Source organism: Phocoena sinus, chromosome 12 (genome assembly GCF_008692025.1).
Source record: "Phocoena sinus isolate mPhoSin1 chromosome 12, mPhoSin1.pri, whole genome shotgun sequence".
In the NCBI taxonomy this organism is placed as follows: domain Eukaryota; kingdom Metazoa; phylum Chordata; class Mammalia; order Artiodactyla; family Phocoenidae; genus Phocoena; species Phocoena sinus.
In genome coordinates, this window is record NC_045774.1 from 69,658,259 (window position 1) to 69,730,347 (window position 72,089).

Consider the following 72,089-nt stretch of genomic DNA (forward strand, 5'->3'; position numbering starts at 1 on the left):
CACTCTTTGAGCAATTGTTAACAAATATTGCTTTTCTCTCTGGGAGTTTTGATAGGGATGGACCGGTAGTAGGTTTGGGGCGATCGTCCCTGACATGTGTCTGGAAAGCAGCACTTATTCAGTGTGTAGAGCCACAGGCCTTGGCTTTTAACACCAAACTGGCTGGGATCACAATTTAGGGATCTCATAAAGTAGTCACCTCACCTCTGCACAGAGATGGCTATGGTGGCATCTTTAGGCAGGGCAATATTCTTTTCAAAAAGTAATATTTGGTGAGCTCAAAAACACAGACAAATGAGCTCTCAGAGGTCAAATTTCGTTACCCTGATCACGTACAAAATCGTTTCTTTCTGGAAAAACTTTAGAGCAGCTATAAGTAAACACTGACCCAGGCCATAAAGCTATTTCAGTAAAGGACCCAGAAAATGTATACCTTTAAGGAATATAATTTCCTGGTGGACATATTAAGTTAAACTGGTTGTAAAATATTGATAAATGGACTTACGGAGTTTTAAATTATGAACTCATTTAATGTTGGGTGATACTGAGCAAAAATAATGACTTTAATTCTAGAATACTTGGTCTCTAGGCTTTTTGGGGGAAGTCATGTGATACGAAGGTTGATTCTATCTTAAAGCCAGTCTTGGAGTGTTTGAATAGACATGTCATCTATACATAACGGAATGTTTATCTTTCTTTGTAGTGGGGTTATGCATCCAGATCATGGAAAAGTGCTGTCAAATTAACAAGGGTAAAAATAGAAAAGGGGGAGGGGCATTGCAGAGGCCTATTTTGCCTCAATGGAAATTGTTAGCTGGCACACCAAGAAACCACTCTTTTTTTTCCTTACTGTAATTCTTAAACTAGTTCAAATAGATACAGATTATAAATGAGCATAAAAGACAAAACAGTACAATTTAAAAAGGATTTCTATTTGAGTTCATGCAGCTTGACCAATAATTTATGCTGTTCTCAAAGGACAAGAAAGATGAATAAAAGACAAGAAAATTATTATATTATTCGTGGGAGAAACAGTAATGATCACCAAATGTTCCATCTGCTTTCCTCCATTTCTCAGCCTCTTTATAGTATGTGAGCCCATGTGACTAGTTTTGGCCAATGAAATGGGAGCAAAAGTGATCTTCAGACTGAAGCAATAAACAGCCTATGTATAATTTTCCAGCCTTTCTTCTTTCCTAATTGAGGAAGTTATGTGCTCCATATGGAGCACCTACAAGTTGGTGGGGTCTTGGTCAGCCTGGGTCCTTGAATGGAACAGAGACTCTTGCTGACCTGTGATAGACATGTAGGATGAGCAAGAAATAAGTCTTCGTTATGTTAAGCCACCGAGAATTCAGGATTAATTTGTTACAACAATAAAACCAGTATATCTCAACTATTGCATTTTTGTGATAGATTTCTCCACAAGATAAAAGAGTTTAATAATGTTGATAGGGAAGTGGCTTTCTCTAAAGAATGCCTTCTCGTCACAGTGAATGTTGGTTTGAGAAAGCCAGCGTTAGTTTAAAAAACACAGAACTGGCATAAACACTGGATGAAAGATGTAGTAAATTAGTAGGTTAAAGAATTGCTCTTTGGAAAATGAGATTAAACTATCGTTGGGATCTAAACTGACAGATTTATATGTGTAGAGTTAATGAAGGCAAACAATTTGGATGCATTCAAAACAATGCTTAAGGCTTAACAATTCCAAAGTCAGAAAATTGTGTACTATTATTTATTTAGGTTGAGATTTAAAAGTCAACGAACAATGAAAACAATACTGATATGCAGTTAGAGAGCATCCCGGGATGTGGAAAGTTTAGTTTGGGTTTAAATGTTGGCTCTACTCTTCCTAGTTTTCTAAGTGTCTTTTCACTCATTTGTAAAATGGGAATAAAGGTTTCTATCTTTCAGAGTCATTGTGAGAAATAATTATGGTAATATGATGTATATTAACTACATAGTCTGGATTCTGACCCTCAGAAATCACTCATAACTGTGATAATAAGGATGATGGTTTCATCAACCAAAATCTGAGATTCTACAACTTAATTCACAAATTCATACCTTGAGTCACTTGGCCCCAGAAATTGCCCTCATGATAAGATCTGATTTGATGCTTAAACTCAGATCCCATTGTAATCCCAGATTGTATATGTGTGTCTGTGCGTATGTGAGTATGTATGTGTGTGTGACTTCTTTCCCCTCTTTTAAGAAAGACTAAGGAGATTAAACCATTTGTAAGGAATAAGGAACCAATAGCGTCTTCCAACTTCTTTCAGATGTCTTATTAATTGTGGCTTTTTTGACTTCTGCAATCTTTATCAAACTCCTTGCTGGGAGAGAGCCCGTTTGCTGAGAGGCAGCAGTGAGTCTGTGGTCAGCAATCCGCTGCTAGCAGGTGAGGGGGACAAGCTTACCTTTGAAACAGCAGTGCTGAATTTTAGAAGTCATTGTATAGCAAGAATCCACCCATAAAATCAGGAAGATTCCTGATTCCTTTACCCTCTCCACAGCCTTAATTTTTACCATCCAATCCCAAGTGTAAACAGCTTCTTGGTAAACTATGGAAAGGAATTTTAAAAAGATAAAAATAATAACTTTAGGGCTTCCCTGGTGGCGCAGTGGTTGAGAGTCCGCCTGCCGATGCAGGGGACACGGGTTTGTGCCCCGGTCCGGGACGATCCCACATGCCGCGGAGCGGCTGGGCCCGTGAGCCATGGCCGCTGAGCCTGCGCGTCCGGAGCCTGTGCTCCGCAACGGGAGAGGCCACAACAGCGAGAGGCCCGTGTACCGCAAAAAAAAAAAAAAAAAACAAAACAAAAAATACAAACTTTAGCCCAGATATTCAATTTGAGAGAAAGGGGAAGAAATAAACAGGTTATCTTCTGTAACTATATCCACGGTAGAAATACAGCCAAAGCTTTTTCTAGATTTATCTTACTTGCTACCTTTCAGCACACACATGTGCTTAAATACATTTAAAGAGAATGTTTCCTTTTAGGTACATATATTTCTATTTTAATGACTGGCTCACCCGAAAGCTCAAGGAAAGCCTCCACAAGAAGTCACCACCAATCCTTAATGGGCTAATTAGAATAAATAAAAGATAGAAGAACATAAAGGAGGAGCTATATGTCCAAAATTCAGAGTGGGCCTTTGTTCAGGAAATATGTTACATTTACCTAAGGTTGAAAGAGGTCAGCGCAGCTAATTTACTTTTATTTCTGATGGATTATTTTACCTTGAAATCTGAAGAGACAAAAACTCTAAAAGTTCTCCGACTTGTTTCCCAGCTAAATTTTATTTCATATTTTGTCTCCTCTTTGCCTCCAGAACATCATTATGATTTGTAGTTACATATTTATTTGTGTTTATTTAGTATTTATCTCCCCTATTCAAAAATACACACTGTGAAAGCAGAGATCATTTGTCTTTTGTTCACATATAAATTTTTGTTTATGATCACCAACACTTGGGTGGACAGTGTCTGGCACATGGGAGACATTCAATGGTAGTGATTGAATAGAGAATTAAATCTTATAATGTTATATCATTATATAATCTGTTATAAAATTTAGTTCTTTTTAGAATGTATATATTAAAATTATTCAGCAAGTCAACATATTAGAATCCTTACCTTTAATTTACCAACTGGTCATATTACACTAAAGAAATCTTAGATGTTGAGGATACTCAAGAGAGTTGCATAGCTTAAACAAATAAAAATAACAATTCCACATCTGTTGGCTCTCTAATGTAACCTAGAACATAGATACTATAAATGGCTGGTATTGGTCATAGGAAATCAATGTGAGGCAGGCTGTGACTCAAGCTGGACAAATCTCAGCCAGTTCCCTGGCCATATTTGATTGGCATATTAGTTTCCTGTTGCTGCTATAAGGTTGTACCACAAACTCATTGGCTTAAAACCAACCAGATGTATTATCGTACAGTTCTGGAGGTCAGAAGTCCAAAATCGTTCCACTGGGATAACACTGGTGCCAGCAAGCCTGCATTCCTTCTTGAGGTTCAAGGGGAAAGTGCAATTCCTTGCCTTTTCTGGCTTCCAGAGGCTGCCTACGTTTCTTGACTTGAGGCCCCTTCCTTCATCTTCAAAGCCGCAGTATAGCATCTTCTCTCCTCTACGACCTCTGCTTCTGCCTTTGTCTCTCTCTCTCTCTTTCTTTGTGTCTCTCTGATCCCCTTGCTTCCCTGTTATAAGGACCCTTGTGATTATATTGCCTTCAAGCACATAATCCAAGATAATCTCTTTCTTTCAAGATCCTTAATTTAGTCCCATCTGTAAGATTCCCTTTGCCATGTAAAGCAGATTCTGGGAATCAGGATGTCGGCATCTTTGAGAAATCCATTACATAGCCCACCACAATTGATACAGGAGTAAGAATCTGACCTAAGCCAGGCCAGCATCCTTCTGGATTGTTTTTTGCCCCAGAACTTGAGAAAAATCACCCATGGTAATGGAAGCTCTGACATACGAGGTTTAGGACCCAACAGCAGTCATATTCCTTGAGGTACAAAATAGGTTGGAAAAAGAATGGAGAATAAAGGAAAAAGAATGGAGTCCCCTGGAAGAGAGACTAATGTGGAAACAGAGGGCTGAGGCTCAGGTGTGCTTTTGCCAGGTGTATATAACTGAATCACATTGCTGCACGCTTGAAACTAACAACATTTTAAATTAACTATGCTTCAATAAAAAATAAGTCATAAAAAAAGGGCATGCAGTAAAAGACAGTCTTTACTCTCAAGGAGTCCCATGGGAGGCAGAGCAGCAAACTTCACTGCATGTGATGAGTACCATGGGAGCACTCCTGGGGACACTTCACTCAGGAGTGTGCAGGCCAGGGATGGTTACCAGAAAGTTGATGTTTGGGCTGAACTCTAGAAGATAATAGGAGATTTTGGACAGTCAAGGGAGAGGACATTCCAGGCAAAGTCACAGAGGCACGAAAGAGTGTGGTAGATTCCGTGCATCATAAGCAGTGTGATATTATAAGAACAAGGAGTTTGGACTTCCCCGGGTGGCACAGTGGTTAAAAATCTGCCTGACAATGCAGCGGACACAGGTTTGAGCCCTGGTCAGGGAAGATCCCACATGCCGCAGAGCAACTAAGTCCGTGCGCCACAATTACGGAGCCTGTGCTCTAGAGCCCGCGAGACACAACTACTAAGCCCGTGTGCCACAACTACTGAAGCCCCCATGCCTAGAGCCTGGGCTCTGCAACAAGAGAAGCCACCGCAGTGAGAAGCCTGCGCACCGCAACGAAGAGTAGCCCCCGCTAGCCGCAAGTAGAGAAAGCCCGCGAGCAGCAATGAAGACCCAACGCAGCCAAAAAAAAAAAAAGAACAAAGAGTTTATGTGGGGTACTGATGAGAAATGAGGTTAGAGAGCTTGACAGGGCAAAACTGAAAAGCTCTCAAGGCTCATGCCAGGGAGTTAAGGTTCTGTTTCCAAAAGCAATTGCACAGTGCCTGGCATAGAATATTAACCGTCACATCGCTGATGGTTCGGACGCAGAGACTGCAATCAAAAGGCCTGGTCACAGAATTGATGTCTGGCACTGAGACTGTTACACTGACATCTTTGTTCTGGGAGAGAAAAATCAGTGTTGGAGAGCTAGATTTTTTACATTTTTAAAATCCAAAGATCAAAGACATGAATATGACTGTGCAGCTGTATATGAAGGGGGTGAGAAGTAAAACTGGAAAGATTGAAAATAATTAATACTTACTGAAGGCTCCTCTACATTCCTAATACACTAATTGCTAATAGCAGGGATCTTTGCCTGGGGTCTGTTTATGAGCTTGGGACTATTCTGAAAACATCTTGAAGTTTTAGGCAAAGTTTTATTTTTTTTAAATAAATTAATTTATTTTTGGCTGCGTTGGGTCTTTGCTGCTGCCGGGCTTTCTCTAGTTGCAGCAAGCGTGGGCTACTCTTCGTTCCGGTGTGTGGGCTTCTCATTGTGGTGGCTTCTCTTGTTGCAGAGCACAGGCTCTAGGCGTGACGGGCTTCAGGAGTTGTGGCACGTGGGCTCAGTAATTGTGGCTCATGGGCTCTAGAGCGCAGGCTCAGTAGTTGTGGCGCACGGGCTTAGTTGCTCCGCGGCACGTGGGATCTTCCCAGACCAGGGCTCGACCCCGTGTCCTCTGCATTGGCAGGTGGATTCTTAACCACTGCACCATCAAGGAAGTCCTAGGCAAAGTTTTGAGCATGAGTGCATTTGTTTATTTTCCTAAGGGTAGGTGTTTTGAATTTTTATCATATTCTAAAAAGTCCTTGTCTCTAAGGTTAAGATCCACTGGCTTCTAGCAGTCAACTAGAAAAAAAGGACATGAAGTAACATTGTTTAGACATTACATGGTGGATTACAGTGGTAGAAATTTCTTTTGAGGGGAGTGGAGAGTTAGCAGGTAGGCCAACACCCAGTGGTCTAATAAACAATCTCCCAAACCCTGCTGCCTTATCATAATGACAATTTATTTCTTGCTCACCTCGAAGATCAATGCAGTTAGTGGCAGGAAGTGGGTCTTCTGCACACAGCTGGTTAAGGATCAAGCTCCTTCCATGCTGTGGCTCTACCATCTTCACCATGTCATCTCAGAGGCATCCTGGCATCATCCAGGTAGCACACAAGGGAAAAGAGAGAGCACACAGAGAAGGTGCATCCCTCTTAACTGCCTTGATGGGGCAGAGGCACATCCCTTCTCACATTTCATTTACAAGAACTGATCATACGTCCCTTCTAAGTGCAAGGGGGTTGGGAAGTGTAGTTTATCTGGGTGCATAGGATGAGGAAATGTATTTGGTGAATATCTAGCTAATTTCTGCCCTGGGAAGTTTAAAAAACTGGATTCTTATCAGCTGGTCATGGTTTTGGGGTAGCTCTAGGTAAAAAAATATGGAATGAACTAGATATCCTTTCTCAAAGACCATATGGTTGTTCATACCGGGTTTTAAAAAATGTGTCCTTTGTTTAAATAATGTTTTAGGTCAGGAGCACAACCTCAAGAATTCTCTGATTCATCAACACCCTTAAGGGTAGTCACCCACCCAGTAACTCAGATGGAATGTGAGATAAAGGTCCAAGCCTTCAATATGAAGAAAGAGATTGAGGAATCTATACTACACTCCTTTCTACACTGAAGATGCTAACAGTATTTCAAGGAGCAGGATATTTTATTGTCAAATAAGATTCACTTTATGCTTTCATTCTGATAAGCTCCTTTGTAAAACATTAGTCCAGGACCTTCTTAATTCAAACTGCAGAACAAGTCAATTCCAGAGGGGAACACAAAGATCAAGTGATGTCAATCATCTAAGAACTGGAGCATATTAAAATGCTTTACTTTGAAAGACATTTTCAAGTGACTGCTTTAATCATATAGAATTTTGCTAATTAAACAATTTAAATGCCAGCTCTACTAACTGAATTTGGAGTTACATTTTATTTTAATTGTTTCTGTTCTCTAAAAATATACATCAGAGCTTTTTAATTTTAATTCCACATTTTACACAGCAGTTAACCCTCCCACACAGCCAGCTCCAACAGTCACAAAAGCAGAAATACATGCTTGCTGAGGGTACTGTTTTCCAGTTTTAAGCTTATTAAAAATTCATCTGTTGAACTGTTTAGATTAAGTTCTGCCCTTTACTGCATCTTACCAGTCTCACAAAAGCCAAACAGTCAGTGTGGTCTGTATGAATATAATCATGGTCGAATTCTGACTCGACATAGTCTTTTTCTGACCTTAAATACTTTCTTCTCCATTAAAAACAGTCTTGCCTCTTCTAATTGATTTGCTACGTCAATTTCCTGGCTCTGTCTTCATTTGTTCCTTTAAAAAAATGTATTGAGGGGCTTCCCTGATGGCACAGTGGTTAAGAATCCACCTGCCAATACAGGGGACACGGGTTCGAGACCTGGTCCAGGAAGATCCCACATGCCATGGAGCAACTAATCCCGTGCACCACAACTACTGAGCCTGCACTCTAGAGCCCTCAAGCCACAACTACTGAAGCCCGCGCACCACAGCTACTGAAGCCCGAGTGCCTAGAGCCTGTGCTCCACAACAAGAGAAGCCACCGCAATGAGAAGCCTGCACACTGCAAAGAAGAGTAGCCCTTGCTCACCGCAACTAGAGAAAGCCTGCACACAGCAACAAAGACCCAACGCAGCCAAAAATAAATAAATAAAATTATATAAAAAATGTATTGAAAATCTTCTTAGCTGTGTGACCTTAAGGCAAATCACCATGCATTATAAAGCCTCAGATTTTTTACCTTTGAAATAAGAATAATCTCCCAGATTTGTTGAGAAGACCTCAAACTGGTTGATGAAAAGGAAGGTGCTTTGAAATCTTCCAAGGGCTGTAGAAATACCATTATCAATAAAACCACTAAACCTCCTGATAGGTGGGAACAATCATTGTTGCAGAGTTCAGAAAAGGAAGCAAGCGTGACTTGAAGCATCCTGCAGAGAGTGAGAGGGGAGAGTGGGGAGATAGGACTTGTGCTGAGTCATGGGGAAAGAGGAGGACTTAAATATATGGAGAGGGCAGGAGAGGGCAACTCAGTCAGAACTGTAAGATCTGTCCTGACAAAAATGCACACAGGTGGAAATGAACTCAAGTTGGCTGGCTCTGAAGCAGGTTGTTGAGACCTGGGTGGATTGAGGAATAAACTTGAAAAGTAAATTAGGATCAAGGGGAGAGAGTCTTTTCATTGACAAGGACCTTGAATTGACTTTTGATTAGGACGTGGTGGGATGAGGTTGGTATTTTCAGAAGACTCATCTGGCAAAAAGGTGGGTGACCAGATGCACAAAGACTCGTTCGTGGGCCGCCATGTTCCAGTCCTGGTGAGAAGAAATAGAGGCCTGAACTATTATGAGAGCAGTGGGGTAAGAAAAAAATGGTACATGAGAGAAGTGGAAAACCCTGACTGTCATCATTGTACCACTGCTGCCACCACCAAAAGCACAAAAACCACGGCATTGCAAGAGAGTAGCATGGATTTGATAGGACAGGTAAAGGGAGAAGTTGAGAGTTTTTTGGAGTTTCAGTGACTAGGATAATGACATCCTCAACAGGCAAGATGGTACTTTTCCAGGACAGAGGGATGGGGGCTTTGGTGTTGGATATATTGAGTCTGAGGTGAAAGCTGGACACATAAGGGAAAGCTCAGGACTCTGTTACTTGCACTCCTTGCTTTGAATGTTATGCCCTTGTAATAGTGAACTGTCTCCTTCTTGTGTGCACCATGCTGTCATACTTCCATGCATCTACCCTTGCCCTTCCCACCTTATTTATTTACTTATTTTTGGCCACACCCTGTGGCTTGTGGGATCTTAGTTCCCTGACCAAGGATTGAACCCGTGCCCCCTGCAGTGGAAGCGCAGAGTCTCAACCATTGGACGGCCAGGGAAGTCCCTATTTTTATTATTTTTTAAAGTCAGGTTTAGTGATGTATAACTGACATACAGTAAAAATCCTTCCTTTCCAGTTGTATGGTATAAGTATCAACAAAAGTATACAGTCATGTAACCACCACTACACTCAGAGAATTTTCTCTGTGTCTCTTTGGAGTCAAACCCCTCACCCCATTTCCAAAACTCTTATCCGATCTCTGTCCCTATAGTTTTGCTTTTCCAGAATGATACAGATGGAATCATATCGTGTATAGCCTTCGGTGCCTGACTTCCTTACTTAGCATGATGATTTTTGAGATTCACTCCTGTGTTGCAGGTATCAGTAGTTTGTTTCCTTTGTTTTTAAAATTAATTTATTTTATTTATTTATTTTTCGCTGTGTTGGGTCCTCATTGCTGCACGTGGGCTTTCTCTAGTTGTGGCGAGCCGGGGCTGCTCTTCGTTGCGGTGTGTGGCTTCTTACTGTGGTGGCTTCTCTTGCTGTGGAGCACGGGCTCTAGGCACATGGGCTTCAGTAGCTGCATCATGCAGGCTCAGTAGTTGTAGCTCATGAGCTCTAGATCACAGGCTCAGTAGTTGTGGCGCACGGGCTTAGTTGTTCTGCAGCATGTGGGATCTACCTGGACCAGGGATCGAACCGTGTCCCCTGCACTGGCAGGTGGATTCTCAACCACTGCGCCACCAGGGAAGCCCAGTTTGTTTCCTTTTATTGCTGAATAGCATTCCTATGTATGGAGGTATCATACTTTGAAGAACAATTGAATTATTGATATTTTTAGCTTTTGGCTATTATGCTTAAAGGTATTATAAACTTTCACCTGCAGGTCTTTGCATGGACATAAGTTTTAACTTCTCTTGGATAAATACCTCAGAGAGAGATTGCTGGATCGCAACATAAATATATATTTAATGTTACAAGAAACCAACAAACTGTTTTCTAAAGTGATAATACCATTGGTATTCCCACTAATAATGAATAAGGGTTCCAGTGGATGTTTTGGGTGCCTCCTCTCCCTCCCGCTTCCCCTCATTCCCACCCCCTATCATGTTGTTATGCTGTTAGCAGTCCTATGGAGAGGCCCCCGTGATAACTATCCTGTCTGAACAAAAGATAGTGAGGAATCGAGGCTTGGCAGCAACCAGGTGAGTGAGTTTGGAAATGGGTTCTCTGCCCTAATTGAGCTTTGAGATGACTGCTGCCCCATCTGAGAGCTTGGCTGCAATCTCAGGAGAGATCTCGATTCAGATCCACCCAACTAAGATGTTTGCAGATTTCTGACCCTCAGAAACTCTGTGAGGTAAGAAATGTTTGTTGTTTCAAGCTGCAAAGTTTGGGGTAATTGGTTACACAGATAATTAGTGCACTGAACCAAGACACTGGTGTGAAGGTCAGGGGAGAGGTCAGTTCTGGAACAGATTTCAAGTGAAACTATGAGAGAGGATGAGTTTTGAATGCTTTGTGCCGAGACCAGAGCTTCCAACCCTATTTCTGGGACCCCATCCAGAATGTCTCTATCTCAAAGGATATAGATAATTTTCCAAATAAAATTAACTAAAAAAAAAAAAAATACAGTATTTGGGGGGTAGGGAGAGGGGGCCACATACTCAATAACGATTGTGTTGTCTCAGTTCTCTGAACTTCAGACATCACCCTCTGTGCTGATTTCCGCCATCTCTACCGTCATGCAATATTTTATGGTGGTCTGTTCATCTGGCAATTTTCAGGTATATACAAATTCTTTATATCCCACTCTTCCTCTTCTTTATCTTTCTCCTTTTTTTCCCCCTGAAACCCAGCTTTAGTGTTTTACAGAGTGATGCAAGTTAAAACAACTCCCTATGGAATCTGCTCAGGCATAGAGAGAAATGAACTGGGGGGAGCCCTGACACCCTATTCCCCTTTGGCCCCTGAATCCCAGACAGTACATTTTTCCTGGAGGTGTGAGTATAGGAAATAGGTGGGTGTGGGGAAGGGCTGGTGGGTAGTGGCTGATTCATGCTGCCTCTCCAGGCTGGAGAGTTAGGATCGGTGGTGAGGGGCAGTCTCCCACCATCTGCACAGCGACTGGGACTCAATCGGCCCAGGTGAGGCTTAGGCAGTATTTAGACGCTGAGCTGAGACAGAATCCTTCCACCCTCCAGTTCAGCTAGAGGTCGGGGGTGGGGAATGGCTGGGTATGTGGTGAGAGGGCATCAGGATAATGTTTGTGACAAGGTCTCCCTCTTGCCCCTTAAACATACTTGCCGTTGAACTGCAGCCAAGATTTTGGACCAGGACAGCCGGCACTGCTGGCTTCTCCTTCTTGAAGGATTCCTGGGGCTCCTCTGAGCCACACTGAAAGCATCGTGCAAAGGAAATCCTTTTTCCTTAATAAAAGCGGCTGTGATTCCCTCCCACCAATTTCTTCACCGTCTCTAAAGCTGCACATGGCCATTTATACAGACACAGAGGGAAAATACAGTTTTCTGAATGTAGCACCCTTACCTCTTACAGCAAAATAGCCAAGCCCTTTAGGATAGAGATGCTTTGGGCAAACCCATATCACATCTAATGTCTCCTAAGATTTCTGCAAAATTAGGGTAGGAAATCGTTTGGGCTTCATTTTTCTCTCTCCTACTGCACTATAAATCTAACCAAACCACTCTATCAATACAATTGCTTCTTTTTTGATTTTTGCACAAAACCGATTTCTCCTTTCATTGAGAGCCCATAACTGAAAGCTTTCTGAAATGGATGTGGGAGGAGACATGTGCAAAACAAAAGGAAATGGGAAAACGTTAAACAAATTACTTTTCCCCTGTGAGATTTTCCTCCTTTTCTCTGCAGCGTTATTTGCCTTCTCTGTTGACATTTCAGACTAGAGGAAGATTATGCATAATTGGAGCAGCAGTTTCTTTATCTCTAACCCTCTGAGGGTTCCAGGGACAGAGGTTGTTAGCCTGGGAAACAGGATGTTTGCGTTACTGATTAGGCCACGCTGCTTTGACCGAAATAGTAGAGAATATTCTTGGTGGATTTGCCTGTGTCAAGTCGGCCTGCTTCTTGTCCATCACTTCTGGGGTGAGTTAGCTGCCGCCGCGTGTGTTAGACATCACGTCTCAGGTTGTTCTTTCAGGCTGTCAGTCATCTTACCTGCTGCTGCTGATTAAAAACCTTATCTCAACCGAGAAACTGCTACCTGCATTTGTGTCTGTGACCACGGGATAGCTGTTCGGTGCCTTGGGCTATCTTTATCTCAGATTCCTGGTGCTGGGGGTTCCAGCTGTTTGTGGGAAGTAGAGGCTCACAGAGCTGAACAAATGACTTTACCATTTTCAATTTAGTTGTGCTGCAGGGGCAGCTGAAGATGACACCACACCATATTGCTTCCTTAACTACATTGCTGGCTTACTAAACAATGCTGCACAGTCCTGGTTTGTAAGCTTTGGTATGTAAAATGCAAATTTCTCAGCTCAGCTGACAGTGATTTTGATCCAGTGGGACCCAAGAATCTGTCTTTAAACAAACAGCCTGATAAATCTGATTTAGATGGAACACGGGACAGACTACAAGAAACAGAGCTACACAACATTAAAGAGTCGAGTGGAGGTTAGGAAATCCGAGTTCCGTTTTCGTTATCTCATGACGAGTCAAAAAGAATGTTGAGGGAGAGTCCCAATACTTCTATTTATAGTGACCAGAGTGTTAGCAATTTAAGGATATGATTTATGTCTAATTTCTCTCTCTTTTTTGATGTTAACTAAATTCACTGTGGTAATCATTTTTTAAAAATTGAAGTATGGTTGCTTTACAGTATTGTGCAGAAACAGACTCAGAGACATAGAAAACAAACCTATGGTTCCCACAGGGGAAAGCGGCAGGGGAAGGGATAAATTTGGAGTTTGGGATTAACAGATACAAACTACTATATAAAAAGTAGATAAACCACAAGGATGTACTGTATAATACAGGAAACTATATTCAATATCTTGTAATAACCTATAATGAAAAAGAATATGAAAAAGAATACATATATATAAAACTGAATCACTTTGCTGTACACCTGAAACTAACACAGCATTGTAAATCAAATATACCTCAATAATTTCTCTTTGGTGTTGCACTTTGATTGATACACTTGATAGACACTAAATAATTAAATCTAATACTTAATGATCTTAACAAATTTAAAACATTTATTATTATTTGTTGAACATTTTTTTATTAATATAATCATAATAGAGAACCCAAAACTAGACCACAAAATATGTAGGAATTTAGGAGCATTTCAGATTAGTCGAGACAAAAAGGATTGATTAATCCCTACCTGGTATTAACTGGCTTGTCGTTTAGATTTAAAAAGAGGCCGATTTCTACTTCACTCATCAACCCCAGATAAATTGCAGATGAATTAAAGATCTAAATTGAAAATAAATAAAGCTGTATACACCCTAGAATAAAATACAAATACTTCTTTTTAGTACCATTGGCATGACATAAAACCAACAAGTCAAAAAGTTAAAGATAGATATATTTGACTACCTAAGAATTATTGTATGGTAAAAAATATCATAAAAGAGTCAAAAGTTAAGCTTAAAATTAAAGATAACATTAACAACTTGAGAAATATTTTTGAAGAGGCAGTTATGGACAAATAATCCATAAATGACCTATAATTTATGAAGTGATGTCCAACTTTGCTCAGAATTATATAAATGCAAATGAAAATAAGATACTCTATTTCACCTGTTTCACAAAAATTAACTTATCTCATGACGTCAGTTTTGGGGGGTGTGGAGAAGAGGGCTTGAACAATCTCTATACAAGTTTAAAATATTCATAATCTGATCCAGCAATTCTACTTCTAAAAGCGTATCCTAGAAGTATAATTGTACACGTAACCAGAACAAGGATGATAATTAGAGCACTGTTTGTAATAGTAGGAAAAACCTGGATATAATCCAAATAATCATTAATAGAGGGCTGGTTAAGTAATTAATGATTCATAATACTTTGTACTTTTTTTTCCTTTTTTTTCTGCATTTGATGAGATTCATTCTGGTTTGTCCAACAGATCACATAAACAAGTTTTTTTTTTTTAACTTTAATCAAGGAATTCCACTTTCATCAGCAAAAGGCGGACTATGCTGTCAAATACAGCCAAGATTGTAAGCATACAAATGGCATTAAGTCTACTGGATCTTAAATTATTCACCAGTATCCACAAGAAAAAGGCAAACCTTTGCCCTCCTGAAAAGGTATATCACTTTTTAGGAAACTGGTAGCGCTTCTGAAAGCCTCAGCATGCTAATAGTCCTTGCAGGTGTACTTTACACTATCTGTGCTGACTCAGCTAGGAGCCAACAGGCTGGATGTCGGCAGGTAAAACACATCCCCGCAGACCTGTTACTGTTCATGATGTCATTTGGAAATCTCAAATCGCAACCCCAAAGGCTCCTTCTGTTCCATTCATGCATTATACGTACACATATGAAGAGTTTTCCTACCAGTAGCATTTAAAATAAGCATAGCACAGGGATATCAGCTCGGTGCTTTGTGACCGCCTGGAGGGGTGGGATAGAGAGGGTGGGAGGGAGGGAGACGCAAGAGGGAAGAGATATGGGAACATATGTATATGTATAACTGACTCACTTTGTTATAAAGCAGAAACTAACACACCATTGTAAAGCAATTATACCCCAATAAAGATGTTAAAAAAAAGAATAAAATAAAATAAGCACACTTAATAACTGCAAGTCACATGTAACATAGAATATTCAAATGTTTAGTTTTTAACTGTGTGTGACAAAGCTAAGACAGCCTACCATTCCAATAAAAAAGGCGGGGAGTGGGAGGGACAGGTTTAACACACCATTAATTTATGCTACTGAGTTTTTCTAGCGAAAGACAGCAAAGCCAATACAAAATTTAAGGACAGAGGAAAAGTCAGATTTCAGCCTCTGGCATCTCTCTAAAGGCAAACCTTGTGCTTCCGTGCCCTGCCATCGGAAAGCTTACCTCCTTCCCAGCCAGACACCTTCTAGCTGAGAATACAACAGTCATTAAGAATCTCTGTCCCTGACAAGCCCACACCTGGAACATGCATCATGCCTACCTGGCAATACAGGGGCCATGAAAAGCGAGAAAAAAGCATGCCTTACGAGAGAGACTGTTGAAAAGGAGCCCCCTGCCCCAGTCTCCCAAAAAAGTACTGATCACATTAACTACATCCAAGGAACCAGAGGGAAATAACTGAGGATCGCAGAGAACCTACTCGAGCTCAGAGTAAGAAGCATGCAACCTTCCTCAAATCACATGCGCTTCACTCAAACTTTTTCCCTCACACAGGTCTTCTCTGCTAATAGGACTGGTCTTCAGCATCTCTCTGAGTTCCTCTCTCTTATCTGAGTTGCTCAAGCTAGCCTTAGTCTTTCCCAACAGGATCCAGTTGGAAAATATAAAGCCTTTGGAATGCAGCCGCACAGGAAATAAGGCATATACAGAAACAGGAGATTTAGGAGAAGCCCTCCTGGAGGGCCTCCTGGAGATTTAGAGACAAAAGTGCCAGACTGCCACCAGCAGCAGGATGCCCAGCAGAGCTGTTTTCCCTGATATACTCGTCCCATCACTTTTGTTACACAGGTTCTCCTGGCAGCAGCGGTACTGAAGCTCCTTCTCCCCTAAGGCTTTTGCAATGGCTTCGAAACTGCAGCGGTTAAACATCCAACACTGGTAGTAAGTTTTTGGTGGCATGGCTTTAACGATGAAACAAGTATCTTGATTATGTGAACAACTGACGACCGTAGTGCAGCCATTAGCTGGGTTAATACAGCTGTAGCACTCCAGGCTGTGACCTACATGGCAGAGGACAGCCAGGATGAACAGGAACCCAAGCAGGGCGAACCTTCCTTTGCTTCCCATTGTGACCAGCTACAGATTCTTATGGCTCCTGTCATCCGCTTCAGTGTGGCTACTCCTGCTACTGTACTATTTCAAAAGTATGGCTAGATCTGCATAATATATGGATACGGAAAAAACCACCAAGATACACTGTTAGATTTAAAAAGAAGAAGGAAGGTAGGACACTAAACAATGTGTATATTATGTTTCTGTTTGTATATAGCAAAACCCCAGAAAATGTGTTTATATACACAGATAATTTCTGGAAACATTAAGAAATTGTTAAAAATGGATACCTTTGAGAATGGGAGCGAGGATTTTGGGGTAGGAGGAAGACCTACTTTTCATTGGAAATACTCTTGTATTGCTTCAAAACTTAAAATCACGTAATATATCTTTGGAATTATATTTGGAATTTGGAATTATATGAAGCAAAAGCTACTTGAAAAAGCAAGCATTTTACATACCTCAGCTGTTCTTCTGATTACAGCATAATGTTTGTGATAATCATACTTTGCTATCAGAAAGATCAAATTATGTTTTATAAAACAAATCAACTAATCATATGAAACATTTACAAAGGTGGTTATGTTGAAAAAGAATTCAGTATGTAAATGACAAAACGTCATTAGGAAAAATCCATGCATTTAGCATAGCTGGTATGTACTTCACTGTGTCATACCGCTATGCAAAGATGTTCCTGACACCTCCTCTGTACCATGACATGCTTTCAGGACTTTGCCTAGTAAAGGTGGCTATTTGGCTTGTCATCCTGAAACCGTGTAACTCCGACTGGGACTTGAACCCACACACTGGGACTTGAACCCATGTTCTTTTAACTGAGATCACACACCTGGTCTCAGGACTTAATGAAGCTCAGGTTCTTGATGTCTCATCGCAGAAGAAATTCAGTGAGAGACAAAGTGATAGGTAAGAAGTGGATTTATTTAGAGAGAAACACACTCCACAGACAGAGTGTGTGCCATCTCAGAAGGCAAGAGCAGCCCCAGGGTATGGGGTTGTCAGTTTTTATAGGGATAGGTAATTTCACAGGCTACTAAGTGGGAGGAGTATTCCAACTATTTTGGGGAAGGGGTGGGGATTTCGAGGAATTGGGTCACCACCCACTCTTTGACCTTATGGTCAGACTTGGAACTGTCATGGCTCCTGTGGGTGTGTCATTTAGCTTGCTGATGTGTTACAATGAACATATACTGAGGCTCAAGGTCTAGTGGAAGTCGACTCAGCCGTCTGCCATCTTGCACATACTTGGTTCTAACCAGTTTATGTTGTGTCCTCAAACTAAGTCATTCTTTTTTTTTTTTTTTTTGCGGTATGCAGGCCTCTCACTGTTGTGGCCTCTCCCGCTGCGGAGCACAGGCTCCGGACGCGCAGGCTCAGTGGCCATGGCTCACGGGCCTAGCCGCTCCGCAGCACGTGGGATCTTCCCAGACCGGGGCATGAACCCGTGTCCCCTGCATCGGCAGGCAGACTCTCAACCACTGCGCCACCAGGGAAGCCCTAGGTCATTCTTTTAAGGGTGGTGCCCCGCCCCCTTCCCTCCTGCTTCAATCGTGTAAGCAGATAAGTTATGGAGTCCCCAGAGAAAGAGAACCAGGAATGGCTTTCTTGACATAAGAGAAGCCATTTTGGCCTAAGCCGTTGTGCGATCTCAGGTGGGCAGGGTCAGGATGTTTCCCTGTGAGCTGAACAAAGGCACTTTAGTTTAACATTCAGGCAGAGTGTCAGCCTTCCCCAAGGCATGCCATTATGTATGCTTATAGCTATAGAGAGTATCCTTTTGGTGATTATAGTAACAAAAGCAACGGAAAACAAAGGTTAAAGTAAAAGAAACAGATCCAACATGGGGTCACACTTTGTTCTTCTCCGTTACAAAAGGTCAAAAGGAGAGAGGAGACACCAGTCCATTGTCCTACCAACCGCCTAGAATCCTTCTTGCTGAAATCAATCTTGAGCCATGCGTGTGCCATCAGGAAGGACCTTGAGTCAGAGTGATTGGCCAGAGACAACCTCGAACTAACCCCATTACCATAAAACCTGAGTCTGCGAGCCACGTGGCAGAGCAGTTCTCATGGTCTCCCTTACCCTGCTGCTCTCTGCCTGGGTGCCCCTTCCCAGGAAAGTCTCTTGCTTGTCAGCATGTGTGTCTCCTGGGACAATTCACTTTTGAGTGTTAGACAAGTGCTCACTCTTGGGCCCTGGAAGGGGTCCCTCTTCCTTCAACGAATGGAGTCTTGAACTATTTTAGGATCACAACCCTAAAAGCAGGATAGACGCAGCCACAGCCATAGCCTGAAGTGCTTGGTGGGTTTTAGGAAGACAATGTACTGGGAATCTTGGAGCTAAACATTCCTCAGCTGGCAAGCCATAACATATGTAATTTCTGTTTAAGAAGAAACTGAGTTTTACAAAAATGAAATGAGGGGGGAAAGGCACAAATATTGAGAACCAATCAGTCCTTCTCAGCATTGCCTCATGCCTTCTCCATGCATCCTTATTAAAGCCAGATGCACATTTAATTTTAGAAAAGTCTAAATAGGTGTATGTTTTATTTTTCTGTTTTCTACTGGAGTAATGTTGTAAGCTTAGAAATGCTCTATATCTAGCATCTGAAATTTACAGCTCTTCTGTTTTAAGTAAACATCAGGTACTTAGCTAATTAAATGTAATGCTTGTAGGATCCTGTTTATAGGAAAGTGTCAACTTTCAGGATGTTGTGTATAAGTCTTGATAAAATTATGTAGAAAATAACAGCGTACTCTTGTTTCATAGGCTGACCTTGCAGTCAACACCACCTGGAAATGGCTCAAAACAAAAAATGATGGAAGGGCTGAAACGAGATAAGATCAAATTGATGTCATGGTAATTACACAAAGTACCATTCAATCATTGGATGGAATTTACTGTTGATCCCTGGACTTAGATGCAGGTGGGAACATGCAGTTTTTATTACTCTGCTGTTATATAAGACAGGTGCGGACTTTATTAAGAGCAGTTACTGAGAAATCACAAGACGAAGCTAAAATCCCTCTTCAGATCCACAGTCAACTGCCCTGACCACATCCTGCAAAAAATCCAGAGGAAGGTAATATGAATGAAATAATTTGGGGGATTTTAATTGAGGAGTAAAATATTTGAGAATACAAGGGAGCTGGTTGTGCATAAACCTTAGTAAGAAGACAGGCATTTACACAGTCTCTTTTCAGCACTCATGATTGAATTGGGAGGAAGTCTGCAAAATTGTGGTCTGTGATCACAGGCTAAGATGTTATCTAACTGAAGCCAGAAACCAACTGTCTCCTGCTGTGATGTGTGAGTGCCTGTCAGTAACTAAAAAGTTTTCTCAAGAAATATTGGATGTCATTTGAAAGGCATTCTTTGGAGTGGCTTCCAGGGGTCAGGAAGAGGAGGGAGGAGACATGTAAGTTACTGATATTGTTTTGTCATCAGTTTTTAAATGACACATAACTACATCTTCAAACTGGTCAATGGTAAAGCAGCTCACCTGTTCAGCGGAATGACCATAGCTTCTGATATTTTTTGAATAGACCCTCTTGGGTAGACTTGAATTGTAACACTGAAATGTCTTGAACAACATTGTTTCCTTTTTCTTCTTTCATAGAATGCCACAAAAATAAGAGTCGGTAGTATTTCTCACTATTACTGATGGACCTTGCAATTCTACATCACTTGGCTAAGTCTAATTGGTTTGTTCCACAGAGAGTTTCTAGAAATGTTTGCTAACTTTAGTTATATTTGCATCAGTGCTGCTTGGAATGGCAGCTGGTTAGGAAATTAGGACTAGAAAATAAAAGTGCTCCTTTGTCTCTCCTTATTAATGTTGAGGATACAAGATTTGGGTACATGGAAGAATTATGAACTGACACTACGTGGGTCCTCAGGAATACTGAAGCTCCATTTCACTTTCATGGGAACTATTGTTTCCTAAGCTCTACAATCTTCTCCTCAATCAAAAAAGATGTTTTATATTAGAACAGAGGAATATTCTTAAGTTTCTGAAGATATCTTTTAAATAATTACTTAACATCAACTCAATTATTCAAAATATTGGTCACCCAAATTGATTGTAATACTTTGCTATAGTTTTGAATTATTTGTAAATGATAAGAATAACCACCATTTATGAAAAGTTTATGTGTCTTCATTTCATTTCTTTAACTTTGGTTTTGGTTTCTTTTCTTTCTTTTTTTTTTTTTTGCAGTAACAGAGTCGTTGAAATTTTGAGTCATATTTCTCACCGTTTCTTGCTGAAAAAGGTAGCATGTGAAGTGTTAGGAAAGCAATTTATTATATTCCAGAACAGTTTCTCAGTTTCCTTGTACATTTCTCAAATTTACATGAAAACTCAAAGTAAGAGCTAGGAAACAGAAATAGTAAAATTAGAACGTAATATGTGCATTTTGTTCAAAAGTAGATCAAGATAATCAGCTTTCACAAAGAGAAAATGTACAGGAATCAGCTGATATTTCCATTGAGAACAGCATGACCTATAGCACCATACTTCCATTTTTATAGCTTGTGAATCCCAGAGTAGTTTGCTATCAACTTATGATCCTTGCAAATTCTGGTTTTGGTGTGTAACATTTCAGCATTCCCCATCATAATGTTGCACAAAATAATCCAGTAATTTCTTGATTCATCAGACTCAGAGATGACATTATAGAAATGCTCTAGCATCCGCTGTGCACTGGGGTAGGAGGAGGAGAGAGAGAAGAGGGCGCTTAGGCCACAGCGGGAGCAGAATCAAGGGCAATATTATGAATTGAATTTGAAAAGACAACAGTAACATCATGATCCATGCTTAAATCAACACCCTAAAGAGAATGGATTAACTGTGTGTTTCTAGGCTATAAAGGTAGTATAGGTGAAAGGGTACTATCTTAGGATCAGACCACTTTCCAGTTGACTTTGGCAAATCCTTTTACCTCTCTCAAGTGTAGTTTTCTAGTCTACGAGATAGGTGACATAGTAGTGCTTTCCCCAAAGAAGTGTAAAGAGAATCAAACAAGGGAAATGGATATGAAAGCCAATGCTTGGCCCCCGCCAGTCACTCCGCGCCAATCAGACACTAGTCCTCATGCCTTGGTCAGGTGTAAAGTGCCTCTTTATATGAATGAAATGTCTTTCTTAAGGCTGTTCTGAAGAAGGTGAAGTCAGATAAATATGCAAAATAAAAAATTACACGAGCAAGTTATATTTGAGCTGGTATAACATAATATTACTCTAAAAAAAAAAAGATGTCAGCATTCTATTTAGGGATATACCACCTGGAAAATAAAAACATTTAAGAAGTTCATTGTGAAATATAAAGTTTTGAAGGCAGTGTAGTAAAATGCGGTTCAGATCTTGGAGTTGTAAAGAGACATTCTAAAATCTTAGGTCTGGGCTTCCCTGGTGGCGCAGTGGTTGGGTGTTCGCCTGCCGATGCAGGGAACAGGGGTCCGTGCCCCGGTCCGGGAGGATCCCATATGCCGCGGAGTGGCTGAGCCCGTGAGCCATGGCCGCTGAGCCTGCGCGTCCGGAGCCTGTGCCCCGCAATGGGAGAGCCCGCAGAAGTGAGAGGCCCGCGTACGGAAAAAAAAAAAAAAAAAAAAAGATAAAATCTTAGGTCTGCCAGTGGTGAATTTTGTGACTTTGTATAGGTTACTTCGCCTCTGGAATTCTTTTATCTGCCAAAATGAGAAGAATACCTCACAGGGTTGTCATGAGTATTGAATATATTTATGTGTTCAAGGTGCTCAAAAGAATACCTAGCACACACAAGTGCTCAATTAATGGTTGGTATTCTTTTTAATGTAGAAGTTATTATTACCAAATTCAGTATGGCAGATACTGTGGGCAATGCTAACTCGGAATTTTTTTTCACACTTTGTTAGATTTTCCCTAATAGATTAACTGAATCTGTGTTATATAAATCACACCCCACAGAGGAAAAGTACCGGAAGAAAGTGGAGAGACAAGACCAGCGTCCCATATCTCAAACCCTGGAGGAGAAATTTTTGTTATAAGAGACAGTGGTTGTTCCAGTTATCTATTACTGTGCATCAAAGTACTGAAAAGCTTAGTGGGTAAAACAAGAAGTTATAATTATCTCTCAAGGCCCTGCAGGTGGACTGGGCTCAACTGGGCCATTCTTAACTTGGATTTCTCATGCATTTGTGATCAGATATTGGCTGGGGCTGGAGTCATCTGAAGGCTCGACTGGGCTGGTCATCCAAATGGCTTCTTCATTCATTATTTCTCGGCCTCTTTCTCTTTCTCTGTGTGGCATCTCGTTCTCCAGGGCCAGTCCACGTGGCTTATAGCCTTCTTACTGTGTGGTGGTCTCAGACTAGTAGCACTTCTTACACAGCAACTGGCTTCTAAGACACAGGAAGCAGAAACTGCCAGGTCAGTGCAGGGCTACTCCCACGACTGGCCCCAGTGTTGTATTGGTGTGAGGGACACTCTCGTGACTGCCTTATTCTATTGGTGTAAGTAGTCATAGGGCCCGCCTAGATCAACGGGATACAAAGACAGACACACCACTTTTCCATATGGAAGTGGCAAGGTCATACTGCAGAGTGAATGTAGGCTGAGAATATTTTTGTGGCCATCTTTGGGAAGTACACCTGCCATATCAGAGAAAACAGGGGCAATAAACAATAAGGGGCTTCTCTTTGCAGTTCTGCTCTGTTTATTTTTTTTTAACTATTATTTATTTTTATTTTTGGCTGCACCGCACAGCATGTGGGATCTTAGTTCCCCAACCAGGGATCGAACCCGTGGGCCCTGCAGTAGAAACGTGGAGTCCCAACCACTGGACCTCTAGGGAATTCCCTGCTTTGTTTTTATCACAGAAAAAAATGCTATAATGTGAGGTGCTGGGGTTGAGAAATCTACAAACCCAGCCTGTCCATTCTATTATTGAGAGACTTTAAGGTAAATTAAATGTTTCCATAATCTAGTGCTTTTAAATGGAAATGATACTTGGTGTGTCAAAAGACTGCACGAAAACAGCTCAAATAAAAAACAAAATGTAATGCACAAATTTTTAAAGTTACAAGAATGATTCTTATATTGCTATAATAATGCTCTGTATAAAACTTTTCTGGCCTTTGGATGTTTTACTTTTCTGAGTGATAAGTTGACACTACTTAATGTTTTGTTCCTGATAGCAATTTATTACTGCAATAATGTTAATTTTAAAAATTGGGTATTTTTAAACTACAGATATTTGAATTTCTCATTTAAAACAATATTTTATGGTACATAGAGTTTGTCCTATCAAAATTTCTTGTTGATTTAGTTTGCAGACAATTTAAAAAATGCTGATGTGCTAGAAAAACCAGAAGGGTAATGGAAGAACTAAGATTTTAATTACATAATTATGTTAACATTGTAAAGTGCCTTAAAATAACAATTAAAGTAGAAAGTGTACATCTTATTTTAAGCCCCTTAAATTTAGTCAGTTAAGAAGCTTCTCAAAATATGATTGTTACAAGAATCGTCATAAAGGAATTGAAATTTTTATAATCCTATGAGCACTTCAATTTCCTTCTAAATACTGCCTGCTCTTTTTCTTTTTAAAAAATAAATATTTAAAGGTCATCTTTTGTTCTGTTTGTTTTTATGGAAACCCCTGGGGTTTTTTGTTTGTTTGTTTGCAAAGTATACCTGTACAAGTTGTACTTTATACGTCTTTTGCCTCTAAGACCCCCTTTTTTCACTCTTTCTCTTCATTTCATCTGGAAAATTAAGTCGGCTCCCTTTTAGAATTTTGCGAAGCCAAAAAATACTGTTAAGTAATTGATAAACAGAAATCCCACCCCAGATACAGCTGCTGAACTGTGTGACGTCACTTATTTTCCTCTGGACACTGGGACACTTTGGGGATACACTATTTGCAACCCCTGTGATTAGGCTGGGGAAGTTATGAGGACTGCTGAATACACAAAGCTCCTGTACAAATGTTAAAACAGTAAAATATATATTTACTACTGTCGTGTTTCTCTTCCCCATGAAATATGTGTTCTTTATTCTCATTAGTTTTTCACCTCTCCATTTTCCTGTCCCCAGCCTATCAAATGTTTCAACATCTACGAATGCTTTTACTACAGCATTCATTGCTCTCACTCACAGTCTTGCCTTTGTATCTGGGTCAGAGAGCAGGAAACTTATTCATATTTGTGTCACCCATACTTGGCACAGTGCCTGGCACGTAGCAGGTACTTATTCAAAGTCTTTCAATCTTTCAAATGTTCAATTTGGACCTTAAATTTTGCACTTTACAATGTTGAACTGTCAAATCATCCAAAACTCATCTTTTCATAAAATAGAGAAAGCATTAATTATCTATATCAAAGAATGAATGAGGGGATTTGAGACAGATCATGGGAGTAGTAACCGTTTCTCTCTCAGCCATCCTTCGACAATCAGTGAATGCAATACTGGGTCTCAAGGTCACTCTAGTGCCTAGGAGCAATATTTGAATGTCTACTTCGAAGAACTGAGAACTTGGAGGATTTCTGAGCTTGGGGGCTGGAGCATGGGATCACAGAAGACATTCACTGCTCCACCTGGGATTCAGAATATGTTACAAGAACAGGGTAAAAACCCACTTGCTGCAACTAGAGGACATGAAGAAAGAAAACTAGTAGCCAAGGCTACTCCAAGTTGAGTTTCCTGATCACTGACCCCAGACTCTTTAAATTCGTCCAGCAGGAGACATCAGTGGCCACTCGGTGGGACGTGGAGGTGAGCCTGTTCGGGGACTGGCTCCATGGGACTTGGTGGGATGAAGGATGAAGGGTGCTGAACGTCCACTTACCCTTGCGATGCTCCACCTTCGTATCTCTCATCCAGGCTGAACTATTGCTATTCGCTGGACCAGGCAAGATGCTAAAACTTACAGGCCTCTCCTCTGTTCAACAAACAATTCTTACATACCTATCTCATGCCAGGCAGTGTGCTGGGGATTAAAGTCTTTGCTTTCAAGGGTCCTTTTCATTAGTGATCCTTCACTGAAGGCTGCCTACTTTTCTTCTTCTTGGTAGTTTGGGGCTGGGCTAGATGGGGCTAATGAAGTGAAACCTTAGGTTAACTCTCTAGAGATCAGTTAGATTTAATCTGTTTTGTTAACAAAGAATTATGCCTCTACCCTAGCCAGTCATCTCAAAAATGTGCTATGAGTCAGTTGGGCTTCCTGGTGTGGAGAGTATGGGTGAGTCACCCCATCTACCACCACAATTAGAAAAATCGAAAACCTTACTCTTTGGCAGTGGGGGAGCAACGGCAGCATCTTTGCAGGTGAATGAAGACCAGGATGTCACATTGTACCAAACACTTGTCTTCTTGGAACAATCTTGTATATATATATATATATATATATACACATATATGTATATTTGTGTACATACATGCATGTACACATATATACATACATCCATATATGTGTGTGTATGTATATTTAATTTGCCTTGAAGCCTTTCAGTAATAGGATTGACAGGTTGGGATGATAGATTTCTTAGTCCTGGCACCTTACCTTATAAACACTTTTTTTCTGTGATAAAAACAGAACAGAGGAGCTGCAAAGAGAAGCCCCCTTATTGTTCATTGTCCCGAAGTTTTCACTGCTATGGCAGGTGTACTTTTCAAAACGGGCCAGAAAAAAAATCTCAGTCTAAATTCATTCTGCAGTATGACTTCCCACTCCCACATCAAAACGTAGTGTCTATCTTTGTACACTGTTTGATAGATGGGGTTGGTGTGTATGTGTATGGTACTTGGTGTGTCAAGATATGTAGAGAGAGATATATATAGATATATACTGATGTCCATATGTGTGTGTGTATGGTACACTGCTATTTACCTATTATATAAATCATTTAATACATGAATTATATATTAATGTATATAATCACAATAAATAATACGCAAACATATTAAATAATAATAGTAAATTTAACATTATAAATCAACTATGCTTCTATGAAAAATAAAAAAATAATAGTAAATCATGGCAATAATATTCTTTAATACTTTTAAGAATGCTATCTTTTCCTTACAGAGTCTTATTATATTAAGAACATAAATTTGCCCACATACCTAGTTTGATATAAAGTAACAGATACCCAGTTGAAACACTGAAGCTCTTATATATGCTTTTTATTAATGTTTTCTTTTGAATTCTTATGACTTTTATATCTTAGCATAAAATGGCTCTTACCTGTGGCATATTTAACACTTAGACATTCATGTATTAGCCAGCTACAAATTCTATAGCTAAGTGAGAATATGTCATCTCTAATGAATTTATTATCTGAAAATATTTTATTTTATTAAACACTTATTCTAAGTTGTCATTCAAGAGTTATCTTGTTTCTCAGTATGAATGACAGCTCTACATAAGCAACTTTTGATTGATACTGTTACTGTTCTAAAGTCCTGATGCAACACAACTGCATCTACTCTGTGCAAGACCTTGTGCTAGGATGGGGGTGGGTTAGAGGGGCACAGTTTCTACCCTTAAGAAGCTTTACATGGATGGAAAGACAAACAGGTATATAACTAGCTAGAGTTCAGGACAGACTGTGGAACTTCATCTAAGAATTATAAGCAAAGTGATGGATAAATGCAGTGGAGAGTTATTTATTCTCCCTTTGGGCTTGGATGAAACCTTCACAATGAAGCTGGTGGCTGGGCAGCTCCTTAAAAAACTCTGAGGTGGATGGCTGAGAAGGGGGAGAGAGGCCTTACAGGTCAAGTCGAGAATACACACATTTTCTTGGCCTCATTTTATTCTGATGGGGCAGGCGGCAGGAGGTGAGGGTGTGTTGAGTGGGTGTTGGAGGCGCACTGTAGGGCTGGATATATAGAGTCTGTGATGCCTGCAGTGTTCTCACTCGGAATACCAAGAGGCTGAGATTAGTACATCTGATTTAGATTGAGCATGTTTTGCAAAATAGCATAAATCCCAGCTGAACATAATTATTGTTCCTGCCCTGGGTCTTAATGTTTTTCTTCCATATTCCAAAACAGAAAGGCCAAAGGGTGATTAGGCTGATGAAAACATTTATTAAAATGTTTTCGGAAACACCTAGAATTTGAGGGTTAATCCCTTTCTGCTTGGTTAATCTCATCCCTTTTTAAAATAAAGACAAAGCCGTTTCTGTTATTGAAAGCTAAAGGAATGGTGACTTTGGTTCTGCTTTTTCAATCTTCTCTTCACTTTATCATAAAGCAAATCCTAAAATATGCATCCGTTTCATGCTCTCACTTTCTGCAATCTTGTTATAAATGCTTCTCTCTGAATTAATTCTGATATAATTGTTCACTGCATAATGCTGAATTTTCGTAATATATGAGCTGCAATATCAAAGCACAAAAATGATACTAATTTAAAAAGGAAACCAGTTTCAATTCTGAAATTTTCCTTGTGGCTTTGTATATCACTTAAGAAGTGGTTCTCAAATTTCAGCTCTTAGAATCTGTTTATGATCTTAAAGATTATCGAAGCGCTCAAAGAATATTTTTAGTGAATTTATATTTATCAATAGTTACTGATATAGAAATTATGTTGGAAAAAGTTTTAAAATATTTATTCTTTTTTTTTGGCCACATGGCTTGTGGGATCTTATTTCCCTGACCAGCGATTGAACCCAGGCCCTCAGCAGTGAAAGCACCAAGAACTGGACTGCCAGGGAATTCCCAGAAATATTTATTCCTTTAAAAACAACAATTACAAACCCATCACATGTTAACACAAATACAATATATTTATAAAAAATGACAATTTCCAAAACAAAAAAAGTCAGTGAGAAGAGTGGCATTGTTTTACCTTTTTGCAATTTTTTTTTTTTTTTTTTGGCCACATCCTGAGGCTTGTGGAGATCTTCAGTCCCCCAACCAGGGACTGAACCTGAGGTCATGGCAGTGAAAGCGTCAAGTCCCAACCACTGGACCACCAGGGAATTCCCTCTTTTTGAAAATTTAAAAAGTACTGGGCTAATAGAACACAGCTACATTCTCAGGTGCTTCTTTATTCAATCTGTTGCAATATCACATGTCATGTAGCCTCTAGAAAATTTGTCTGAACACTCATGAGGGGATGAGAGTGAAAAATCCAAACAGCATCTTAGTATTATTATGAAAATAATTTTGACCTCACAGACCCACTAAAAGTGTTTAGGGTCCCCAGATCTCACTTTGAGAGCCACTGACTTAGGACAATATTTATTCAGTGTTAATTATGGGTGAAGATAAATAAAACCCATAATTACTTGTGTATAAGTATATAAATCAGGTAGAAATAATGACGTACATATGTTTTAGCCTTACCTACACGTAAACAGTCTGTTTTCTGTATTATAAACTGTTGGTTCTACTGTCTGACAAATTATTCTTACAAGATACATGGGTTGATATAAACATCTAGAAAAACATGGTCTTATCATGTCAGTCTACATGAAAAATAACCACAGGTTTTGAATCACATGGAATTATAAATCTCATTCTGAAATTTTTTTAAAAGAAATTTTGGTTTTGATAAATTATAGATTTAGAGGAAGTTGCCCCGCACCACGGCCCAAAAAATGTACAGGCAAGTCCTGAGTATCCTTTAGCTAGTTCCCTCAATGACAATACCTTCCAAAACTATAGTACAAGGGGAAAACCAGGAAATTGACATTGGTACAACCCACAGAGTTTATTTGGATTTCACTAGTATTTTGTGTATGTGTGTGTTTCTGTGCAATTCCATCCCATGTTAGATTGTGACACTATCACAATCAAGATAAAGAACTGTTCCATCACCACAAGGCTCCCGGTTCTATCTTTGTATAGCCACATTTACTTACTCCCCTCAACTTCCTCCCCACATACTAACTCCTTGAAACTGCTAATGTAGCATCTCTATAATTCTATCAATTCAAGAGCGTTATATAAATGGAATCACACAGAATGCAACCTTCACTCAGCAGGATACCCTTGAGATCCATCCAAGTTGCATGCGTATCAATAACATGTTCCTATTTCTTGTTACATAGTATATAATCTGGTATTGGAAGTACCATTGTTTGCAGAGCCAATCATTCCTCTGCTGTTGGGCATTTGGACCATTTCCAGTTTGGGGCTATTATAAATAAAGATGCTATGACCCTTTATATACGTTTTAGTTGAACATAGTTTTCATTTCTCTGAGATAAATGCCCAAGTACAACTGCTGGGTTATATGGTAACTACATGTTCAGTTTTATAAGAAACTTCCAAACTATTTTCCAGAGGGCTGTACCGTTTTATATTTCCACCAGAAACGTCTGAATTATCCTGTTTCTCTGCATCCATTTGGTGTTATTTTTATGTTAGCTAGCTGATAGTTATATAATATCTCATTGTGGTTTTAATTTGCATGTCCCTAATGGTTGATGTAGAATACATTAAATGTGCTTACTTGCCATCTATATATCTTCTCCAGTGCAATGCCCATTTTTCAACTGGATTTTTTAAATTGAGTTTTGAGAGTTCTTTATATATTCCAGATACTAGTCCTCTGTTAGACATATGGCTTGCAAACATTTTCTCTAAGTCCGTATCTTGTATTTTCATCCTCTTTGAGGATTAACCCATAATTTGGATGAGGTCTAATTTATCATTTTTTCCTTTTATGTATTTCATTGTCAACTCTAAAAACTATTCACCTAGCCCCTGCCCACCCTTCCCAATTTTTTCCTAAAAATTTTATACTTTCACATTTTACAGTTAAGTCGATGATCCATTTTGAATTAATTTTCATATAAGGTATGAGATTTACATTAAGGTGTTTGTTTATATGTTTGTTTTGTTCTGTTTTTGTATTTATTTTGCCTATGGATGTCCAATTGTTATAGCAGCCATTATTGAAAAAGTTGAAATCCTCTGTTAAATTGCTTTGGCATCTTTGTCAAAAGCCAGCTGGGCATATTTTTTGGTTCTCTATTCTGTTCCACTGGTCTGTGTATCCCTCTGCTAATATCATGCTGTTTTATTATTGTAGTTATAGAATAAGACAACACTGGGAAGACTGGTTCCTCCCACTTTGTTTCTAAAATTGTTTTAGCTATTCTAGATCCTAGTCGTAAACTTCTCTGTGTCTACAAAAGCTGTGCTAGGATTTTGATAGGTATTTCATTAAACATAGAAATCAATTTGGAGAGAATTGATGTATTTACCATGTTGAGTCTTCCAATCCATGCACATGATATGTCTCTCTGTTTATTTAGGTCTTTAATTTACTTCATCAGTATTTTGTAATTTTCAGTGTACAAGTCCTGTCCATATTTTGTTAGATTTATACGTATTTTATTTTCTTTGGAGCGATTATAAATAGTATTGTGTTTTTAATTTGTTTCCACATTATTGTTTTTAGTATATAGAAATGTAGTTGATTTTTATGTGTTGTTTTTGTCATGCAATCTTGCTGAGCTCACTAATTAGTTCCAGAACATTTTTTGTAGGTTCCCTGTTTTGCTTTTTTTTTTTAATGTAGATGATCATATCATCTATAAATAGGGATAGTTTTACTTCTTCATTTTAAATTTGTGTGCCTTAATTTCTTTTTCTTGCCATATTGTGCTGGCCAGAATGTCCAGCACTATATTGAATAAGAGTGTGAGGTGGACATCCTTGCCATGTTCCTGATCTGAAGGGGAAAGCACTTGGTTTTTCACTATTAAGTGTGATGTTATCTGTAGGTTTTTGTAAATGCTCTTTATCAAGTTGAGAAAACCCTTTTGGTTCTTGTTTGATGAGAGTTTTTATCATGAAAGAGTACTAGATGCTTTCAAATGCTTTCCTGTGTTGATTGATATAATCATATGATTTTTCTTTATTCTTTTGATATAGTGGATTACAATTAAGTGATTTTCAAATATTGAATACTGTGAATTATTTTCAGTTGGTTGTGTTGAATAATTCTTCTTATACATTATGGGGTTCAATTTGCTATTATTTTGTTTTGGATTTTTGCATCTAATTTCATGAGATATACCAGTCTCTTGTTTTCTTTTTTTTGTTCCGTATTTGTCTGGTTTTGGTGTCAGGGTAATCCTGGCCTCATAAACTGAGTTGGGAACTGTTCCCTTCTCTTCTATTTTATGAAAGTGACTCTGTAAAATTGGTGTTAATTCTTTAAATGTTCTGAATTGTCTTCTCATTGGTAATTAATTCTCTGTCTCTGTTATCTTTCATGGTTTGAACATAAGCAGTTTAAAAATAGGGATAAAAATCTGTCCCTTTCACATATATACAATGGAATATTACTCAGCCATAAAAAGAAATGAAATTGAGTTATTTGTAGTGAGGTGGATGGACCTAGAGTCTGTCATACAGAGTGAAGTCAGAAAGAGAAAAACAAATAACGTATGTTAACGCATATATATGGAATCTAAAAAAAAACAAATGGTACTGATGAACCTAGTTGCAGGGCAGGAATAAAGATGTAGACATAGAGAATGGACTTGAGGACACGGGGTGGGAGGGGGAAGCTGGGGCAAAGTGAGAGTAGCATTGACATGTATACACTACTGAATGTAAAATAGTTAGTTAGTGGGAAGCAGCAGCATAGCACAGGGAGATCAGCTCGGTGCTTTGCGATGACCTAGAGGGGTGGGATAGGGAAGGTGGGAGGGAGGCTCAAGAGGGAGGGGATATGGGGACATATGTATGCATATGGCTGATTCACTTTGGTGTACAACAGAAACTAACACAGTACTGTGAAGCAATTATACTCCAATAAAGATCTATTAAAAATTTTTTGTCCCTTTTATCTTACATGAGATTTTTCTAGAACATGTAGGGATAAAACCCAGTTCTTAAATGCGGTGAGGTCAATGCCTGGATAAATGGTCAATCACTCAGCTGACCTTGCATAACCTGATCTCATGTACTCAGAATGCTTAGGTAAAGCTGTATCTACAGGTATAAATAAGTCAGGAAGTGGATTTAGGAGAACTTTGATTGATACTACCTGCTGTCTACTCTTGCCACATTGCTGGGGTAGCATTTACTTTGCACACTGATAACTAGCCTTACAGCCCAGCTACCGACAGTGAATAAAAAGCAGGAGAGATATTATCCTTTCTTTCTGTTTTCCCACCTGGGAATGTAGAGATGGGAAGGATGGGCTCAAATGTTGTATATTTTATATATCTTATATAAGCTTATCTATCTATCTATCTGTCTGTCTATGTATCCATCCATCCACCCACTCATATAGATATCCTTAGATATTATCTAGTTGAAATTTCATGTTTCATAAATAAGGACATTAAAGCTTCTTAACAGGATGTTAAGATTTTAAAAAGAGAACTTCTTGTTGTTATCATTATACCTGATTCTACTGGTTGATGTGAGAAGTAGGAAGAGTCAATTCTCTACCTCTTTCCAAAAGAGAAAGTGCTTTTTTTATACATGGCTTTAGAGTGTATTGGGAGCTGTAAACAGAGGGGTCAAGACACTGATGACTATTACTATTAATATTAAAATTACTGGTTGTTGTTATGCCTGTTAAGCCAATTTTATAGTAACTTTTTTCCCATGTCTGTTTTGCAGAAGAGCCATGGATTACTACAGAAAATATGCAGCTGTCATTCTGGCCACATTGTCTGTGTTTCTGCAAATTCTCTATTCCTTTCCTGATGGAGAGTTTACAATGCAGGGTGTGTGACCAAACTTGGGTTTGCAGTAACAAGAAAGCACACATTTCTAGATGTACATCAATAACTCCATTAATTACATTTCTACCTCCTTTTCAAATGTGATAAATCTTTGCTGTTGGATATCTATCTAGGCACTTTTAGACTGTGAAAATAAAATTAAACTAGGTTCCAAAAATGTACAGTGAAAATGATATCTTACATGTCCATTTAAATAGCAGCCTGTACATTTCCATCTGAAATAGATTCCTGATTATTCTTTATCTGAGTTTTACAAGCAGAAAGTGCTCCTTATTCAGTCTAGCTAGTTGACTTTTTTTCTGTTTTTTACATGTCTCCCAGAAGATTTGGGAGGATTTTAACATTGCCTTTGTAGATGAATTTTCAAATCAGTTAACAATTGAGAAAACAAAATGATTTTATGCAGTAAATTTGTTTTGCTGTACTTTCCGAAAAATCTCATATAGTAGCTGATATAATTCCATCTGCTATGAAATTGTGAGCTACTATTGGTGATGGTTTTTCTCTAGACAAGTGATAATATTTTAACCCCTGTTCCCAAGTGCAGATGCCTGATCTCATATCAGGCTGTGCCACTCACCATGCTTTCTTAATTCTGACACATGCTTTTCTTTGTCAGTATTTGGAGTTGCTATGGGGCAAAAACAATAGCAGATTCTAAATGGGAAAATATTTTGCCTCTGGGCAAAATCCTTCTTTTGGATGACATGGTGTTTTCATCTGTCAAGTTTTGCATTCCCTATAGACATACTATCAGCACTGGAATTGAGAAGTCATACTTAAAGAAAGAGAAACTATTGCTACTGAGATTTCCCATGCATATCTGCAAAAATCGTTTTCCCATGAAAATAACTGTAGTCGGTACAAATAGATATCGTGTCTGAAGATGAACATACAGCCCAAAAGTATTGGGTTGGCCGAAAGTTCGTCTGGGTTTTCCATGTTACAGAAGAACCCGATGAACTTTTGGGTCAACCCAATATTTATTTATTTATTTAATTTCTTTTGATTTCCAATAGATAAAAATATTTGCTGTCCCATAATAAGGAAAAATGTATAGTTTCTTTTAAAATTATTTTTGGATTATTTTACTCTTTGCCTTTTTTTCTTTCTTTTTTTCTGGTGATAGGCTGCCCAGAATGCAAGTTAAAGGAAAACAAATACTTCTCCAAGTTGGGTGCCCCAATCTATCAATGCATGGGCTGCTGCTTCTCCAGAGCATACCCCACTCCAGCGAGGTCCAAGAAGACAATGTTGGTCCCAAAGAACATCACCTCAGAAGCCACATGCTGTGTGGCCAAAGCATTTACCAAGGTGAGAACTGAAAGGGCCCCAGAAACTTTCTAACAGTTCAACCAGAGAAATGTCCTCAGAGCACATCCATGGGGTTTAATGCCAGAGGTATCTGATGACCCATGCTTTATTTGTAGAGTGAAGGGCTGCATTTGTCCCCTTTACTCAAAAGAGTCAGCAACCTTGTGGGCACAGGCTGGATTTATTCTGAATGAAGAGCATAGGGGTAGAGGTGATGAGGGGCAGGTTGGGAGAGAGTATAGAATACTTAGTGCAAACCTAAGCTTTCAGAGTGAAAATATCAGCTGAAAAGGAGAATATGCAAATATAGCAAGCATCTATTTAATTCAGCTGGCTAGAGTCCATTTTATTTAACAGTTTTCAGTTTTGCCCACCTATCTATCTATCTATATCTGTCGTCTTTTCCCCTTCCTCCTTAGGCTACAGTGATGGGAAATGCCAGAGTGGAGAATCACACTGAGTGCCACTGCAGTACTTGTTATTATCACAAATCTTAAAGAGTTTGCAAAGGGCCGTGTTGATGACTGCTGATTTCCTGGAGTGGAACATTAATTTGTTCAGTGTTTATGACTTTGCAAGATAAAACCCTCCTTTTCCTGACCGTACCATGTTTTACACGCTTTAAGAATATACTGCAGCTTTATTGCCTTTCTCTTTATCCTACAGTATAATTGGCAGTCTTGTTCTTTTCATTTGGAATGAAATACAGCATTTAGCATGACCATAAAAAGCTGGTTCCGCTAGAAATAAAGTCTTTTAAATCATCATTCTACCACTGAATTCTAATTTTTTCTGAAAAGTTTCAAGCCAGTTACTTTTTTTTTTTTACATCTTTATTGGAGTATAATTGCTTTACAATGGTGTGTTAGTTTCTGCTATATAACAAAGTGAATCAGTTATACATATACATATGTTCCCATATCTCTTCCCTCTTGCGTCTCCCTCCCTCCCACCCTCCCTATCCCACCCCTCCAGGTGGTCAGAAAGCACCGAGCTGATCTCCCTGTGCTATGCGGCTGCTTCCCACTAGCTATCCATTTTATGTTTGGTGGTGTATATATGTCCATGCCACTCTCTCACTTTGTCACAGCTTACCCTTCCCCCTCCCCATATCCTCAAGTCCATGCTCTAGTAGGTCTGTGTCTTTATTCCTGTCTTACCCTTAGGTTCTTCATGACATTTTTTTTTCTTAAATTCCATATATATGTGTTAGCATATGGTATTTGTCTTTCTCTTTCTGACTTACTTCACTCTGTATGACAGACTCTAGGTCTATCCACCTCATTACAAATAGCTCAATTTCATTTCTTTTTATAAGCCAGTTACTTTTAATAGGATTAATGGGAGGGAGTGAGCCAGTGTGGGCCCCTACATACTCAGTGACCCGACACTGGAGAATCTTGTTCCCACTAAGCCTTCCAGAGCAAATGGTGAGTCCTTCGGCCAGTGTGCTAGTTATGAGACAATCCATTGGGGCGAAGGAAGAAAATATAACTTCTATTTCTATTCATTTTCACATTAGCCCTTTAGATGACCATTTGGATGAGTTTTATAGAAGTACAGATACATTAGTATGGTCATGCATGTACAAAATTTATCAATAAATAAATATGCAGATATTGAGGATGTTTGGTCAGAAACTTTTTTACTGGTAGAAGTTTTCAATCAGGAAAAAAAAAAAAAAAAAAAGGAAGAACACTGCTCTAGGGTTTGGTAAAGACAAAATCATCCCCAGCCTGAAGTTTCTATCCACTGGCTTATGCCTGACCAAAAAAAAAAAAAAAAAAACAAAAGCATCTTATTAGTTCCTGGCAGCCAGGTTGTAACCAAACAGAGGCTAAGGTAAGGATATCATCCTCTTACATTCCATGTCCAGATCCTGATGGGAATGAACAAATGACAAGCAAAGAATTCACTGAGCACTCACTGTGGGCTAGGAGGAACAAACACTTTCACTTAGCTCTGTCCAAATGCTTAAGAGTACTGCCATGCTTCAAAGTCACATTTATTGAGCATTTATACTTATAAACAGAGATAGATCATGGTTCTTACCCATTAAATTAGATTAGCTATGGTAGAGATCAAAGCCACCCAAAATTTCAACTCCTAAGGGAGCCTGAAATTAAAAAAAAAAAAAATCACACTGGTCACAGATAACACTTTCAAAAAAAAAAAATTCACTCATCACCAATTTGTCAGATTCCATTTCTGAATGAAAACCCAATTTCTAACAGGTAGGTAAACACACCAGGTGTCTGGGTGAAAAATTTAAATGAGTGCATGTATTTTTAAAGAAACACTGAAATGCACACACATTACTTAACTTGTTCATTCATTTATTTACTATACATTTATTTAATGTCTAGTAAGTGCTGGCCCATGATTAGATCATGGAGATTCAGAGATATCAGGATTCTCTGGAAGATAAGATTGAGAAAAGCTAATACAGCTTAATTTGAGAAAACAATGGTGCTGATTCATGGGTTCATTCAAACATTTAATAGATATTCATTGAGAATCTACTATGTGTCAGGTCTTGAGAGCTTGTTTGGAGGATTCAGCAGGAGAAGAAAGCTAGCAATACACCCTTGACTGGAGTGCCCTTGTCCATCTGGGATCATCCCATTTCACAGAGGGGATGGAAGAAGTAATGAGAGAGGAAGGGGACAACCCCATGGTCATTCAGATCAGCCTAATCAACCCTGGTGAGCACTAGAATAAGACACGGATGCTGCTCTGAAGCAATCCACAGTCCGGTAGGGAAGAGAGACACAGGCAAAGAATTAAGATCTAGTGAGATTATGCTATGTGAAAGGTATGGATTTTGGTGACATTAAGGGAGGAATGGTTAACTTGGTCTACTGGGGTTCATCATGGAGAGCTTCACAGGAAAGGTGATACTTGAGTCTAGAAGATAAGCAGATTGATGGGGGAGGGGTTCAGTCTACTTTGAGGAAACAGCATAGGTAAATGTCCTGAGATGGGAACCAGTATGATGGTCATAGAATGACAAGAAGTTCAGTGTGCCTGGACTTCAGGGGCTGGTTGGAGGGCTGGAGCTCCAGAGACAAACGGACAACTGTCAACTAGGCATGCGAATAACATGCAAAGAAATGTACATTCCAGTTAGGACCTTCCTTTCTCAAACTAGGGGCCCGGAGGGTTCCTGAAGCCACCAGGATTAAACATGCACCTTTCTGTAGGATCAACCTTGCTTGAAGATTTGGGGACATGTTATTTTAATTTCAAAACAAAAACATACATTATAGAGTAGAATGCAAAACTGCCAAAATGGGGTTAAAAATTGCGACTTAAAAAGAAACTTCACATTGTGGGCGGGGACTTCTGCATCCTGACCTTCTGACCCATCCCAAGTCTCCTGGGATCTGGTTCACTCTTCTTGCATTAGGAGTTCTTAAGCAGGGGAGTTTGAGAAGTGCTATTAAAGGAATAATAGGCTCTGCTTTGCCCTTTAGAAAAATCATTCTGGCAGCAGGTAAAGGGTGGTTTGAGAAGGGGAGAGACCAGTCACAGGATCATGAGTTGGGGCCTTTGCACAACTGTCTTGGCAAGAGATGGTGGTGGCCTACTGGCGGTGAGGGTGAGGGTAAGAGGAGGGGACAGATTTGGGAGGAATTGGGAGAAAATGAAGAAATGATTGTGGGTGTGACCCCTGGCTTCTTGGGTCACTGATGGATAACTGTGCCCCAAACTGGGAAATGGAATAGATCTGTGTGGGAACAGATGGGGGAAATGACAGTTCAGTTTGGGACATGCCAACTCGAGGTGTCTAAGGGGTACTGGGTGAGCGTGTCTAATAGGCAGCGTGTACAGCGATAGACACGGAGCTTAGGAAAGGCCTCCAGCCTGGAGGAGTGGGCTCGAGGGTCACCTGTGCTCAGTGGTATCAACCCCACAGAGGTGGCTAGGATTGCTCACGAGGGCGTGAGGGTGTGAGGAAGGGAAGATGCTGCACCACCAAGGAGAGATTCTGGACCAGCCTGGCTAAGGAAGCGGCTGTTACGTCTTTGGGGACAGTCAATTAGAAAGCTGTGACAGGAGCCCTCTGGAGAAAAAACGATCATCTCAGATGGATAAGCAGCAAGGGGGCAGAGAGGCAGGCATGGAGGCTGGAAATTTTGTTTCAAACCCATCTGAAAAATGCCAAAAAGTGGTATTAAGGGAAGATGATCACGTTTGAGGGGCGCTTCTTTCAAGAAAACCTCTCCACGATTCACCTCAGCCAGAGGGAGCTGCCCCAAATTCTCCCGTGTGAGATTCTTTCCTTATGTCTAAAACACAGGATCCCAGGCACCTTTTTCTTGAATGGCAACACGTCTGACTGAGGCAACACAGCTGACCATTAACATCATTAACAATGCCATTAACAAGATGAGTTAAACAGGCCACCAGGTCTGTCTGCAGGTCCTGGATCCTGTTTACCAGGGAGGGATGGGTGTCAGGCAGGACGATCAAGGGATAAAACAAAGAAACAAGACGTCTACTACTTTGTAGTTGTGTCGAGAACTGACCACGAGCGGAAACTCCTACGTGATTACAGGGGTGTCGCTGTGGACCAGGGCTCAAGGAGGAGACCAGTAAAACAGGGATGGCTCCTGTCTGCCTCCTGGGAGTTAGGGAAAAGGGCAGGAAAAGATGGGAGGGAAAGAGATAGAGGGGAGGGAAGAGAAAGAAGAATGAGGAGGGTATAAAAAGTTGCAGAAGGAAAAATGTGTGAGGGGGAGGCAAGAGGGGCAATAAGGGCCACTGGAGGTGTCTGTGACCTCACACATGGCTGAACTGGATTAAAGCAGAAAGGAAAAGCCATAATTCTACTCACTTCCACTTCTTCCCCCAACTTCTGTCAGAATTTAAGTAATCACCCATAGTCAAGACCTCTAGCCTACATAAAGCCTTTATGTGAATGGAAAAAGATGACACTGGGCAGGCAGAGCATTTTTTTTTTTTAATTGAAGTATATTTGATTTATGATGTTGTGTTAATTTCAGGTGTACAGCAAAGTGATTCAGATATATGTATGCATACACATTCTTTTTCAGATTCTTTTCCCTTATAGGTTATTACAAAATATTGAGTATAGGTCCCTGTGCTATACAGTAGGTCCTTGTTGGTTATCTATTTTATATACAGTAGTATGTATATTTAATCCCAAGCTCCTAATTTATCCCCCCACCCCTTCCCCCTCTGTTTGCTTTCTATGTCTGTTCTGTTTCTATTTTGTAAATAAGTTCATTTGTATCGTTTTCTAAGATTCCACGTATAAGTGATATCATATGATATTTGTCTTTCTCTGTCTGACTTACTTCGCTTAGTATGGTAAACCTCTAGGTCCATCTATGTTACTGCAAATGGCATTATTTCATTCTTTTTTATGGCTGAGTAATATTCCATTGTGTATATGAACCACATCATCTTTATCCATTATCTGTAGATGGGTATTTAGGTTGCTTCCATGTCTTGACTATTGTAAATAGTGCTGCTATGAACATTGGGGTGCGTGTGTCTTTTCAACTTAGACTTTTCTACAGCAATATACCCAAGCAGACCATCTTGAGTGAATGGCTTCATAATTAAATGACATAGGAAAGTGGATGTCAGGCCGACCTTACCCTCTAGCTGGGCACCTTTGTGCAGTGCACACACTGTGCAATCTTACATGGCAGCTCTGCCCATAATCTCATCATCCTACTATGACCATTGTTGCCTTTTGGAGAGATAATGTCTTAAATTGGCGAGAATCTCAGTTGACATCTAAGATTCCAAATATTGATGTCTTCATTATCCTTATACGGCTAAGAAACTTCTGGAGAAAATACTGCCCCAAATTCTTGCCATCTATGGAGAAACTAGAATTGTCCATAACCTGGTCCAATAGTTTGGTAAAACCAACGAGTCCATATGTAAATGACCATGAAGCTGACAAGAAGATATTGATTAGGACCACAAACCTCAAGAGGTCCAGAGAGGTCTGCTTATTTAATAAAAAGTTAATCAACATCAAACTACCTGACATTAGTACAGCACTTTTACTTTTGCAGAAAGTTCTGAGATGGTGCCTCAATGAGTCTCACTCAGTCCCTCAGGGACCAAAAGTTAAGGCAGGTGGCACTGTCTCCATCTGACAGTTAGATAAATTGAGGCACAAAAAGCTTTGGTTGTACAGGGACTGGGAATGCATGGAACTCTGGGTTTCCTCATCTCCAGTTTTGTGCTGCTTCTTTCAAATTCCATTGTTTTCTCAACGGATGAAATTTTTGCTTTACCAACAAAGGACCCGTTTCTCCCTGGATACTGCATAGGAGAACTTGGAGGTTTTCCCAGGGTGAGAACCCATCATAGTAAAAGAAATTGAAGTCTGAACTGTGACTTGTCCACTGATGTTCTGTCTCGAAGAGTGAACTTCAGCTTCACCTTTGTAGTTCCTCTCAATTCAATCAACACCTCCTTCAGGCACTTTCTTTTTTAACTTAATTAGGAGAAATACAAAGAAATTTCTCTGTTCTGAAAGCCAAGTAGGATTTCCATATTCTGCTATTCAAAACTGCATAGCATATAGAATTGTAAATATTAAACACTTTTCACGAAGAACTGAAGCTGGGTCTGAGTTTCCTTGGAGCAAAGAGAGAAGTTATTGCATCGAACTTGAAAATGGGAGACATAAACAGGAAATAACTGTTGGATGTTTTTAATGAATTCCTCTTTTGACCCCCAGAAAAGCACATGTTTGGAAAAGTGTATTCCTATTGAACCTGACTCCCAGGGCTCACTCGTCTGAAGGACTTGAAAGCTGAGGTTTTGGGGAGAGAGTGAGGGAAATGGGGGTTGGGTAGGACACTCTGATGAAGCGGCCAAAAGCTTGGCACATGATTGAAAGTTTGTAAGAATGTTTTCAAAGAAGACATTCTGTTGTTTTAAAGCCATTTTCATTAATGGAATGCTTGCAAAATGTAGGACAGTAAAGTGGGAAGCACAAAAAACTGCATCAATTTTCTCCAAACGCTCTTGATCAGAAAGTGTGTTTGAATTATAGTCACTTATTCAGTTGTAAATTGTCTGTGAACAGTAATTGATTCTCAGCTAAGTTGACAGTAAGGAGAATTTCAGGATGTGCAAATTTCCTTCTACATACCTTTTTCTCAATTGCCACTCATGTTGGAGATAATTAGAAAAAGCCAGCATTAGCGTCAGGACTAGGAAGTGGAGGGGAACTGGGAGGCAGAGCATACGTAGCGGCTTGTCCACTATGGCTTCAGAGGGATTAAGGAAGAGGAAGAAAGGAAACCTGGGTTTGACCCAGAAATGCACCCCAGCTTTGACAAGATGGAGGAAGTGGGAAGGGCATGTGGATAAAGGGTTTCTGGCAGATGCTTGGGTTGACATTATGGTGGGAGGAATTAAACCCTTAACCTTGGCTATTAGGGAGGGAATTTATGAACTATCTAAATTAAATTATGGTTATTCTAGTGACTGTGTGTCTCTGGTACTGCTCTCTGACGTGGAAGACAGTCATAACATCAGGGATGTAGTCACCGTTGGCATGGGCAGAGTGGACTCCAGGGTGGCCCCATGGTTCCTAGAGCTGAAGACACAAGTGCTCACCCCAGCACTGCGAAGCTGAGCGTGGCCAGAGGGTGGCTCTCTCCTCAACTGCTAACACCTCCATCCCATCAGGCACCTGCAGAGGCACTGCTGCCCCTAGTGGACAGGTGGTGCATGGCGCTTTTGAAAAAGTGGATGGGGCTGGGGAGCGGGTGTGCTTTCCAGGGATGCCTGGCAGGATGGGTCCTGCTCACGGGGCACATTTGTCTTCATATGGATGGGATCCTTCTGTTTATTTTGCCTCTGCTGTGCCCTTTTAGTGGCATCCAACTAGCTGCAGGGGGACAGCTCTAATGCATGGGCACTCGACAAATTATAACTTCATTATTTAAAACTATTTGATAAGCTAAAGTTAAAGCTCAAATTCATTCACATTAATACACACCAACATGATATTTGTCAATGGGAGAAAAGGAAAAGCCATTAGGTCCCTTATATATAGTTTAAACTATCATAAAATTTTGGATGGTTGTGAAATAATGGGTTTAAGGATTTTTTTTGTTACCTGCACGCAAAAAGTTTTTTTGCAGGTAGTGACTATCAAGAATTTGAAGAGGGTATCATTAAAAAGTCTTGATGATGAATTTCATGTAGCCATTTCAAAGGTAAAACTTCACAAAAAGTTATAAAGACATAGCCTCACCTTTCTCATTGAACTTTCTGAAAGTGTTTTATTTGAAAGTTTTATACAAATTTGATACTTTGTATTTTTCTCACAACTATAATTCTTTTTTTTTAACCAAGCTCCATATGGACATTCCCCAAATACCCTCCAGTTCACCCCATATTTTCCTAATTTTTGTGTGTGATCACATGAAAGGTTGTGAAACAGTGGAAGAGATGACCAGATTAGAAAAAAGAAAAGGACTGTGTTTGGCTGCCATCATTACAAAGCAAAGCACACACCAAAGCATCTACTGAACATTCAGGAAAGGGAGATCCTGAAAAATGTTTAGCAAACTAAGGATGGAAAATAGAATTAGTTTTATAGTCACTGTTATTCCTAATTTAAGATGTGTGAAATGCCATTAACTTTATCCTCATTTGGTTTGCTGTCTTTATTGTTTTACGTTAGTGAACATAAAAATATTTATAAGCACTTTCATAGGTTCATTGTGCTGAGTCCATTTTCTCTCCTGTGGTTGGGAGAAGGGCCACTAAATATTTTTTTCATATCTGTGGTCTCATTTACTCAGGTGTCTTATTTGGATGTGACCAGTTTTTCCACTAATGTTCTTTTTCTATTCTGGGATCCAATCCAAGAATCCCACTTTGCATTTAGGTGTTATATCTCCTGAGTCTCCTCCATCTATGACAGCTTCTTGTCTTTCCTTTGCTTACATGACTTTGACATTTTAAAAGAGAACTGGCCAGCTATTCTGTAGACTGGCCCTCAATTTGGGTTTGTCTGATGCTTCCTCTTGATCAGACTGAGGCTGTGCATTTTTGGTCCTTCTCAGTATGTCATTCTGGGGGCTTATGATGTTGATAATGTCTTATTACTAGGGATGTGAACCATGATGTCTTGGTTAAGACAGTGTCTGTCAGCTTTCTCCACTTCTCCAAAGTTATCATTTATTTTTTAAAATATTTAATTAATTTATTTATTTGGCTGCATCAGGTCTTTAGTTGTGGCACACGGGATCTTCGTTGTAGTGCACGGGCTCTTCATTGTGGCGCGCAGGCTTCTCTCTAGTTGTGGCACATGGGCTCTAGAGCGCGCGGGCTTAGTTGTCCTGCACCATGTGGAATCTTAGTCCCCCGACCAGGGCTCGAACCCACATCCCCTGATTGGAAGGTGGATTCATAACCACTGGACCACCAGGGAAGTCTCCACAGTTAGCATTCAAAAATTCTCCTTATAATCTGATTTCTGCATCCCTTACCCTATTGTACTGAGTTTCTTTTTTCTTTTCTTTTTTTTTTTTTTGTGGTACATGGGCCTCTCACTGTTGTGGCCTCTCCCATTGTGGAGCACACGCTCCGGACGCGCAGGCTCAGTGGCCATGGCTCACGGGCCCAGCCGCTCCGCGGCATGTGGGATCTTCCCGGACCAGGGCATGAACCCGCATCCCCTGCATCTGCAGGAGGACTCTCAACCACTGCGCCACCAGGGAAGCCCTGTACTGAGTCTCTTAATGGTCATTACTCATCCATTTATTTGCCAAATTCTAATGCTTTCGTCTCCTTGCAGCATCTGACACTCTTGGCCTCTTCTCTCTCTTTTCCTTGCCTCACATTACACTTTCCTCCCTTGGTTTTCCTTCTCTCCAACTACTCTGTTCAAACCCATTTTCTCTCTACTTGTCTCAGGAAATTTCCCAGAGTTTCGCCCTTTGCCCTCTTCTTCTGTCTATTTGCTCTATGGTTGCCTTGTAAGTTAAAATCCTGTCTACTTACAAGACTCTTTTTTTAAAAATTCATTTTATTTTTCTTATTTTTTCATTTTTTACTTTGGCTGCACTGTGCAGCATGTGGGATCTTAGTTCCCCAACCAGGGATTGAACCCTTGCCCCCTGCATTGGGTACATGGAGTCTTAACCACTGGACCACCAGGGAAGTCCTACAAGACTCTTTACAGTGGGCTCCAACTCCTCCCTTTAGCCTTGTTTCCTCATATAACTCTGCCAACCCACTGGCCACACCTAGCCTTTGTTTCACAGACGTGTATATCATGCCTGTTCCCCTATTCTGGGTATTCTCATTGCCTGGAAAGCTTTCCTTCTTCACAGCCCAGGAAAATCTTATTAATTGTTCCAGACTCAGTTCACGTGTCTCCTTCTCTGTGATGCCTTCTTGGATCATTTCTAACAGTATTCATTCTCTTCTTTTCCCCTAAGGCATGTTGGACTCCCTTCTATTATATTACATATTCATTTGTCCACCCATTCATTTTTTAAAAAAAATTTTATTTGTTTATTTTTGTCTGCATTGGGTCTTCGTTGCTGTGCGTGGGCTTTCTCTAGGTGCGGCGAGCAGAGGCTACCCTTCATTGTGGTGCGCAGGTTTCTCGTTGTGGTGGCTTCTCTTGTTGTGGAGCACAGGCTCTAGGCTCATGGGCTCTGTAGTTGTGGCTTGCGGGCTCTATAGCACAGGCTCAGTAGTTGTGGCGCACAGGCTTAGTTGCTCCGCAGCATGTAGGATCTTCCCGGACCAGGGCTCGAACCCATGTCCCCTGCATTGGCAGGCGGATTCTTAACCACTGCGCCACCAGGGCAGTCCCCACTCATTCATTAAGTGACAGATTTTTTGAGCAGTTGTTCTGTGCCAGGCACTGAGCTAGGGTTTGAGTATTCATTGGTGAAATAACATAGTCCTTCCCTTGAGAAGTTTATAGTTAACAGGCAAAGACAGAAAATAAACAAACAAACAAATGAATAAATAGGTATATAATTACAAACTGTGGTGAGGGCTATATAGAAAACCAATAGCATGCAGTGGTAGAGAATAATGACATGTGGGAAGGTGGGTATTTTTAGACAAAAGAGTCAGAGAAGGTCTCTTTAAAAATGACTACTAGTTTCTTTACCAGCCAGGGATTGAACCCATGCCCCCTGCAGTGGAAGCACGGAGTCTTAATCACCGGACCACTAGGGAAGTGCCAGATAGTTGTCCATGTTTATTAGAGCAGAAGATGAATCTTATGAAAATCAGCTTGTTGTTCCTTGGCCTTAGTTTTGAGGAGACTCAGAGCCAGACCTGGGGCCCAATTCAATGCCTTTCCAGACTCTGAAAGTCTAGCTAGAGTGGATCTCCAGATTTCAATTACTTGTGAATTCTCAATGACCAGGTCCCACACACTCCTGACTCTGTGGCAGAACTCCCTGAAACTGACCAGTCACCTCTCAGTGGAGCACGAGCTCTTCCAGCCAGACTGGACTGCTCCAAAGCCCACCACTGCGCCCCTGCCCCAGTACCTGCTCCACGCCAGGGGCCATCTAGCCCATGCTCCTGCCCATTCAGGCCTGTCCCATCTAGAAACCACTTGACGTGCTGAGGCAGAAAATGCTGGCTGGTGTGGCTGGAATGAGTGAAGGAGGGCAAGGGCTACATCACACAGGATTTGCTTTTGTCCCAGATACAAAGAGAAGATAAATGCTAACTGTCTTGCTGTCACAGACTGATAGTCTGCTCATAGCCAGATAGAGACCATACACAGTTCAGAGAGTAACTGATAAGCAGGATTTAACTATCACTTACATGGCTATAAATAATTGGGAATGATTACAGGTTAAGAAAATCCTAGGTGTAATTTCAGCTCTGAGAATGACTCTTTCTGTGGTGCTGGGGCCTTGGTGGTCTGACTCAGTTTCCGTATTTGAATAAATGGAGGATGTATTAGTGACTGTAAATTCCTCCGGAGAGAAAAAGGCAGAATGCCATTTTCCTTTAGGTAATAGAAGTCATAACTTTAAAACTGTGCTTCTAATTAAAAAAAAAAAAAAATGGAATTCCCTGGTGGTCCAATGGTTAGGACTCCACACTCTCACTGCCAAGGGCTGGGGTTCAATCCCTGGTCGGGGAAGTAAGATCCCACAAGCTGCACAGTGTGGGCAAACAAAACAAGATATATATATATATATATATATTTATTTATACATATATTAAAATCTCATCTAAGATTTAAAAGTTACAGATGCTTATGCCCAACCCCAAACCCATTGAATTAGAATCCCTGATGCTTGAGCCCAAGGAGATGCACACTTTAAAACTCCACAGCTGTTTCTAATGTGCATCCTTGATCGAGAAATGCTGCTCCAGATGATGATAAAAGTCCTCAAATAAGAATAAGAACTCAAATAAGAATGGGGACTAGTGTCATCTATTTTTTGCTTTTGAAATTACTTTCCCTAAGGATGTTAGTCTTAATTTCAAAGCACTGCTTGAAAATCCTATACTTTGCATTTCTTCTCCCTTAACTCTCTTGAATAAACATCTTGAGCTAGGCATCAGCAGGAGAAAGCAGCAGTGATCATTGCCTTTAGTCTCTGGAGTTTTGGCTTCACTCTAATGAGAGGAATTTCTTAGTAGATTCATTTGTCATGTCACTTCACATTTTTTTTTGATGTGAAGAAAGCTGGTTATGGGGTTCTTATTCATGCATGGTCTTTCTCTTGGACACAGGTAATAAAAAAAAATCATCACCATAAATTACAACTCCATGAAGTCATAGCACAAATGAAAATGTTAAGTCTTTAACTTTGTTCTTGACCAAACAAACTCAAGTGTTTATTGTCTGGCCATTCTCTACTCAGAAGGTAAAGAGAAAATGTTCCACTTAGTCACATTCTGTAGTTGTTCCATTAATCAAAATATCAAAGAAGGCCTAGATGATTATTTTAACTCAAAGAGACAGATGCTGATGTGGCTCAGAAGGAACTTAATTTCTGATCCAGGAATTAAACACACTGGAGTCATCCACTTGGACTCTCTATTCTCCCAATGTGTGGCTTATTTAAGTACATTATTGAGTCTCCTATATATTTTCCAGAAGCAGTGGACGCTGATATCCACTAGAGCAGAAATGCAGGGCAGTGTGTCTAAGACATGTGGGATAAACTTTTCCCCTTACAGATAGATAGAGCCGTGGGACCACTTCTGGCCAATGGGCTGTTAGTGAAAGTGTGACCTGTCACTTCTGGGCTGGGGTGAATTCTCTTCACCTCCCACAGGGACTGTTCCAGGGTGATGTTCCAGATGACGGAGACTCTATGAGCCTGGGTCCCTGAGTGACTATGATCAGTAGGGCCCCCGACCTGCAATGGACATGGAGCATGAGGGGAGAATCAACGTCTGTTCTGCTGAGCTTGTGCAGTACTGTGTACGCAGAATGACCAATGAACACCCCAAGACGTGGGCTTCCTTCTTATGTTTTCTTCACAGTGATCAAAATCAAACCTCTGCGAGGACATGCAAATTAAAGTAAGCACACATTTTATTTTACAGACTTTTTGGTCAGATGACTCTGATACTTGGAGAATAACTCCTTATTCAAGAACGTTGGGCTTTCTCTGGTGGCGCAGTGGTTAGGAATCCGCCTACCAAGGGACACGGGTTCGAGCCCTGGTCCAGGAAGATCCCACATGCCACGGAGCAACCAAGCCCGTGCGCCACAACTACTGAGCCTGCATTCTATAACTACTGAAGCCTGGGTGCCTAGAGCCTGTGCTCCACAGAAAGAGAAGCCACCGCAGTGAGAAGCCCGCGCACCGCAACGAAGAGAGTAGACCCCGCTCGCCACACCTAGAGAAAGCCTGCGCGCAGCAACAAAGACCCAACGCAGCCAAAAATAAATAAATAAAATAAATAAAGTTATATAAAAAAAGAAACTTAAAAGCTTTAAAAAAAGAATGTTAAAACCACTAAAAAAAATATATGTATATCCTTTCTTGATCATTCCTGATATTTCTTGGTAAGAGCCCACTCTTATATCCTAAGACGTTGCTGGAGTGTTTTTTTGGCGACAGCCTTCAGGAAAAATTGATCTGCTCGGAGCTTGGTGCCAGTGAGGCTGCTATTTTTTCCCTTTGGCACTTCTAACCGTACTTTACTACCTCAGGAAATCCAGAAGGTCTAAGCATCTCACACCCACCTTCTTAGTTCCTTCCACTTAAATTTTTAGGCTCTCAGGACCACAAATTCAGATTCCTGTCAGGCTGGAAGAGGAGGTCTCTCCAGCTTTGCTCTCTTGAAAAATTCCTTCAGAGCTTCTCATATACTAGCTCAGGACTGTTAGCTACAGAAATTAATACACAGACGGCGAGGATAACAGTCATGATGATTGCAATGACCAGGTCCATATTCCTTTGAAAGCACTAGTTTCTCTCGTTCACTTAAAAGAAAACACACAATCAGTAGAAAATGCACTTCACATCTTGAATTCTGATCTTTTCCTGGACTGGTGATGTGAGGTACCATCGTCTCTCGAGATGCTGGGCAGAGGCAGTGCGCCTCAGCTCCCAGCCAGCCATGCGATCACCAGGGTAAACAACTGAAACACTTAAAACCATCCTGTGCCCATACAGCCATCCTGTTTTTCACTTTCAGTACAGTTTTCAATAGATTACACGATATATTCAATGCCGTGTCATAAAATAGGCTTTGCGTTAGATGATTTGCCCAACTGTAGGCTAACATATAAGTGTTCTCAGCACATTTAAGGTAGGCTAGGCTAAGCTATGATGTTTGCTAGGTTAGGTATATTAAATGCATTTTTGACTTAACGATATTTTCTTTTTTTTTTTTAAACGTTTTTGGCTGTGCAGCCTGCGGGATCTTAGTTCCCTGACCAGGGATTGAACCCTGGCCCTAAGGGATCGAAACTGGGCCCTACAGGATGGAACTCACGTGGAGGTCTAACCACTGGACTGCCAGGGAATTCCCTCAACTTAGGATATTTTCAACTTATGATGTGTCTATCCGGACATAACCCCATAAGTTAAGGGAGATCTGTATACAATTTCAATAGTCATTGCCTTCAATTTTCTTATAGTCTACCTGAGGAAAACAAGAGGAGAATAACAACAAAACCAAGTGAATAAGTGTAGAGAAATAAATGAGTGGGCAAAAAAGAAAGCTGTGGGAATTCCTACTAGAAAAAAGTTGCTACAGGCTGGGGGAAAGTAAGAGTTAATCTATGGATTTAGAGATAAGTTAACTGTTGACAGATAAGGGTGGGCATATCGGCATGTGTGTGGTGTAGTGTGTACAAAGGCATGGGATGGTCATGAGGCAGGAATAAAGTGAGAACTGGGGAGAGAGGCTTGCAAAGATAGGCTGGGAGCAGACTGTCGAAAGCATTGGACTTTGGACTCAGGATATAGAACTTTAGTTTCTAGAAAATGGAGAGTCATGATTAAAAAAATTTTTTTCTTTTAATATGGAGAGTGTCATAAACCTGGTGGCATTATAGTGACACCAGTCTGCCAGCCAACTGCTAGGTTCTTTGGAGAGGGAGGGACCTGGAAATGAGGATGCTTTCACGGTAGGCCAGTAGCATGTGTGGAGAGTGGAGGTAGCTAAAGAGGCTGCGATGAGAAAAGCGGGTGCAAATCTGGAGCTGCTAAATCAGTGATAATGATAATGGTCAACATCTATTAGCTCATACAGTGTGCCAGGCACTGTTATAAGCATTATATAAATGATGCTTAAATCATTTAATTCTCACAACAATCTTTGAGGTAGGTATTGTTATTATTTGTGTTTCAAAGATTGAAAAACAGAAATGAGGGCTTCCCTGGTGGCGCAGTGGTTGAGAGTCTGCCTGCCGATGCAGGGGATACCGGTTCGTGCCCCGGTCCGGGAGGATCCCGCATGCCACGGAGTGGCTGGGCCCGTGAACCATGGCCGCTGGGCCTGCGCGTCCGGAGCCTGTGCTCCGCAATGGGAGAGGCCACAACAGTGAGAGGCCCGCATACCGCAAAAAAAAAGAAAAACAGAAATGAGGGTAAGTAACTTGCCCCAGGTCTTACAGCTAGTAAGATTTGGGGTGCTCTCCAGGGACTGCCATGGGATGGAAATGGAGGTCAGCAGAATCCAGACTGTCTGATGAGCCTCTCTACTGGCTGCAGAGGGGATGCTGAGCTTATTTGGGGTGAAATATCCCCTTGGGAAGCTGGGATGTGGACTTGCTTCATCCTCAAGTGTCAGTGCTGCCCTATGGGACCCAGGGACTAAAGGGGCAGGGCCAGCAAGGTAAATCATAACCAGGACACCTTCTCTGAGGCTGAGTTCTTTAACTAGGACACCCTGAAATCTCAGTTAAATGTGCTTATAGAAAAGGAAGAGCATGCACTTCGGTGCAGAGATGCGTCTGAGCCAGGAACTGCCATTTCCTAGCTGTGTATCCTTGTGCGAGTTACTTAACCTTGCTGAGGCTTCATTGCCGTACTTGCAAAGTGGAGATGATAATGATTCCTTCGTCATAGTGTTGTTCTGAGTATTACAGGGAACGAGGAGGTAAATTGCTCAGCACCTGGCATGTAATAAAAGCTTAAGTGTCAGCTATTTTTTTTATTGCCTGGCACCATCAGCTGTTTTATTATTGCCCAACTACATTTTGTTAAACATGTATTAGGTAAAGCAGTACAATAAAAGGAAACTGAACATTGGGAAAATGTTAGTATAGCTACAAAAGAAAATGCTAGAGCCAGTCAAGACGCACTTGATTCCCATCTTCTCTTTGTCAAAGGACCTTTTGGCACAGGCTCTATAGATAATGAAAAGCTCATTATTCGTTCCTCTTCTGGTTTGCAACCCTTCCTTTAAGGAGTCTGACAAAGGGGGAAAGTGCAAGTTGCCTTATCTAAAGCAGTGCAATAATTGGTGGTTTGAATGGCATTTTGTATTTGATTTTCCCAAGGGGATAGTCGCTGGAGCCACACAGACTGTCTGGGCCCCAAGGGCAGTCCCTGGCCTTCTTTGTAGGAATGTTTTAACGTGTACTCCTAAGATGCACACATCCACACAGTGTACACATGCAAAATGTAGCTGCAGAAGAGGTCTCTGTGCAACTAGAAAAACTGATTTAAAAACAAACAAACAAAAAATCTCTGTGCATCAAGGTAAGCTGCCGATCACACCCTCAGCCAAAGGAGATTGCACATTATCGACCTCTGAAAATTTGCTTCAGTAGCGTCTTTCCTAGCTGGCTGGTTTTGTTTTGTGTTGTTTTGTTTTCAGTTGCAGAGATGCTTTCTTTCTTTCTAAAGATGGCCACTTCCTTTCCTTCGGTGTTTGTGCGTCTTTATGCGTCAATACAAAGAGAGAATATATTTTAAATGTTTTGTTCATATGTCTGAAAACCAGTCAGTGGTAGCCTGCTTTTTACTTACTTGCTCCCTGCAGTTCCAAGACGATTGTGTGGATTTGGAGCACCACCCAGTGGCAATGTGTAGCCAAAACCTTAAAAAAAAGTAAAAGAATTTGGAGCTGGAAGAAAATACCAGAAGCCATTGATTAGTTTTCTTTGAAATGAACTAGAGGAATGGGTGTTTCAAAAGCAAGAATATGACCAGGTCATTGCAATCACTATGACTGTTATCCTGACCTTTTCTTTCTTCTTGCTTTTGTTCCTTCGGTTATTTCATGCCATTTTAATATATCACTGCTGCCATGTGTTTAAAAAAAATTTTTTTTTTTTGTGATGGTTTGTAGTACCTCTTCCTGAAACAGAGAAGGACCCTATGGGGCCTTCCCAGGACAGACCCCACCCCCCATCATGTCCTCTGCCTGCCTTTTGCCTGTAGAAAAGCTGTAGTCAAGGAATAAACTTAATCAGAGAAATGAGAAAATGTGGAAGCAAAGGAAAGCAGTCAAACAGGACAAAGTAATAATACTGTAGTCATTAAGCAAAGTCAAGGACATTTAGTTCCTCCTCAAGGGCTATAGAGAACATTCTGAGCCATGTCCTTTGAGCTGTTTTGTAGATACTGAAACCCAAACCAGGTGGAAGAAGTTAACTACATGATGGCCTGACTGTAGCCATGACATAAGCTGTGACAATTTCGAGAACTGGCCTCAAAGAAGTGGGAACAAACTGATCCTGGAACTGAAGACTAACTGGAGTTAAAATAATCAGGATGATGCTGACCACACCACCACATGACCAATTTCAAGAGACTGTCAAGAGCTGACTGTGCTGTTCTGCATGTAGCCCCCTCCTTTTACCTATGCACCCCTGAAACTCCTGTTTAAAAGCTCTTGTCCACTGATCAACAGGAGACAGTTTGCTTTTGGACATGAGTCCACCTTCTCCTCTGGTTGCCAACCTTCTGAATAAAGCAAACTTCCCTTTCTGCCAACACTTGCCTCTCCAGTGTTGGCCTCTGAGTGGCAAGCAGCCAGACCTGAGTTCAGGAACATTCCCTGAGGCTGTTATGGAAATAGAGATTTTAGTAGCTTAAAATTGCATTGAGATCAATTAAATCCACATCTGCACATTCCCACCACCACTTTCTGAGGGCCTTTGAGATGGTAATGAGACTCTAATGAGGAGGGAACTAGCTGCCTTTCCTGCCTACTGCAGCTGGGGCCTGCCATGTCATTCTTCTCCACTGCTTTTTGTCAAGTCACCTGAATTCCCACTGGTGATAGGGCTCTCATGCACTGTTAGCTCATATCAAACTCAAAGCCACCAGTGTTATTTAGACATGGCTCACTGCTCATGGAGTATCAACTCCAAATGTCAGGAAGATCAAGCCTGGACCTTTCTTTAAGTCACATCAAATTTCCTCTTGTTGATTTTGGTCCCCGTGTTGTTGGAGTCCACTGAAGTGTTTTAGTCATCTGGTCTAGTTTTGTGCCATGCAGTCATTTCATCTATGTCTCAAGCTATTGATAAACATGGTGAATAGGACAGGGCCAACAAAGGCCATGGCAGCACTCCAGGATCCTTCATCAACATTTTGGGGGTTGGTTTCAGGAATTTAGCTGGCTATCATGAAATTAAGAAAATAATCATAACTACACCATTTTGGACCGTCTTTTATATCTAGGCCTTGAGCTAGGCCATTGACGTGCTGTTTTGAAGTTTCATGACGTTTCTGCAAAGTAGGCATAATTATCCTCATTTTTTAAGATATCAAACAGAAGAATGAAGGGATTAAGCAATATGCCTGAGGTCATACCCAACTTTGAATCGATTGAGTTGGATTTGAACATACACCTGAATGACTTCAAGCTCTACACTCTTCACTATACAGCTGGCCTCAATGTCTCATCTTCTGAAGGCATGGATCTCTAAAAGGTGACCCATGATCAAAAGAAGCAGAGAAATAGAATTGCAAGTCCATGAAATTTAGTTCAAAACAATTGGTAGTGGTGGCACAGTTAATTCATTATTAAGAGAAGGTGGGACTGCATATTCGTAATTGTTCCTGGGAATATGACAAAGTCACACTGTAATGAGAATGTCAGTCTAGCTCTTGTCAATAGGATACATGGAGTAAGTACCAACTACTCATTAGTGAGTTAAATAATTTCAAATTCATAAAACAAGTATACCTCTCATACAGGATGAAGACTAGCAATGACAGTGTATCCTTGCCCCCTCCTGACACTAATGGGGATGCTTTCAATGCTCTGCTCTTGTTTATTTTAATTTTAATTTATTTTTTTATTCTTTGGCCAAAACTGCACAGCATGTGGGATCAAACCCACGCCCCCTGCCTTGGAAGGGTGGAGTCTTAACCACTGGACTGCCAGGGAAGTCCCTCTACTCTTACTTGTGATGCTCCATGAAGGTTTCTGTTTGATAGCTTTCACTGAGATGAAGAAGTTTCTTTCTACATCTAGTTTGCTGAAAGGATTTTTTAAAAAGCAAATATTTTTTACATATCTAATGAAAGAGTCATATTAAACATTAAATTGTAAAATATATCATACATTTGGGAAAAGTCTATAAGACATATATGTGCCGTCCAAAGAACAATATTAAAATAAATACCCTTGCATGAACCCATATGTCAGGTAAAGAAATACAGTGTTGTCAGTCCCTTAGAAGCCCACTGAGATTCCTCTTCCTTCTCCCCAGAGGTAAATATTATCCTTACACTTGTGATAATGGTTGCTTTTCTTTACGGTTTTACCATCCATGTACATATCATTAAGAATATTTCATTTAATTTTACTTGAACTTGATAAATAGAAATACTGTATTCCATTTTTCCTCTGACTTCCTTTTTTTGGTCCAACATTGTTTGTGGGATGCATCCTTGTGGATGCCCTGTAGCTGTAGTCCACTCATGACTGAATAGGTTTCACTGTATACCTGTGACACTGTGTATTCATCCACCCTCCTGTTGATGGACATCTGAGTTGTTTCCATTTGGGGGTTATTACAAATACTGCACTACAAATATTCTTGTACTTATCTCTTAGAACACATATGCCGTCTCTTCTCCATGGAGGCCATGGAAGTGCTCTGCTCAGAAGTCCTTCAAGAGAATTTGCCTGGACGAGTGTGGCTGATTGACAGTCCCCATGATTACACTTTTGGGTCAACCACACCAGGCCATGCCTCCTCTACCCAGTGGCCCCAGTCAATGACTGAGTGCAGTGTAGGAATCATAACTGTCCCACAAAGAAATGCTCTGAGGAAGAATTTCAGTTCAGGGCCTTACCATCAGCCTGGCTGAGATTTCTCAGAATTGCATTGCAGTCCAAGGCTCTTCCTATCCAATCTTCCCCACTTCTGCCACCCTGCCCCCAATTAGAACCTCAGCAAGTAAGTTAAGAGGTATCACGGGAAAGGCAGAGGGAAACATCTGGAACTGCTCCACTGCCTCACTCCAGCCACTAGTCAAGATAGTAAGACAAAAATCATATTGAATCCCAGGTGCTAGAACCATTGGTATAGAAAGGATCCAGGGATGGTGGTCCCTATGTCCATTTGATTTGCGGGTGTTTTTACATGTGTGCAAGCCAAAAACAGACAACAGCTGCGTTAGGGAAGGCCTTGAAAAATCTTCCCAATAGGTACTTCTTTCCTTTTGCATCTTAGATCTTTCATCTGAGGTAGTTTTCCTTCTCAGTAAAGTACAAACTTTAGAATTTTCTTTAATGAGCATCTGTTGGTGGCAGTTTCTCAGTTTCTGTTTGTCTGAAATGTCTTATTTTGCCCTAATTCTTAGAAGTTTTTCCTTTCTTCTCCCTCCCTTCCTCCCTCCCTCCCTCCCTTCCTTCCTTCCCACCTTCCTTTTATTCTTGGATTGGATATTCTAGGTCACTTCTCAGTTTTGATCTACATATTTCAAGAAATTATTTCACTGATTCTTGGCTTCCACAGTTGCGTCGAGAAGTCAGTTTTTAAAATTCTAGCTCCTTAGGCTGCTTTTAAGACCTGTAATTTCAGTGTGGTACATCCGTGTGTAGTTTTTATTTATTTTTTAAATTCTTGGGATTTGCTGGTTTCTTAAATTTGTGGTTTGCTGTATTCCATCAGCTCTGAAATCTTCTTGGCAATTAATCTCTTCAAATATTACTTGTGCTCCATATGTCTTTCCTTTTGACAACTTGGGGGAATAAATCAGCATAGACAACCAGTGTTCAGATTTGAGAGAACTGACTTCTCTAAGAAATATTTTTATTTTGATGGAAATATGAATAAATTGTTAAATGTATCTCTCAGTTTTTAACTACAAGACGTGGACAACCATGTAACCATTACTTGCAGTGGGGAGTGGGAGCTGACTTTTAAAGACTTAGGAGAGCTGTTAAATATTCAGAAATTTTGCAAGCTGATCGTTAAACTATTAGTAGCTTGAAATCAGCCATTTACATTAGGATTCAGCAAATGCTAAAAATGAAAGTTTATTGTTTTGGGTTGGTTTGGGTTTTTAAAAACTTAAAAAAAATTTATTTCAGAAAAACAAATATTTTTTATTTCTAGCTTATTTATTTATTAAAAAAATTAATTAATTAATTAATTTTGGCTGAGTTGGGTCTTTGTTGCTGCTCACGGGCTTTCTCTAGTTGCGGTGAGAGGGGTCTACTCTTCATTGTGGTGTGCGAGCTTCCCATTGCGGTGGCTTCTCTTGTTGTGGAGCACGGACTCTAGGCGTCTGGGCTTCAGGAGTTGAGGCATGCAGGCTCAGTAGTTGTGCCTCGCGGGCTCTAGAGCACAGGCTCAGCAGTATGGTGCACGGGCTTAGTTGCTCCGCAGCATGTGTTATCTTCCCAGACCAGGGCTCGAACCCGCGTCCCCTGAATTGGCAGGTGGATTCTTAACCACTGCGCCACCAGGGGAGCCCTCTAGCTTCTTTAAATTCCATAAAAATGTATTCTTTTGCCAAAGAGGATGATTTTCCATATCGAAGGCTAAGACTGTGTGTGCGTGTGTCTGTATACATAGTATGTATCCCTTATCTTGTGACTGGATGCTTCTTTGTTTTTTGAGAACCAGTTTACCAGCACCCCACTCGCTATCATGCTTTTAGTACATCCTCCACACTGAATGATCTTTCTTTAATGATCAATCTGTTGGGTTGTTTCTCTTCCATGACTCTCCTTTACCCCTAGGTGGGGCTCTACATTTTTTAGCCTGACGTGGCAGCACCAGGAGTGGCTTTTGGCAGGGCCTTACCTCTTCTAGAATCTGTCAGTCTTTCTTCATTATTTGAGTCTGAAAATTGATATTTTCTCATTGATACACAAAGCCACTCTACTCCCCTTACAACCAGATGGCCACATGGTTTTTCCTGACTCAAGTCCCTCCCTCCTCCCTTCCCACCTTCCACAGATATAATACATTGTATTCCTCCAATTCTGAACTTTTTACGTCACACAAACTTTTTATGCTGTCATAGAACATGCTACATAATTTGCTGGACTCAGTATAAAATGAAAATATGGGACCCTTATTTTCAAAAAGCAGGAAAAAAAATAAAGCATTTCTCTTTCTCCCTGTGTCTCTCTCTAGTTGTTATAGTAGCTGTTTTTTTTTAAATTTGCTACTTAATGTCATTCTAAGTAAAGAAAATTTAAAAATTTAAATCATCATGGATGTTATTGTTCATCTTTATATTGTACGATGCCAGTTTTTAAATATAAGAGCATTTATTTTGTATGCTGAATCACTGAAATTACACAATTTGTATTTCAGACCTTGTACATCCATATGTATTTGTTTCTCTTCAGTACAGTGGAAAGCATTTCACAAAACTAACTCAACTGTTTCTCTTTCACTTTTTGATACACTCACATCCTACCAACAATTACTCATCAGTAAGGAACGATTGAAACGAAAAAGAACTAAGAGTTATTCTGTTTTTCCCCCCTTTCTTTCTAAGTTATCATTTCTAGTGTAAGTGGTTGACTAACACAGAGTAGCAACAATAAGAATATATATCGTAGGGGTCTCTGGTCATGATGTTTCTTAGAACGCTATCGCCTCCTTTCTGCGTTTGAAGTAAGTTCTGGTTGGAATAGAAAATGAAGTGTCTTGGGGCTGTCAGAGCATGCTGATCTCACTCAATCAAAGATGCAACATGCTTATTTTGTACTTCTTCTGCATCTCCCTGAACTTTCACATATGGTGGATCAGCTGGAATTCTGTGTGTCAGATGAATGCTATAGGCAAAGACAGCAGCTAGGGGTGGTGGTGGTATGGGCTGTGAGTATCTCCTCTGCTCACACACGTGCTCCACTGTCCTACTGGACTTCACTTACAAAAACACAGGTTCAAAGATAAAATCATTTGGAATTTCAAGACAATGAGAGCAGAATATTATACAAGTCTGGTGTGTGTGGGATGGCTTCTGAGCATAGGGACCTGTGGACAGGTCGCATGCCCACAAAGCTGGCCCGGGGCTATTATTTAACTCTGGACCTTTGCACATACGATTCTCGGTTCTCGATGCTTGGAATATTCTCCCTCAAGCCTCCACTTTCCCTGCTAACTCCTACTTATCCCTCAGGCCCTGGTGTAGACCCCAGTTTCTCTGGAAAGCTTCTCGTGAGCTTCCTCTACTAGGTTCTGTGCTCTTCCTCTGTGACGCTATAGCATTCTTTGCCTTTATCATTCTATTGCAATCAACTGTATTGTATTAAAATGCTATGTGTCCTCGCTTAGATGAAACCTTCCTGATGAAGGAACTTTGTCTCATTCATGGCTGTGTCTCAAACAACTAGCCTACCTCCTAACACATACTAGATGTTGAATGACTATTCTTAAGTATATAAATGAAAAAATTAAGGAATTCTTTTTTGTCCTAATTTAATGATGTCATAGGGGCTATTGAGATGTGCAAGTTTTCTGCCTTTAGAGTAAATGTTTTCAGACAACTGTGCTTCTGATTTTTATGCTTCTTCTCATGATATCAATCTGCTGACTGCTATCCCTGTGGAATTTAGTGTGTCAGCCTTTCTCCTGCTTCTAACCTGTTGAGGGCTTAAGAATGTAGATCTTACACTTGCTAGAGTTTTGCATAAGAGTAAGTGGATCCAGAGAAGAGAAGGAGCCTCTTCTCTGAGAAAGTGCATAAGCTATAGCAGACGATCGATGATATATGGATATTGGCTGCTCAGTCACTTTTTTGTATATTTCCTAGTTCTTAGCTATGTGTGGAGTATGTGATGTATTACTCTGTCCTGAATTGCTGTTTTCAATTCTGCTGTTCATGTTTAGCCCAGCCTGGAAAAGTGTCACTACAGGTTGAACCTGTCATTCCCTCTGCTGTATGACACTAACTTCCACAAGGAACAGCAGACAACAGTTTGACATCATGGGGAGAAACATAAAAATCGGAAGCCCGCTCGTCTGAAAACAGTAAGGTGCTCTGTCAAAAGCCAGGGCATTAAACCCAGCCTGCCGCGTTCTGACACTTACAGTCACCTAGTCACGTGCCTGCTGTAATCCCAGAGAGGCCTGGCAAATATGAGCCTGCTGGCCTGTGAACCATATACAAGTTACGTTTTACTGAGATAAACCCAAAAGATACACTTCATGCAAACAACACCAGTGGACATCAGGGACAGTCAGTGAGTCTTTCTAGTCAGGGTTAATATCAAAAACATTTCATGATAGGGGCTTCCCTGGTGGTGCAGTGGTTGACAGTCTGCCTGCCAATGCAGGGGACACGGGTTCGTGCCCCGGTCCGGGAAGATCCCACATGCCGCGGAGCGGCTGGGCCCGTGAGCCATGGCCGCTGAGCCTGCGCTCCATAACGGAAGAGGCCACAACAGAGAGAGGCCCGCGTACAGCAAAAAACAAACAAATAAAAACAACAAAAAAACCCATTTCATGATAGAAAAGGCACAGGCAACAGCCCATCAAGGCGTCTTCTAGATGTGCTGCGCCAATTGTGAATTCTTCAGTTTTTAAGTTTTGAAGTGATGGGAGGGGGACCAGAGGAAAGGGCTAGGGCAACGGCTACTTATGAAAAGACGCTATCAGCTCTGCTTTTAGTTACCTCAGTGAGAAAACTACCAGATTCACAGCAGCAAGGATTGTACAGAGTATGCACAAGGGATGGGAGAGAAGGGCAGGGCCAGGGGTCTTGCTGGCCATCCCAGAATTGTGCCTACCCCACCGCTAGACTTGTTTTGAGGATGTGCTGAGTCATGAGTATAAAGTACTTGGCACAGTGCCTGAAACAAATGTTATCTATTGTTATTTTATTAAGTTACTAATTTCTTTGAGCCTTAATTGTCTCATCTGTGAAATGGAGATAAAAATAACACAGATATTATAAGAATTAAATGTAATAATGTAGGTGAATATACTTTTTAAAGAGTAAAGAGTTTGGAAATTTTGTAAAGAGTTTGCATAACTGTAAAGAGTTATGCAAATTTAATTATATTAATCTTCATGCAGGGAGGAGGATGAGTGGAGGGGGAGACATAGGCCTTCAAGGACTTTTAGGGGAACTGATATTTCTAGACAATATGAGTTTAACTTGCACTGAGTGGGTCCAGGTTAGGCAGAAGGGATGGGGGGAAGGGTTAGACATGCCTCAGCTCACCTTTGAACCTACTGGGTGCCATGTACTAAATTTCAAAAGAGGGATTCTTGTACCCGGAGTCAAAGGGATGAGAATTAAAATTTATTTAGGGATGACTCAGTGCCAGGTATTATGTTAATAATAATCATAACAATTATTATAGTAATAATAATAGTATCAAAAATAAAGATAACTTATATTGAGTGCTTTGTAGCAGATATTTCATATATATCATGTATTATAATTTTCTCAAAATCCCTCTGGAGAAACAGAGAACCTCACTTTGTTGTAGAGGAAACTAAGACTAAGACTAAGATGGTTGTAGAATCTAGGTCTGTTTTCCTTTTCATTTGTTTCTGTATTTAGTGCTTCTTATCCTCAGCACACAGCCAGACAGCAAACCCAGCCTCAAAAGTTCACAAAGCTTTTGTTTTTTTGTTTTTGTTTACTAAAATCTAGAAGCTGCAAACAAGCCAATTCACCCTGAATTCAGTCACGTTGCTAGTAAATATCTCTTTCTCTACACAATGTTTCCATTTAACTTCAATAGGACAGGAGCTTCCTACAAGTGCTTCCTCACCACTAAAAACTTGATAAGTTTATTTATTTACTGGCATTAATAGGAGTCAAAAATTTTTTCAAAAAACTAATAGGAATCACCAAAGATAGTCATACATTGAGACACAAGCAATAAGCAATACAAATTTCAACTCTCCTCAGTCAAAGAGGATCAGCTTGTAAGTACTGGCAACGTGAATTTCATTTAAATAGACTGCTAGCTATGATAGCAAGAAAAGAATAGCGCTGGCATGAGTAATCATGCCCAGCAAGACCTGAATGCTGCCTGCCACTTTCTTGTGCTCCCTGAAAATTTTAGATAAGAGAGATCTGGACAATTATTATTTTTTTCAATGGTGGGTCTTTGGTAAACAGTTTGGAATTATGAACAGGCTGTATTCATTAATTTCCACTCAGTCTCATTTTAGGGAAACGCTTTTTGTTTATTTTTATTTATAAAATAGTTCTTTTTAGGATAATACATTTTGAATGAAGTAGATGAATTAGATGTCATCCAGTATGTATGCATGTTCTCTTTTCTAAAAGTGACCTGAGTGCCCCAGCCTCAATTTCTTTGTGATAGTATCTCAGTGGTGATGACAGATTGATGTTTTTCAGCCTCATTCCCTTTTTAGCTTATGGTCACCATCAGCATGCTTGTGCAAGATACTCGGCTGGCAATGCGGTCCATGTGATGATAAAAGGTCAGAGACGTAGAAAAGTATAGCTGGAAAACATTTTAGATATTATCTGTTCAGGGTTTCTCAAACTGTATTAAAGCACGGGACTCCTATAGAAGTAAATTCTTTGGGCTTTCAGTGTTGACTTAAACTGTATTATGGTAATAGTTAAATACATACATTTATAAAACCAAGGCAAGGGCTAATTATCAATTTAGTGTGACATGCTATTTTGCTAAAACAAAATTTATAAATTGAATTTAATAAAAAATATTAAAATGTTTGGGTTTTATATGTCAGCTGTGGATTGGATTCTTTTGATCATCAACATAGTGGATCATCATTGGGGTCCTTGTTATTATTGATATTGATTTTGCCTTTTAGAAAATGAATTCAGGAAATTCCCTGGTGATCCAGTGGTTAGGACTCGCGCTTTCACTGCTGGGGGCCTGGGTTCAATCCCTGGTCAGGGAACTAAGATCCTGCAAGCCACAAGGCACGGCCAAAAAAAAAAAAAACCAAAAGAATTCATATGAAAGCACCAATCTATTGAATAGACCTGTAAATTTATGGTATATTCCAATATCGGAGATTTAGAAAGTTTCTTTCAACCAAAAAAGTTCTCTGAGTTTTGGTTGCTGCATTTATCCTAACGATTGATACATGTAAGCAATATGTTTGTTGGCAAAGTGCATTTGACTCTGACTGCTACGATATTATTTCTTTTTTGTTGTTGTTTGTTTGTTTTGTTTTTAGTTCAGTGTGTTCAATCTGCTTTGTGATACTTGAACTCTAGCACCTCTATTCTCTATTCAGACCACTCTAAACACTTCATTTCCCAGTGCCACTGGGGTACCATGTAACTTACCTTGGTATAAACTGAATCATTTATCTATTACTTTTATATCTATTTTATTCTCATTAGCCTGTGGCAAGGAACACATCATTCTGCTTTACTACATTGTTTTTATAATATTAAATCAATTTCAATTTAGTAAGTAAATTAAGGAAATAAAGTCTTATTTTATAAAAATGTCTTTAAATTGTAAAGGAGAAAAATATTTTTATCTACCAATGGTAAACAAAAGCAAATGTAGTCGTTTTCGTGTTAGAATATGCCAACAGAATGGTGGTCACACTTGTTATCCAACATATGCGTAAGATAAATACCATGATTACAGGTGATCCTTGGGCATCACAGGATGGTAAGGGCAAACACAAATGCAAGTATTAAATTATAGGGCAGTCTTGGTAATGAGATAGTTATCCAGATAACTCAAAATATACTTTTTAAAAATCATCATCACTAAAACTGAAAGACAATGTTAACTTTCTCATAGTGAAATGGAACAGGACCCTATGGCCTTTCCCCCCACCCCACCATGTCCTCCGCCTGCCTTTTGTCTGTAGAAAAATTTTAGCCAAAGAATATGTTTAATCAGAGAAGTGAGAAAATGCAGAAGCAAAGAAAAGCAGTCAAACAGGACAAAATAATAATACTTCAGTCATTAAGCAAAGTCAAGGATCTTTGGTTCCTCCTCAAGGGCTATAGAGAATATTCTGAGCCGTGTCCTGCGAGCTGTCTTGTAGATACTGAAACCCCACCAGGTGGAAGAACTATTGATACATGATGACCAGCCTGTAGCTGTGACATAAGCTGCCACAATTCTGAGAACTGGCCTCAAAGAAATGGGAACGGACCCTGGCATTGAAGATTAACTGTACTTAAAACAAGATGATGCGATCAGACCACCACATGATCAATTTCAAGATGACTGTCAAAGCCGACTGTGCTGTTTCTGCATGTAGCCCCGCCCTCTGCCGATAAAGGCTCTTGGCCACTGATTGTCAGTGGGGGGAAGTCAGCCTTTGGACAGGAGTCAAAGGAATTCAGCCTTTGGACAGCCCTCCCCGCTCCCCGCACAGCCCCGGTTGCTAGCATCCAAAATAAAGCAAACTTTCCTTTCCACCAACTTGCCTCTTTACTGGCTTTAGAGCGGTGAGCAGCCGGACTTCCACTTTCAGTAACAAAAGAACTTGTGTATTCCCTTGAGAATACATCTGTAAATTCCAGTTTGAGAAACATTGACTCAGTCTAGCCTATTTGCTGTAATTCTGGAAAATTGTCTGTTTCCATATGGAACGAGGAATATTAACCTTGGCTTGGTGTGTTAAACTTATCATTATTATCATTAGTTGTTTGAGAGACATTTTCAACAACACCTATCTGATACATTAGCTGAAAAACTGAGTAGAATAACATATCAATAGTTTATCCTGTTATTTATTTATTTATTTATTTTGTGTTACGCGGGCCTCTCACTGCTGTGGCCTCTCCGTTGCGGAGCACAGGCTCCGGACGCGCAGGCTCAGCAGCCATGGCTCACGGGCCCAGCCGCTCCACGGCATGTGGGATCTTCCCGGACCGGGGCACGAACCCGTGTCCCCTGCAGTGGCAGGCGGACTCTCAACCACTGCGCCACCAGGGAAGCCCTGATTCACAGTTTCATAAATGATATCTGTTTTTTCACCCTCAAGTATCATATTTCTTCATTTCCTTAAGGATAAAGGCACCACCTTGACTATATTCCTCACCTTAGTCATTAGAATATTCTCTCCTCATACACACTTTACTATGTGAGTTTCAAGCTAACGTTTTGCATGTGAAATTTCATTCTGAGGTTTTTTTTCTAAGTGGGTGAGAATGTTTACCCTGAATTTTAGAAGTGTTTAAATCTGTAATCAAGGAACTGTATGTGAGGCAAGATTGGTGAAGCTTTGAGAATCTAACTTAATTCTCCCTTTTGCAAAAGGAGTACTGCAAGTCCTTCACAATGGCTTGAGGCATGAGATGCTTCAAGAGAATTCACAATTGTTTCTTTTTCATTTTTTAAACATCTTTATTGGAGTATAATTGCTTTACGACGGTGTGTTAGTTTCTGCTGTATAACAAAGTGAATCAGCTACATGCATAAGTATACCCCATATCCCCTCCCTCCTGTGTCTCCCTCCCACCCTACTTAGCCCACCCCTCTAGGTGGTCGCAAAGCACAGAGCTTATCCCCTGTGCTATGTGGCTGCTTCCCACTAGCTATCTGTTTTACATTTGGTAGTGTATATACGTCAATGTTACTCTCTCACTTCGTCCCAGCTTATCCTTCCCCCTTCCCTTGTCCTCATATCCATTCTCTATGCCTGTGTCTTTATTCCTGTCTGGCCCCTAGGTTCTTCAGAACCATTTTTATTTTTAGATTCCATATATATGTAATTACATATGGTATTTGTTTTTCTATTTCAGACTTACTTCACTCTGTATGATAGACTCTAGGTGCATCCACCTCACTACAAATAACTCAATTTCACTTCTTTTTATGGCTGAGTGATATTCCATTGTATATATGTGTCACATCTTCTTTATCCATTCACCTGTTGATGGATACATTGGTTGCTTCCATGTCCTGGCTATTGTAAATAGTGCTGAAACGAACATTGTAGTGTATGTCTCTTTTTGAATTATAGTTTTCTCAGGGTATATGCCCAGTAGTGGGATTGCTGGGTCATATGGTAGTTCTATTTTTAGTTTTTTAAGGAACCTCCATACTGTTTTCCATAGTGGCTGTATCAATTTACATTCCCACTAACAGTTCAAGAGGGTTCCCTTTTCTCCAACTCCCTCCAGCATTTATTGTTTGTAGATTTTTTGATGATGGCCATTCTGACCGGTGTGAGGTGATACCTCATTGTAGTTTTAATTCGCATTTCCCTAATGATTAGTCATGTTGAGCATATTTTCATGTGTTTGTTGGCAGTCTGTATACCTTCTTTGGAGAAATGTCTATTTAAGTCTTCTGCCCATTTTTGGATTGGGTTGTTTGTTTTTTTGATATTGAGCTGCATGAGAGGCTTGTATATTTTGGAGATTAATCCTCTGTCAGTTGCTTCATTTGCAAATATTTTCTCCCGTTGGTTGTCTTTTCATCTTGTTTATAGTTTCCTTTGCTGTGCAAAAGCTTTTAAGTTTCAATAGGTCCCATTTGTTTATTTTTGTTTTTATTTCCATTTCTCTAGGAGGTGGGTCAGAAAGGATCTTGCTGTGATTTATGTCGTAGAGTGTTCTGCCTATGTTTTCCTCTAAGAGTTTGATAGTGTCTGGCCTTACATTTAGGTGTTTAATCCATTTTGAGTTTATTTTTGTGTATGGTGTTAGGGAGTGTTCTAATTTCATTCTTTTACATGTAGCTGTCCAGTTTTCCCAGCACCACTTATTGAAGAGGCTGTCTTTTCTCCATTGTATATATTCTTGCCTCCTTTATCAAAGATAAGGTGACCATAGGTAAGTGGCTTTATCTCTGGGCTTTCTATCCTGTTCCACTGATCTGTTTTTGTGCCAGTACCATACTGTCTTGATTACTGTAGCTTTGTAGCGTAGTATGAAGTCTGGGAGCCTTATTCCTCCAGCTCTGTTTTTCTTTCTCAAGATTGCTTTGGCTATTTGGGGTCTTTTGTGTTTCCATACAAATTGTGAAATTTTTTGTTCTAGTTCTGTGAAAAATGCCATTGGTAGTTTGACAGGGATTACACTGAATCGGTAGATTGCTTTGGGTAGTATAGACATTTTCACAATATTGATTCTTCCAATCCAAGAACATGGTATATCTCTCCATCTGTTTGTATCATCTTTAATTTCTTTTATCAATGTCTTACAGTTTTCTGCACACAGGTCTTTTGTCTCCTTTGGTAGGTTTTATGCCTAGGTGTTTTACACTTTTTGTTGCAGTGGTAAATGGGAGTGTTTCCTTAATTCCTCTTTCAGATTTTTAATCATTAGTGCATAGCAATGCCAGAGATTTCTGTGCATTAATTTTGTGTTCTGCTACTCTACCAAATTCGTTGATTAGCTCTAGTAGTTCTCTGGTAACACATCTTTAGGGTTCTCTATGTATAGTATCATGTCATCTGCAAACCGTGACGGGTTTACTTCTTCTTTTCCCATTTGGATGCCTTTTATTTCTTTTTCTTCTCTGATTGCTGTGGCTAAAACTTCCAAAACTAGGTTGAATAATAGTGGTGAGAGTGGGCAACCTTGTCTTGTTCCTGATCTTAGAGGAAATGGTTTCAGTTTTTCACCATTGAGGACGATGTTGGCTGTGGGTTTGTCATATATGGTCTTTATTATGTTGAGGAAAGTTCCCTCTATGCCTACTTTCTGGAGAGTTTTTATCATAAATGGGTGTTGAATTTTGCCAACAGCTTTTTCTGCATCTACTGAGATTATTATACGGTTTTTAACTTTCAATTTGTTAATATGGTGTATCACATTGAATGATTTGCATATACTGAAAAATCCTTGCATTCCTGGGATAAACCCCATTTGATCATGGTGTAGGACCCTTTTAATGTGCTGTTGGATTCTGTTTGCTAGCATTTTGTTGAGGATTTTTGCATCTATGTTCATCAGTGATATTGGGCTGTAGTTTTCTTTTTTTGTGACATCTTTGTCTGGTTTTGGTATCAGCGTAATGGTGGCCTTGTAGAATGTGTTTGGGAGTGTTCCTCCCTCTGCTATATTTTGGAAGAGTTTGAGAAGGATAGGTGTTATCTCTTCTCTAAATGTTTGATAGAATTCTCCGGTGAAGCCATCTGGTCCTGGGCTTTTGTTAATTGGAAGACTTTTAATCACAGTTTCAATTTCGTTACTTGTGATAGGTCTGTTCATATTTTCTATTTCTTCCTGGTTCAGTCTCGGAAGGTCATACCTTTTTAAGAATTTGTCCATTTCTTCCAGGTTTACCATTTTATTGGCATAGTAGTCTCTTAGGATGCTTTGTATTTCTGCAGTGTGTTGTAACTTCTCCTTTTTCATTTCTAATTTTATTGATTTGAGTCCTCTCCCTCTTTTTATTTATGAGTCTGGCTAAAGGTTTATCAATTTTGTTTAGCTTCTCAAAGAACCAGCTTTTAGTCTTATTGATCTTTGGTATTGTTTTCTTCATTTCTTTTTCATTTATTTCTGATCTGATCTTTATGATTTCTTTCCTTTTGCTACCTTGGGTTTTTTTTGTTGTTGTTCTTCTTCTTTCTCTAATAGCTTTAGGTGTAAGGTTAGGTTGTTTATTTGAGATGTTTCTTGTTTCTTGAGGTAGGATTGTATTGCTATAAACTTTCCTCCTACAACTGCTTTTGCTGCATCCCATAGGTTTTGCTCATCGTGTTTTCATTGTTATTTACTTCTAGGTATTTTTTGATTTCCCCTTTGATTTCTTCAGTGATCTCTTGGTTATTAAGTAGCATATTGTTTAGCCTCCATGTGTTTGTATTTTTTACAGTTTGTTTTCCTGTAATTGACATCTAGTCTCATAGCATTGTGGTTGGAAAAGATACTTGATATGATTTCAATTTTCTTAAATTTACCAAGGCTTGATTTGTGACCCAAGATATGGTCTATCCTGGAGAATGTTCTATGAGCACTTGAGAAGAAAGTATATTCTGTTCTTTTTGGATGGAATGTCCTATAAATATCAATTAAATCCATCTTGTTTAATGTGTTATTTAAAGCCTGTGTTTCCTTATTTATTTTCATTTTGGATGATCTGTCCATTGGTGAAAGTGGGGTGTTAAAGTCCTCTACTATTATTCTGTCACTGTCAATTTCCCCTTTTATGGCTATTAGCATTTGCCTTATGTACTGAGGTGCTCCTTTGTTGGGTGTATAAATAATTACAATTGTTATATCTTCTTCTTGGATTGATCCTTTGATCATTATGTAGTTTCCCGCTTTGTCTCTGGTAATAGTCTTTATTTTAAAGTCTATTTTGTCTTATATGACAATTGCTACTTCAGCTTTCTTTTGATTCCCATTTGCATGGAATATCTTCTTCCATCCCCTCACTTTCAGTCTGTATGTGTCCCTAGGTCTGAAGTGGGTCTCTTGTAGACAGCATATATACGGGTCTTGTTTTTGTATCCATTCAGCCAGTTTGTGTCTTTTGGTTGGAGCATTTAATCCATTTACATTTAAGGTAATTATCAATATGTATGTTCCTATTACCATTTTCTTAATTGTTTGGGCTTGTTTTTGTAGGTCTTTTCCTTCTCTTGTGTTTCCTGCCTAGAGAAGTTCCTTTAGCATTTGGTGTAAAGCTGGTTTGTTGGTGAATTCTCTTAGCTTTTGTTTATCTGGAAAGGTTTTAATTTCTCCATTGAATCTGAATGAGATCCTGGCTGGGTAGAGTAATCTTGGCTGTAGGTTTTTCCCTTTCATCACTTTAAATATGTCCTGCCACTCCCTTCTGGCTTGCAGAGTTTCTGCTGAAAAATCAGCTGTTAACCTTATTGGGATTCCCTTGTATGTTATTTCTTGCTTTTCCCTTGCTGCTTTTAATATTTTTTCTATGTATTTAATTTTTAATAGTTTGATTAATATGTGTCTTGGCATGTTTCAGTTTGGGTTTATCCTGTATGGGACTCTCTGTGCTTCTTGGACTTGACTGACTATTTTCTTTCCCATGTTAGGGAAGGTTTCAACTATAATATCTTCAAATATTTTCTCAGTCCTTTTCTTTTTCTCTTCTTCTTCTGGGACCCCTATAATTCAAATGTTGGTGCATTTAATGTTGTCCCAGAGGTCTCTGAGACTGTCCTCAATTCTTTTATCCTTTTTCTTTATTCTGCTCCCTGGCAGTTATTTCCACCATTTTACCTTCCAGCTCACTTATTCATTCTTCTGCCTCAGTTATTCTGGTATTGACTCCTTCTACAGTATTTTTAGTTTCAATAATTGTGTTGTTCATCACTGTTTGTTTGCTCCTTAGTTCTTCTAGATCCTTGTTAAATGTTTCCTGTACTTTCTCCATTCTGTTTCCAAGATTTGGGATCATCTTTACTATCATTATGCTGAATTCTTTTTCAGGTAATTTGCCTATTTCATCTTCATTTATTTGGTCTTGTAGGTTTTTACCTTGCTCCTTCGTCTGTAACACATTTTTTGTTGTTTCATTGTTTTTTTTGTTTTGTTTTGTTTTTTGATGGGTGGTGCTGTATTCCTGTCTTGCTGGTTGTTTGGCCTGAAATGTCCAGCATTGGTGTTTGCAGGCAGTCGCATAGAGCCAGGTCTTGGTGCTGAGATGAGGACCTCCAGGAGGCCTCACTCCAGTTGGTATTCCCTGGTGCCTGAGGTTCACTTTTAGTCCAACGGTTTGGATTCAGAGCTCCCAACACAGGAGCCTGGGGATGACCTCCAGTCTGGGAACCAAGATCCCACAAGCTTTGTGGCACAGTGAAAAAAAAAAATAAGAAAGAAAGAAAGAAAATAAGGAGCAGTACAATATCAAAGAATAAAAAAGAAAATAATATTGGAAAGATAAAAAATAGGGGCTTCCCTGGTGGCTCAGTGGTTGAGAATCTGCCTGCTAACGCAGGGGACATGGGTTCGAGCCCTGGTCTGGGAAGATCCCACATGCCGCGGAGCAACTAGGCCCGTGAGCCACAATTACTGAGTCTGCGCGTCTGGAGCCTGTGCTCCGCAAGAAGAGAGGCATGGTAGTGAGAGGCCCGCGCACGGCGATGAAGAGTGGCCCCCGCTTGCCGCAACTAGAGAAAGCCCTCACACAGAAACGAAGACCCAACGCAGCCAAAAATAAAGAAAGAAAGAAAGAAAGAAAGATATATTAGGAACAATAAAACTATAATTGAAACAACTGTAACTAGGTAAAATAAAACCACAACAGAAAAAAGAAAAGAAAAAAAATGGCAGGGGGCGGGGGGAACAAGCCAAAAGGACAGAGCAAGGTATAAAGAATAAAATTAGAACACTAAAAGATTTATTAGGAAAAATAAAAATAGAAAACAATCAACAATAATGAATAAACAAGGTAAAACAGAACCCCAATCTAAAAGAGGAAAAAGGAAAAAAAATAGGCTTGGCTATGGGGGAGGAGTTTATGTGAGGGGTGGAACTTAGGCAGGGGCAGTGTTTAGGGTGGGGTGGGACCTAGGCAGGTCGGGGGGTGACGTTTGAGCATGGGGCAGGGCCTAGGCAGGGTGACGTTCAAGCATGGGCAGGGCCTCTGCTTAGGACCTGCTTAAGGGGTGAGGCAGCACCTTGAAAGGAGGGCCTCTGGAGTGTGGAGTTCTGGAGTTTGGAGGTAATGCCCTGAGTGAGGGTGTGTGGGTGGTGTTTAGGCCCAGCGCGTTGGAGGGGGTCTCCAAGTGTAGAGGTGTGACCCTGGGTGGGAGTGCAGGGGCGGGGCTTGGGCTCTGCGCAGCAGGAGGGAGGCTCCGAGGGCAGAGGATTAGGCCCGGGAGCCCAACAGGCTCCCCCATGCCTAAGTGGACAGGGAAAGCACTGGTCACGTTCCCTTCCCTTCCTTCGCGCCCCTCCCCATCGTGTCCCCCAGGGTCTCCCCCATTGCCGCTAGACCCCTAACCATGGGTGGGTCCCACTGGGTGTAGAAACTCCTCCCCTCCCCCAGGCACCCCTCAGGGTGCCGGTCCTGGAGGTCCGGCCTTTACTTTTGCTCCCCCTTCCCTCCCTCCCACTCCCTCAGGACCCGTGCAGCTAGAGGGGGCCTAGGTGGGCAGAGGATCAGGCCTGGGATCTCAGCAGGTTCCTGGGGGCCCAAGTGGGCAAGGAAAACCTGGCCACGCTCCTTTTTGATCCTCTGCTCTCCCAATGGTCCCCCAATTTCCCCCTTTGGGCGTGGGATCACTTCCCCTCCCCCAGCTGTCCCTGAGGGGTGCCAGTCCTGTCCCACCTCCACTTCTCCTCCCCCCTCACTCCCCTCATGCCCCATGTCCTACCCGGTCACTGGGGGTTCCTCCCATCCCCTTAGGTGTCCGTGGTCCCCCACCGGTGCCTGGTAGGTGCCCTCATTGTGAGGAGATGTGAATTCCACGTCCTCCTAGTCTGCCATCTTGACTCCACCCCCACAGTTGCTTCTATATTCACCAAGTCCACTGAAGTGGAACTATGAATATTATCTCTTACAATATTTTCTTCTGCCTCTTTTTCTTTCATGTTTGATCTCTATCTAATATGCAATTCTCACATGAAGACACTTTTTACCAAAACCTTTTCTGTAAAAACACCAAATGGCGGATGATGCCAGTGCTATGGGAGGGCCCAGAGGCCCCGGGGGCCCTGGAATGGGAGGCCGTGGTGGCTTCCACAGAGGCTTCGGCAGCGATGTCTGGGGCCAAGGCCAGCATTGTGGTTGGGGCCGGGGTGGGGGCCGAGGCCACAGAGCTCACAGAGGCAAGGCCAAGGACAAGAAGTGACTCCCTGTCACCAAGCTAGGCCGCCTGGTCAAGGACATGAAGATCAAGTCCCTGGAGGAGATCTACCTCTTCTCTCTGCCCATCAAGGAATCTGAGATCATTGACATTGTCTTGGGGGCGTCCCTCAAGGACGA

At 40.5% G+C, this 72,089-nt stretch overlaps 2 protein-coding genes and 1 pseudogene across 2 annotated transcripts; 2 read left to right on the plus strand and 1 right to left on the minus strand.

The window, feature by feature from the left end:
• Positions 1–15,984: 15,984 nt before the first annotated feature.
• Positions 15,985–16,371, minus strand: LOC116763787 (CD59 glycoprotein-like). Its single transcript, XM_032651910.1, has one exon. It carries the CDS (start codon positions 16,354–16,356, stop codon positions 15,985–15,987), a length of 372 nt encoding a protein of 123 aa, XP_032507801.1. The 5' UTR covers positions 16,357–16,371.
• Positions 16,372–19,342: 2,971 nt separating this feature from the next.
• On the plus strand, positions 19,343–35,149 carry CGA (glycoprotein hormones, alpha polypeptide). The gene is made up of 4 exons (XM_032651389.1): positions 19,343–19,441; positions 32,944–33,050; positions 34,198–34,382; positions 34,802–35,149. The coding sequence occupies exons 2-4, from the start codon at positions 32,951–32,953 to the stop codon at positions 34,877–34,879; spliced, it is 363 nt and encodes a 120-aa protein (XP_032507280.1). The 5' UTR covers positions 19,343–19,441; positions 32,944–32,950; the 3' UTR covers positions 34,880–35,149.
• A 36,620-nt stretch (positions 35,150–71,769) lies between these two features.
• The window catches only part of LOC116763552, an 886-nt pseudogene continuing 566 nt past the window's right edge, over positions 71,770–72,089 (plus strand).

What these genes read in the sequence shown, in the direction of transcription:
- LOC116763787 (XM_032651910.1), bottom strand. Translation starts at nt 16,356, where the DNA reads ATGGGAAGCAAAGGAAGGTTCGCCCTGCTTGGGTTCCTGTTCATCCTG.
- CGA (XM_032651389.1), top strand. Translation starts at nt 32,951, where the DNA reads ATGGATTACTACAGAAAATATGCAGCTGTCATTCTGGCCACATTGTCT. An exon ending in TGGAGAGTTTACAATGCAGG is followed by an intron (nt 33,051 to 34,197) that starts GTGTGTGACCAA and finishes TTCTGGTGATAG; the next exon opens with GCTGCCCAGAATGCAAGTTA. An exon ending in TGGCCAAAGCATTTACCAAG is followed by an intron (nt 34,383 to 34,801) that starts GTGAGAACTGAA and finishes CTTCCTCCTTAG; the next exon opens with GCTACAGTGATGGGAAATGC.